This window comes from Elaeis guineensis, chromosome 4, assembly GCF_000442705.2.
Source record: "Elaeis guineensis isolate ETL-2024a chromosome 4, EG11, whole genome shotgun sequence".
Taxonomy (NCBI): Eukaryota; Viridiplantae; Streptophyta; class Magnoliopsida; order Arecales; family Arecaceae; genus Elaeis; species Elaeis guineensis.
The window spans coordinates 122,833,273-122,903,501 of record NC_025996.2 but is presented as its reverse complement, the minus strand read 5'-3'; the positions used below and the strand labels follow the sequence as shown (position 1 = coordinate 122,903,501).

The 70,229-nt window shown below is 34.9% G+C and overlaps 1 protein-coding gene across 3 annotated transcripts; it reads left to right on the top strand.

The window, feature by feature from the left end:
- The first annotated feature begins 37,558 nt into the window (after positions 1-37,558).
- LOC105042717 (uncharacterized) lies at positions 37,559-64,415 on the top strand. Of its 3 annotated transcripts, none has more exons than XM_010920016.4 (11): positions 37,559-38,298; positions 44,475-44,938; positions 45,034-45,123; positions 45,286-45,525; positions 46,012-46,233; positions 46,309-46,651; positions 46,762-46,946; positions 47,054-47,121; positions 47,204-47,253; positions 63,139-63,194; positions 64,040-64,415. In XM_010920016.4, the coding sequence occupies exons 1-11, from the start codon at positions 37,680-37,682 to the stop codon at positions 64,124-64,126; spliced, it is 2,424 nt and encodes an 807-aa protein (XP_010918318.1). In that variant the 5' UTR covers positions 37,559-37,679; the 3' UTR covers positions 64,127-64,415. The 3 variants fall into 3 exon arrangements, with proteins under 3 accessions (XP_010918318.1, XP_073112860.1, XP_010918317.1); XM_010920015.4 differs by having other exon boundaries at positions 37,562-38,298; positions 44,472-44,938; XM_073256759.1 differs by lacking the exons at positions 63,139-63,194; positions 64,040-64,415 and adding an exon at positions 50,304-50,323 and having other exon boundaries at positions 37,560-38,298; positions 44,472-44,938.
- Positions 64,416-70,229: the final 5,814 nt, after the last annotated feature.

The following is a 70,229-nucleotide window of genomic DNA, read 5'->3' as shown; positions in this document are numbered from 1 at the left end:
AGAATGTCCTAGTTGCTATAGATTCAACTAGAATTCACCGGTACCTTGGCTCAATGGGAAGAATTAGCACATAATGAATTAATTCTTTTTGTGATATCCTAGAAAGAAAAATGGGTTTTGATTGCCAAAAGATGCCTCAAAAAATATTGTATTATTTATTGATATGTACACCTATTCTGATGGTTGAGTTTTGTAAGAATATATTATCTAGTAGATGCAAGATACACCACAAGGCCCAATTTCATCTTGACATTTAAGTATATAAGGTATCATTTGATGAAGTTTTCTAATTGTAGCCTTGGCACCAAGAAGGTGTTGTTCAATTATAAGCACTCCTTGATAACATTCATCAAACATGCCTTTGGAGCTTTGGAGAATTGTTTTAATATTCTACCATCTAAACTTCTTCACCTCACAAACACGAGATGATTTTGTTCTAGCTTCTTGCATCTTGCATAATTTTAGTATCATAGATGGTGGTGGTACATTTATCCCTACTATGGATGAGTGGGAAGAGATTGCTTGATCATCATGGAATAAGATAAATAAAAGAGAGGAGGCTTGAGAATGGGTTGACCTTCATGAGTAGATTATGTACGATATGTGGAAGACTCGGAAACAATTTTATTTTTATGCTATGTGGTTACTTAAATAATTGTAGTCTATTCTAGATATTTCACATACTCTATAGACATACATTGCTTTATTTTTGATATCCTATTGTATGTTATTTCTTGGCACTATTTTTGTACTTTCATGTCTACATTTGTGGCATTATTAAATAGAATCTAAACTAATAAAGCCTATAATCCTAATCAAGTTCTCAATAGGGAGCTTAAGAGGGTTATTGGTAATGTATGCTAGAGTAGAGTAATGAGTTGATTCTTCATCTTGTTCATAATTGAGCAAGTTAAACTAGGTCTCAATGTCGATATGGGTTTTAAGAATCCTGCGATCGCTGTGGCAGTAAAGGCAACTAATAAAGCCTTTCTTAGGATTGGTGTGATTGAGATGTGCTTAACCATTTGAACACTATTAGACTAAAGTATGGTCAAATAAAAAAACTAAAAGATCTTGGTAGAATGTCAGTGGATGACATTGTATCATGCCCCAAATCGATGGCCCAAGTCGAGCACATAACAAACGGCCACATATTCATTGAGTTTAATCCTATAGGACATAAAAGGCTTATCTATTGGTTCATACATTTTCATATCATTCCAAATTCAGGCCATTGTAGGAATAATTAATCTAATATATTTATTCAAAAGAAATAATTGCTAATAATAATAAATAACAATGTGTCCAAATCAAATTTATTCAAGAAAAAGATACTCAAATATCTTCTACATCCTAAGCTCCTCATTACTCAATCTCAAGCTCCGTCTGTATCTCAAAAAAATAGAAGATAGGTAATGGACTTTATGAACCTAGTAAATTATCAAAATTTATAGTGAAATCAAGTATAAAATATAAAATTTTTAAATATAAATAATTTAACAATATCAATATAATTTTTTTAAAATATATCATCCATAACAATAAATCATAAATTCTCTCAGCTTTTGATGACTATATCTATGATTAGTCCCATGATAAGATCCGAAAAAGACTAGTCTCTAAATACAGAATATGTAATTTATCATCATGTACCAATAATCAACTCTAACTGATTAAATCTAAAAGAAAACTAGCTCTGAATCACATAACCACGATTCATCCCATGATATGTTAAAGAGATTAGTTCTTGTGCTAGCAATTAGTCCCAACTGACTAAGCCTAAAAAAATAACTCCACCTGCGATCAGCCCCTAACTAGTTGATCCAAAAGAAACTAGCTTTCGATGTGTGGTAAACAATCAATCTCATTGACTAGACCTAAATTATAATCAAACTAGAGAGTTTTCATAATATCTATAACAATTGATTTCTCATACATAACATAAACATACTTATTTTCAACAACATAAGCAGTATCCATTAGAGTTTCATATCTTATTTCTATAAATAAAAATTTATACGAAATTAAAATAAGAGTAATCATCTTTTTTCATATATTATGCATTCTTAAAATTTAGATATCATGTCATTTCAAACTTCACAATTATGCAAATAAACTATTATTTTAAGAATCATGCCAAAACAAGAATTTTTGCTTGATCCATAATTTTGAAATTACTCTTTTTATATAAGCATGCATAATATTTTTGTAATCATGCATAATTTTCAAAATTTTTAATTTGAAAATATTTTTTCTCAATCATTCATTCAAAATTAATAGATATGAATTTCAATTAAATATACGGCATATACTATAAAATTATTAGAGGTAAAGAAAACTCACAGTCCTAAATCAATCCGATCCAAAAAAATACTTCCAATAAGATTAATCATAGCCTTTGAGGTGCAACACAATCCCTAAACCTAATACTTTTTGAAGTTGAAGGCTCTGATCAAAACTATCAAAAGAGAAAGAAGAAAAAAAAAAAAGAAAAATGTGAGAAATTCAATATATCTCTCGATCTGAGTCTAATCAAGGGCTTGCTCTGTATGGTTCAAGTCAACCATCAAGGAAACAATCTAGATCTAATCAAATTTTGGATCCAATCTGAGGAGATTAGATCACATCAGGGGATAGGCATCTTTGTTTTCTTTCTTTCTTTCATTTTTCTCTTCTTCTTCTTCTCTCTCTTTTTTTCTAGCAAAATAGAAATAGTAAATAGGGATTCTTTGAGTCATCTAAAAGGGAAGATGGAGAAAAAAAAAGGAGGATGGTGGTCTAGGTGATGGCACAGCATGCTGTGAGGTGATCGTAATCTCTACATGCTATACTTGCCCATGCAAGAGGAAATAAAGGAGGGAGAAGGAATGGGGTAGCGCCCCTAGCTAGCTTGGAGGTAGCTTCCGCTAAAAGAGATAGCGAGAAGGCTGAGGCTCATCAATGAATGGTGATGGCAGCAACTTTCAGTCGAAGGTGGTGGATTTTAGTAGAAAAATATACAACAACACTCAAAACAGCGAAAAACAAAGCAATTGGAGACTTTTGAGAGAGAAAATGGATTTTTTGAGCAATGGTATTCAATTGTGGTGGTATGGCAGCCATTAGAAATAAGAAAGAAAAGAGGAGGGAGGATCTGAGCTTGATGGTGGATAATCCAAAAGGGTTGAATAAATTTTTTAAATAAAAGACTTTAGTAGAGATAGACTCAGCTCAATGAAAGTTAATATCAATTGTTCGATGGTTAGGGGTAGCTCCAGCAACTAATCCTCATCTTTTAATAATTTTCTTATTTTGATCTTTATTCTTTTTAATGAAAGTCGACAATATGTGCCAATTTTAATTTAAAATGGGTTCGATAGGACCAATTCTCACTGACTAAAAAGTAAAATTATTATTGAAGAGAATTAATTCTATGCCAATATAAAGGTATTGCATATTATTCTATCTAATTTTCACCATAATAAAAATTCTTATTATGGGCACTTGTAAGTGCCACTCTAAGTAGGAAAAATGCCATAAATATTTTTATTGATACTTTTATGAAATTTTATCATGATATCTTAAGATGGTGTCGGTAATTAATTATCGATAGTTACGAAAATTATCGATAAAAATATTCTTTTTTAGGTATTAAAACGTATCCTTGAAGATTCAATTTAAGTATTTTTATGATTTTTTATGGCACTTATATATGCTAATAATAAACTATATATGATACATTAGGATATGCTAGCAGAACTTTATACATTTACAATATTTATATATATCATTAAATATGTATTTCATTAGGCAGTACTGGCACTTTTATATATTGCTAATAAGTGACTTGCTAGCTTTTGTACAAAATATCAATATTTTATTTAAATTGTAACAATTACCTTCCTTTTTTTTCAATATTATGCAACTGCTGCAAATTTATTATTCAGCAGCACTTTTTTATAAAATGCTTCTAAATATTTAGATAACATATAGTAAAGTTGACTTTCATAGCTGATAAAAATTAAGGTGAAAACTGAAGATCTTATAATACTAATTATAATTCTATGATATAGATAATAGATTTTGACTATATTTAAGAAATTATCATAATAACAGACAAATTTAGCAAATTGTGATATTAGGAACATCATTCCATAATCAAATGCCTCATTAAAATTATTATTTTTCCTACATTCTATAATTTAGAAAAGTAAATAAATTTTTGATTCTTTATATTATGGCATCCAAATCATTGAAGAACAAATTGTTGAATGATAGAGTTTAAATCAAATAGTTATTTCTCATGTCATATTCCTATGATCAAGTTTTAGATCTATTTTTATAATTTGAACCTACAATAAAATAATTCCATATGCAATTCAAAAAAAAAAAGACAAAAAAAGGATCATCAACATTGTCTGCTTTCATTGATCCCATGAGAGCTTTATCTATGAACAACCTACCAACAATATTAATATGTTATATCATAATTTTAATTTGATTATTATAAAAAAGTCAAAATGTAGACATAATAAGTACATAAGTTGCAGGCCAAGCAATCTTTGAACCTGCTGCATCTCTAATAGTTTTGTGATAGTTATATTCTTTTATCGGGGGTTCATCACGCTCTATTGAAATCATAATCAATACTTTCTAGAATTCAAGTCTCAAGTCTACCCCACCTATCACTTTTATAGGACTCCTACTAAAAGAATCTCCTCTATAATATAAGGATTAGGTTTTTGTTAGAATTTAATAAGTAGATTTTGCATCCATCATATAATTTGAAATAATTTTGTTGATATATTAGACTTACAAGGGATATGACATTTTCAAAGACAAGAAAAACTTATACCCTAGGGATTGTTTTATTTCTCTTACTATATAGCTCTTTTCTCTGATTCTTCGACTATTCCTACAAATTTTTATTATATTATAATTTATATTTTTAATTAAAAATTAAAAATAAAGCTAGAAATATATTATACAAGACTAATTACCTAATTAAGTGGAGGCAAGTGGCTGCATGACGAGGAGCTTGTCTGTTATTCAGGTAACTCTTCATAGGGCTAGGAGCATTACTTCACACTCCGAACCCAGCAACTGGATCGAGTATGTGATGGCCACATGCTCCTTAGGGTAAAGCGCTAAAGAATATGCAAGGTCCGTCTTCACATTCAAAAATATTATATCAAATCATACTCAAACAATGATAGTAAAAATAAATCTCTAATTTTATTAATTCAAATAAAATATATATCACTAATATCTCATCACAATCAAGATCAATATTTATTCAAAACAAACTAAGCAAATATCTTCTAAAATCCTATTCTCGTTACTACTCAGTTCCAAGCCCCATAGAATCTTTTGGATCTGAAAAAAATCAAAAAAGAGGGGATGAACTTTGCGGACTCAGTAAGTTATCAATATCTCTGAAAGATCAAGCATATTGATAAATACTTTTCTAAATAATAGTAATTTATAATAATAGATATATAAACTAACATAATTTTGATTTTCAAAATATATCATGCATAACGATAAGATTTAAAAAAATCTTCCCTCAGTTTTTGTTAACTACGGACATGATCAGCCCCATGACAAGATCCAAGAAGAGACTAGCTCCTAAATACTGAACATTCAATCCATCAATATGTACCAGTGATCAGTCCCACTGACTAGGCTCAAAAGAAAACTAGTTCTGATTCACACAATCATGATTAACTCATAACAAGATAAAGAGATTAGTCCTAAAAATAAATATACGAAAGTATCAACATGTGCTAGCAATCCGTCCCGACTGGCTAGGCCCAGAAAGACTAACTCTACTAGTGATCAGTCCCGATAGGCTAGGCTTAGGAGAAAGTAGTTTTTGATGCATGATCAATGATCAGTCCTATTGGTTAATTAGATTTAGATCATAGTCTAACTAGAAAGTTTTTTATTTTTCTCATGACTTCACCATAACCAATTTTCTCATAAAAATTATACATATTTTCATAACGGTATCAACTCAAATTTTCACATCCTCCAGAACAGTAACAAAATAATTTTTATTCAAACATCATGCAAAGGTGAACATGTATAATTTTCTTTCTAAAAATTATGCAATATTAAAATTAAAAAAATCATCTCTTTCAAAATTTTGTATCATGTAGAGGTGACACCATGCTTGATCCAATATTTTAAGTTATTTTTTATATATAAATATATACTTTCAAACTTTAATAATTTCTAAATATTTTAATAATTTTTATGTATAAAAACTAAATTTTAAACACATGAATATATACTAAAAACTTAGAGTAAAAAAAATTTATAGTCAGTCGAATCCAAAAGTCATAATTTTCGGTATGCGGCCTGATCCTCAGATTCAATGCTCTTCGAGCAATAAAGGTCGGATCAAATAAATTATCAAGGTCATTAACCTTTAATTAAAAAAAAATTAGATGAAAGAAGAAAGAAAATCCCGATCTAGCCCTGTTCTAGATCAGGATTGGGTCGATTTACAAGTCAAATCTAGGTATATGGTTCAATTTGACCTAAACTCAATTGGATTGGGTCTAATCAGCATGTTAGATTTACTAAAAAATTGAGTCCTTCCCTCTCTTTCTCTCTCTCTCTTTCTCTTTATTTCTTATTTTTCCTTCTTCGTTTCTCTCTCTTTCTTTCTTCCTTAACCAAACCCAAGATCTCTTAGGGTTTCCTAAGAGACGATAGGAGGGTGGGGGTTGGCAGTGAGACAACCAGAGTGGTCGGTGGTGGTGGCACGGCGATATCTAAAGGCAGCGATCCAACCAGTGGCGAGAGAGGATCTGAAAGTAAAGAAGAAAAAGGATACTCTCCTCTTGTGCCATGACGATCGTACTCAAATCCAAAAAGAAAAGAGAGGAAAGGAGGCTTACTGGAGATGGTGGTGACAGCTTGGCTCGATCGGATGGGGCAGATTTCGATGGTGATGATGGTAGTTCCCAAAAAAAAGAAAAAAGGCACGGAAGAAGATCTGGATGTTAGGGGGTGACGATGCTCAGAGAGTGGCATGATAACCACTGGAGATGGGGAAGAAGAAAGAGGAAGCCGGGAAGGCTTCAGTAGTGGTAATCGACTGAGGGAGGAGGGATTTTACAGGAAGAGAAAAGGAAGATGATAGGCTTAATTATCTTTGGATAAAGCTAGACTCCATTAGTGTAATCCATCCAACCACCTCTCATCGATGTACGACTCTTATCAGGTCGCCTTCACAGTTTTATCCTTTTCAATGATTGAGGATCAGGCAGGGATAAGATTTCTCTGTTCCGTAAAGTCTTCCTCTTTTTTTGAAAAAGTTATGGTGAAGTCGACAGGGTTTGCCAACTTCATATTGAATTAGGGTCCAAAAGGACCAGTTCTCACAATCATCAACCTAACATGAACCGCAAAAGTCAATAAAAAATTAAGATTTTAAAAATTTGAAAGCAATATAATTGAATAAAGAAAGTAATTGTCTATGTTGGACTATCTCATTCGCATTCTCCTCTTCGACTAGGTGTATGCTCCTCTTGGTTCCTCTTTACTACAACTTCCATCTTCTTTGTTAGTCTGACAATAAGTGAATGTAAAGACCTAATTTTTTCTGTCGAGATAGCAAGTTTCTTTTTAATATCTAAGGCTTTCTTTTTGCAATCCAGTGGGCTAAATTGTTCACTCTCTTAAAGATCTCTAAGAGTGGGATCAAATCCTAGTGTACAAATATATCTATTTTTTTCTACTCCTAACATTTGAGATAAAATGTCATTTAATGCACTACCAATTTTTAGACTGTCTTGGCAATCCTTCATTAGTTGTTCTAGTTGTTCCTCAATAAGACAAAGATATTGATATATAATTGATCATTTAAATACTTTATTGTATATATCAAATAATATAATGAATAAAATATTATAACACACAATAATATTTTTCAAATATATATTCATTGGAGATCTATCTTTGTATTAGTGTATTATAATAAAAACTTCAGCTCTTGTTGGTTCTCTATCACGTTCCTTTCTCTATCGTCATATATAAAATAGTACGTTCTTAACTTATTATGAGAATAATAGCAAACATACATCAAATCCGAAATTTAAGTGCATAAAAATATATCCATTCTTATTGAACATTTGCAAAATTTTTGCTATCCATCATGTATATCGTTTCTTGCTTTTCACGATTAGCTTTATCTGTTTCTTATTTTAGTAGATAGAAAATAAATTTAACTAGTCTAAATATTCAAACAATAATAAAATCACAAAAGGATTTATATAAAATAATGTTTACCTTTACATATATAAATAGAATGATACATCTAACATGAGAAGTAAAATCTAGTAAGTAAAATATTTGTTGTACATCCATGAGCATTCTATTAAGATAGACAGTAGGATGCAGATCAATAGTATAAGCACATATAATAGTTTCAACTTAATTAGCTACCTAGCCACATTTAACAATATTTACTAAATTGAAAATAATATGTCATACATAAAGTTCTCCTTTTATCACGATGAACCATAAGAACATCTACAAATTCAAATCATAATATAGTAACTACAATCATTATAATGATCAACTGTGTTAATTTGAACGAAACAAATGGGTCGCAAAAGCCATCATCAATGGACCAAGTAATGACTATAAGGATAGATATTTGACATACATTTTTGCAAGAAAAAAATTACTAGTTTTCAATTCTAAGAAACTACTACATGACCATTGGTGCTAGAAAATGAAAATTTTAAATTAATATGGCATCAAAACAGATTCTTAGTCATATTAAGATTTAAAGATTACTCGACAGATATCCAATAGTAAGTTAGTTTTAATTATTAATTGATATTTTAAAGAATAAGGACATCCCTATCCCTGATTTTACAGAGCCTAAAATATATACATCAAATTACTCATAAAAACTATACTTGCTAGTCAATTTATCAAGAATTTTCATGTAGAAAATTTCGATCAATAAGAAGCAATGACAATGTTCATGATTTTCATGATAAAGAAAGGCTCATTGCAGGATTTCAACTCACTTCTATAAAAATATTTACATATTGATTATCAAAAGTCCAACATATATAATAAGGGCCTGCAATTGAGCTCGAGATATCCAATCACTGAAAAGGTTACTATTTTTCTACTCAGTCTTTAGTTGTACTTTATAGTCCCTCCACTTCTTACTAAGTGATTTCAATGTGAATAGGCTCAATATCATAGTGTTACTGTATTTCATAGTTAAACCATAAAAGACATTGAAAATTATAAATTCATGGCTTAAGAAATAAATTAATATTTAACAATACCTTCACAAGTTCCCATGCTTTGTCTCCACGGTTTTTCTTGCATAATCTTTAATAGTAATAATTTAAGGATAATTCGTTAGCTTTCCATGCCATGATTCTTAGGAAGCTTGAGAGATGCCTTCCTATGGCTTCTATTGATTGTCTTTTGCTATTGAAGACGACTTTAATGCGATTAGTGTTCTTTCTATTGTATGCATTAAGATACTTGATGGGGCCATGCATCTTCTTCTTATTGGTGGTAAAATCTGTTTAATTATAAGAAATTCATATCACAGTAAGTTTAAATATATTATAGCATAAACTAAAATGAGAGATTGCAAAATACAAAATTAATAAGGAATCGGTCTATATAAACATATAAATTTGGATTACAATATTATAACTGAGACTTACCATTATCTCAGTCATCTTTTAATTGGAAGGATTGTGACTGTTAAAAGTCCGAATAGGACTGTGCTTGAGAAAAAACTTTAGCAAAAATTTTTCATTCATTTTTTGTTAAGTTCTCATACTATCCTTTAAATTTTTTTTAGTTTTTTTTCATTTAGAGGCACCATATATGGCACATAAAATTGCTTCTACATACTCTTTCCGATACAATATGTTACTATTAGGACAAGCATTAATTCTTCTATAATTGAGTCTTAGATCATCAATATTTTTCTAGTCTCATAAAAAGATTTTGGCAATATTTTACCTTCCAACAATGCCTACTCCAATAGTAAGATAAATGATTTCTTACTCCATCCACTATAACACTTTATTTGAAATAACCAAATAATAAATGATAATTTAGTAAACTTACAACTTGGATATAATTCTTCGTTGGCATCATTTATTAATTTGTAGTACTTTTTTGTCTCTGAGTTTAGCCTCTCTTCGTATTTCTGCACTTTACCAATATCCCTTTGCGGATCAAAAAATATCCCAAAAGTATTATATAGCATTTCATGCATATGATCATCGGCATCTTGTCTAAATGGTTAATCTTGAGTAAATGTGATATCTTCACCATAATGGATCTACTGGATGTAGTTCTTATCAAATACATCACATAGTAAATGTTCAAATAATATATTTTATCTCTTCCAAATTTCAATATAAATTATTGCATTTCTTGCATGCGCAAAGGATCAAATCTTCATTAGCTGGTGGAGCAAATACAAAATCTAGGAAATAAACAACTCCTTCCAAATAAAGCTTGCTTAATCTACATATCAAAATAGAGATTTTTGTATATATCCCTTTCAAAATATTGGATTTTGCGTGAATACACTCATAAAAATAATATTTGCATGTATACCCTCCTAAAATACTTTTTTGGCATGTTTACATTCTTTATCCTTTTTCTTTGCATATGTACCTATGTTATAACTTTATTTTTTTTTTTTACAAATAGAAATTTATATATAATAATATAAAAAATTAAGAAAAAGAATATCTCGAATAATTAGTTTTCAAGATAAATCATACAAAGTAAGATCTATTTACTTTAAGAAAAGAAATATAATGTAATTCTATCATGTTTGCTATATGTTTTCTTATAATATGAAAATATGATTATCAATTTTTTAAGTTATATAAATAGATTTGCTATTGAGTAGTAAACTATGTTGTACTATTGCAAATTATACCATGCCAATATAAACTATACTGTGCTAGTGCAAATTATGCCATGCTAACAAATTTAAAGTTTATAAAACATAGAAGTATTATGTTACAATTAGGAGTGCAAATAAATTAGTTTGACCCTTGGCTAAGCCAATTCCAAATAGATATCCTTTTTAAGACATGTAATATATCATTCAAAAGTTACATATATCCACCCATGTCCGTTGAGACCTTCCTTAGTATTTTCAAGAAAAGGCTGAAGCCAAAATGGTGCAACCATTCATAGATTAACATACATGCATTTATATGATAAATAAAATGTATATTTATCCCTATGGGTGCTTGAGATGGTAGAGGAAGACTAATAAGGCTATGATGCTAGATGCTGATTCAAATTAGTAAGCTCTACGATAAAAAATTACACACAAGTTAGTGACTTAAATATACTATGATAATGGATTTAATCCTTGCTAGAGAGTTTAGAAGATATAAGTGGCTTTCTATTTTTCAAAAATATGATCTCTACTATGCTGTGCTAATGCAAACTATGCCATGCTAGTACAAGCATGAAAACAGAGGTACAATGATAAACCGATCAATATGAGAATCTTGAAACATAGATAGAAATTGGAACCTGAAAAATGGAGAATGGATATACCATGGATGAATGGTTATCATCAAAGGGATTAGATTAAATATTTTTCTATTTTTAATGCCAATTGAAAGATTTACATTCTACTATTTTTAAGTTTAGAAATGTTTAAAAGTAACACATGCATCAATGAGAATAATATCAGATAATCTAGAAAGCAAAACATAGAGCTTTTTTAATATAGCAATTCTAAATTATATTTATCAGTCCATAAAAAAATTATTTTTAAATAATTAATTTCTTGAATCTTACTGGTAGCAAATCCAACAAAGATAATCATACTCTTTGTATTTTATGGTTCATTTTTTAGCCCCAGCATTTCTTACAGTCTAGGGCCAAACATAGATGATGAGGATGATATTCACATCCATCCATTATATATTTTCAAAATAGTTAGCATATAATTTTTTCATCATATGTTTTATCAAGTAATTAAAATGATGCTTAATTTTTAAACAACACCTTAAAAAAGATCAGATCTACCTAGTGAAGAGATTGTGAGATAGAGAATGATGGATAGTTTTCTCCGAGTCTTGATAAAAGTGGTACCTCCTATCGATTGATTCACTTTTTTTTTAATTATTTTTTTAATATGTACCTTTTCTTAAGTGTTAGCACCATAAAAATTTTGATCTTCTCCAAATCTACAGTTTTTCAAAGAGTTGAGCAAAAAAATAAAAAATTTAATACGAGAGATGGCTAAAGAGTCTTCGAAGGTGCTTGATTCATAATTAAAATCAGAATCGGAATGAAAATTAGAATGGCTTGAAATTGGAATCAAAATCGAAATGATCCAATCCTCTGAAGTACTTGGTTCATAATCGGAATCGAAATCAAAATTACAATAAAAATTTAAATCCATAGAAGAGAGTAAGGATTGAGTTCTATGCAGATTGGGCCATTTTCATTTTATCTCAGAATCGAAATTGGAATGAGATTCTCCCAACCAAACAGTTGAAATAGAAGTCATTCATTTTTATTCCAATTTCAGACCCCTAATCTCCCCAACCAAGCACCTCCTTAGAGCCAATGTAGATTTGTCCCTATTCGGAGATGGAGAGAAAGCAAATAACATCCAGCAAAGATGATAACTCCTGATTTGTTCAAGTACTCGAGGTCCAATTCCTAAACTTCTATTTTTTTTTTAATTTAGTTTACTTAATATTCAAAAAGGATATTATAATGATAAGACCAAAGGAGAGATCTAAGAAAATCTAGGAATTATAGGCAAAGACATGAGAAAAATTGGGCTGCAAGGATATGCCATATTACAGGAATAGATGCTAAGAAGGCCGTCTATTCCAAGTTTATTTAATTAAATAGGTATATGAAGATAATGATGCTAATGATATTGCAACAAATCATTTAACAAAATACAGATCAAAATAGATTCATGAGAATTTCTTTACAACTTTATAGCAACCCACAAATATCTATGATTGCATGATAGCAAAAAAAAAGAGGAACCTAGCTGCGTGCTTATTCATCAAGAGTTGTTTAGAGTTTTTACTAGTAATAGATAAGCTACACCATCTAGATGCAATTTGATAATTAACTTATTAGAGAAGTGTCAAAATCTTTAATAACTCTACCAATAAGAACTTATAGTTAATTTGTTTACTTTTATGTCTTGCAACTCTAGGGTCTAAGGGTGGATGATGGCCAAAGCCTACTAATTAGTTTTGATTGTAATAAATCCAACACCAAGTTGACGACCAATATTTCAAAGCTGAGCCTGAAATTATTTTAAGTTACATCATTGGCAAAACAAATCAGCTTAGCCACGAATTTGACCATACAAATTCATTGAGAAATAGATTAAAAAAAATTATAGAAGAAGATGCATAGCTAGAATATTTTTAATCAAATGGACATCAAATATCTTATGTAGACCACCTCATATAAACCTATTAGATCAACATATTTGTTTATCAACTAGAGAATTGGCTAAATGAGAATATATTTGAATCTTATGTATGGTTATTAAATTGTAGAGTGGCTCTGACCTTTCTTCTTTCTTTAAGGATATGATTTTTTGTGAGTCAAATGTTCTAAGACTTCTAGTCAATAGATAGTCAAACCATGTATTTAGAGCTTTAACTCTTATATTTCAATATATATCCCTAAAGACTCTAATAAATCCTAGAAACCCAAAATAGAAGTTCTATGCCAATCCAAAATAATTTAACGTTAATCCAAATTAAGTTTAGTTTTAGGGAACAGTAAAATAGTTCTAGAGACCAATATTACAATGTAGATTTTATGGGTCTATAACCAAAAAGGTTAAGTCTATAGGTTGATTGTGCACAAATCTTATTAGCAAATCAACAAAATAACTTAAATTATTAAATCTACATTTAGAATGGATATGTCTATAAACTAATTACAGCAATATGATCAATTGATAATAAAAATAAAAAGAGAGATAAAGGAACAAAAGCAAGTAATATATTCGGATATAAAGAAATCAGAATAAGATAAATAAGAACTATGGATAATAAGATAGAAAAAATGGCAAGTACAGCCTTTTAATAGAGAATAATTTCAAAATCTGATTATTTCCATCCTTCAATAGACTAGAATAACTTGTTTTAGGTTATATATGGAGAGCCAAAAGGCTGCACTTCGCCTATCTTCATTTGATAATAAGAATTAGTAAGTGCCATGTAATGTGCATAGAGTTTAATTTTTAAAAATATCAACAAAATTTTAGGATGATAATTTTAGGATTGAAAGTTGTATGCATGATAAATCTTAAAATTATGCTTGCTTATCTTTATCTTGGAAAGCTTGAATATGAGAATATAAAAAAATTTGAAAGAGAAAAAGATATGAAAGTTAGTCATCTAGATGTGACGTTATAAAAAGAAGAACTTATTGGATCTAGCATTCATGGGTGATGATCCAACTCGATTTATTCGCTTTTCAATAGGATAAGAGATTATCCGAAGGAGGGACATGATCAAAGATTGAAGGATTTGAATATAAGATGGTTGAAAATTGATCCTTCATCAAGCAGAAAAGAAGAGGTGAGCATGAATCCATGGATTATCTAATCGATTAGGAATATTGTGGCTTAAGATATTTGAGGAGTGCATGAATAACATTTCTAGGATGTAGAAAATATTTTTTTATTTGAAAAAAAATTGAGAGGATCGTGGATTCATGGGAGAGGCCAACATTCATCAATTGTCCAGCTTTAATATGACTTTCTCAACTAGATAGTAATAATGTGCGAGAACTAATTTTTTAATAAAAAACTTCTAAATAGTTATTATCGATATATATATTTATTATATGTCACTTCAGTAATATTATGTTGATTATGCACCATACAACATGATCAATTTTGATTAAAAACTTAAAAAATGTTGGATAAAAATTTTTAATTATCGATATTTTTTTTGTATATGTTAGTAAAATTATGTCATTTTTTCAATAAATTGGTGTACTAGTGGGGCTTTTCAAATAATCTATTTTTATATATTTTAGATGTCTCAAAATTTAATCAATTTCCAGCTCATATATTTTTGTACAAAACTATTTCATACATTGATTTAGAGAATGATGTAGATATAAAAATATAATCAAAATAAAGTACGGATAAAGCAAGGGCAAGATCACATAAGAACACAAAAATTAAAAATTTTAAGAAAGAAAGTAAATAATGCAATAAGGCATTTGTTAGCCATCATCTCTCAATAATAACTATCCATCCACTAGGCCAAAACCACATGAACAAAGGCAATAGGAACCATGAATATCCTCATCATCCTACCCATAGGTCGAATCCAATCCTAATCAGGATCTCACACAATGCAAAGAAGAAAGAAAACCATATGCAATTATTCCATCAAGGCATTGGTTGGCCAACACCAAAGATTCGATCAAAGAAGGGAAGAAAATCTTAAGCACCCATACCTCTAAGATAAGATAATAAAAAATACCACATGACAAGGGACAACTCTTGAAATTGGAGGCAAGGGATGGCTGTTGAGTTGGATGACAAGGAATGATATTGGGTCTAATAGTAGAGGTTCCTATTCTTTTAGCTTGGTAAAAATCTTTAGATGTTCTCAACCGATAGCTTATAACTATTTAAAGGGGCATGAATGCATCATGATGAATTATTATAAATATTTTTATTTTTCAAAAATTTTATCAAAATAAAAATTTTTCAACATGTCTGAAGTAAAGCTTTGTCTAAACACTCTGAATTGGGATATTTTTCAAATAATTTTTTTTATTCTAAAAAATAATTTTAAATCTTTTCAAATATCTCCAAATTATCTAAAAGTGCTTTTGCACTCTTAAGCTTGTTGCCTAAGGCTGAAAATAGGCTCGGGCCGACCCAACTTCGGATCAGACTTCGGGCTAGGCCTAAATAAACAAATCGAGCTTGAGCTTGGATATAGAGTCCACTATAATTTTGGGCCAGATTTGGGTATACCAGTGGTCCGATCCTAGTTTGAGCCCAAATTCAAGCCCAATTAATAGCCCAAATATCCGATCCGAGCCCGATCCCTAGTTAAGTTGCAATTGGATTTAGTCGTTTAGGAGTTAACTTGATCCCTATCTGATTAGCCAGTTAGCTCATTAGTTTTAACTTTAAGTTAGATCTCGTTATCTCGAAGAATCTAACACTTAAAGTTGGAATGTCTAATAGAAATAAGAATCTCTTTCGGTCTTCCTTCATCATTGGCGGTGGTCCTCGATTCGACATTCTCGTGATATTTGGAGCCCAGGGTTTTGAAGTTTTCTCCATCTCAACCATCGGTTGGTCACTCCAAGGTCCGTTGGTATTCTCTCATCATCGATTGTCCTCGTCTATCATCAGCAGTCATCGATCGTCATTCGTCATTAGCCATTTATTAGCCCTAGCATAGATCTCCTATTGGCTCCCCTTCTTCCATTCTTCCCTCATAATTGGTATTCCTCGATTCGTCATCCTTTCAAGATTTTAAGGCCTAGGGTTTTAAAGTTCTCTTCGCCTCCACCGTCGATTGGCCGCTCCAAGATCTACTAGTATCCCTCATCATCGGTCATCCTCGTCTATCATCATCAATCATGGGTCATCGTTTGCCGTTATCTATTCGTCGTTCACTATTTATCAGCCCTAGTAGTACCTCCTACCAACTCTCCTTTCTATTTATCTTCCATTGGATTTGATGATCTTCAAAAATTTTTAAGTTTTCTAACATCTAGTATGGATATGAAAAAGTTCAAAGACTCTAAAATCAAAAGGTTTGATTTATTGGCACTTTATAATATTATAATAAATCAGCAATACTATTTTTTTTGGTAAGGTAAGGAGATAGATTCTTTAATAGAAATCTGAAACAACATCCTATATTACAACATCCAGCATCCCTCCTAGATTATATATAGACTATTCAACTATAAGTACCATCGACTACTAACAACATAAATGTTAAAACCATCCATACAGCTAAGAACAGAGAACTTCGATAGCAAATTTTTGACATAACCGACTGTCGCATATAATATATTCGTTTCACCAGCAAATAACTTTAGTTTCTCCAACTTCAGATTTGAGATGATGCCAATGGCCTTGTGCAAACCAAACCATCTGCTAGTTATTTCTTTCAAACATTGTTCCACTCCTATCTGTATGCAACAAGGAAAGCAAATCAGAAAAAATTAGCACTGAACCATTCCAGAGACAGTCACCCTGATAAGCATATTTGGCAACAAAATCAGCTACTTTGTTTGTCTGTCTATAAACATGATTGAAATAAATGTTAGGATTCTGTTATTTCCAGCAATGAATATCCAACAGCAAAAGGCTAATCTGATCAACCTGTAGATGTGTTTTATTAATTGTATCAATGGCATAAGAAGAGTCACCCTCAACATAGATAGAAGTTGCCCCTAGCTCAATTAGCGCATCATATAATCTCATCCAGACTGTAATAATTTCTGCATAGCCAATGGAATAGGAAGGTAATGACTTACCAGCAGCCTTGATAAGGTGACCATCACTATCATGAATTATATAACCTGCAGCCACCTTTCCATTCAAAGTAAATGTATTCCATAGGGGGTGGTGACTAAGCAACAAGTACAGAAATTGGTCTGCCCAAATTGAGCAGTATAGAGTCACCACAACGCCTATTTAGAAGAGCATTATATCCAATGTTGTTTTCTATATCCTACACAAATAGATAAATATGCACTCTTCTAACTAATTGAATAGCTGATTGTGATTGGCTTTGAAAGACCTTTTGATTGTGATTCTCTCATAACAACCAACATAAGATTGCCATAACAGATTTTCAGTTATCATCTACATGGCCAGTAGATAATACATCTATCAGATCCTAAAAAAAGTCAACTACAAATATAGTAGGGATCCTATTTTGAATGAGAGATCAAGAATCTCTTGCAATAGGATATGAAATTAGAACATATATGACATCTTCCTGTATGTTAGGGCATAAATCACAAGCAGTCATAAAGTCATCGATTATTCTCCTTCTTGCTAGAAGAGTTTTACATGGCAACCGTTGCCAAAGAATTTTTCACTAGAAAGATTTCACTCTGGAAGGAACTTTCATCTTCCACATCCATGACAATGATAATATTTTTGTTGGTTCAATAATATAGAAAGCATGATAAATATCCTTGAGCCTAATGCACTTAGAGAAGTTAGTTCTCTATATCAACTAATCAGAATGATCATAAAAAGCAATAAAAATTTTAGTTATCAAGTTTATCATTTCAGTTGACATGAGTGATGATAAGAGGGTCAAATTTCATTGTCGAAAGGGGTCATCAAATTACTAACCTAACAATCTTGTTATTGTGCCTTCATATTTATGTAAGTAGGTCAAAGACTGAAAGGCATTATAGAGCACCAAGGGTTTGTCATAACATTTATTGACTGACCATTTTCAATAGCCTACATGAATTGATGTTGAGTGATAGGACCACATATTGATATTTTCTTCCATATAGTCAAATAATTTTTAGATTTTTAATAGTGAATCCAATCACCATTAAAACTATATTTAGCTTTTACAATCTGCACCCCTCAGGGTGAAGCAAGAGAAGGCCAACCATTTTAGTTAGAAAGGCTTTTTATCTGACCTGGAGAGAGTGAGTCCCAATCCTCGTTTATTTATAGGCAAGCAAACAGACTTTCAAGCCATCAGATGAAATCCTTTTCTGTCTAAACTGTAACCCCATAAGAAAGTTTTGTATTTCTTCTCTAATCTATTTAAAATAGCAATAAGAACATGAATGCAAGATAAACAGAATAGAAATAAAGATGAGAGTATAGACTTGAGCAACGTAGTTCTTTCAGCATTGATAGCACCTTCCATTTCTAATTTTGGATTATGTCCATAGTTATAGTCTTTAGGAATGAGTAAGACGATCTGCTCAGCGATTTACCTGCAATAGGAACATCAAAATACTTTCAAACTCCATCAGATAGACATATTGATCTGAAATAATTTTCTAATGTGGTTTTTAATGTGAGTAGAAGTTCTTGGGCTTATCATTAATTATGATTTAGATAGATTGATTGCTTGACCAGAGATTAAATAGTAGGCATCAATTATTGCTTTAAGACATGCAACATCTTTAACTATAGCTTTGCTGATTAACATCAGCAAAAAGTAAATATGAAACCATCAGATCACCTCTAATAGGTTGATAAGCATGCAAAAGATTATTTTGGACAGCATATTTTAATAAATTTGATAACACTTGAGAGTACAATATAAATAGATAAGGTGACAATAGACATCCCTATCTCAATCTCCTTGAAACATGAAATCATTCAGTAGGAGCGCCATTGATTAATAGGGCAATCCTTGGTTCCATCACATAGGCTCTAATCCACTGGATAAATTTTTGATGAAACCCAAATTGAGACAGCACATCAAAGAGAAAAGGCTAATGAACGTAATCATAGGCCTTCTTTATATCCAATTTGAGAACTGCTAGACCTTTCATTGGAGGAGCCCTTTCAAAAGAATGCATCATTTTTTGTGCTAACAAAATATTCTCAACAATGTTTCTTCCTTGAATGAAAGCTTCTTGTTCTAGAAAAATCATAAATGAAAGTATAGATTACAGCCTACTGATCAAAATTTTTGTCATAATTTTATAAATGATATTGCATAGGCTAATTGATCGATAGTTAGAGGCCTCTTTGGGGTTATCCTTTTTAAAGATAAGATTAATAAAAGTTCTATTTCAAAATTTTAGCAAAATGGCTGCATTGAAAAAATATCTTACCATATTGACAATATCATTTCTAATCAAGTACTAAAATTTTCGATAGAAGAAGTTCAGATACCCATCAAAACCTGAAGCTTTATCAGGATCTATATTATTCATTGCATCATCAACCTCTTCATCAGTAACTTGTTTAATCAAATTTTTATTCTGCACTTCAAATAGCATTGACTGAATGATTGGTATGTGCATAACCTTAATATCTTACTGTTGAGTCCATCTTTGTTGAAAATGATTCATAAGAATCCTACCCACCTCCTCTGAATTATCTGTTTGTATTCTTTGCTCATTTTGTATCCATAAGATTCTGTTTTTTCTTCTTCTCAACATTGTAGATATATAAAAATATGCAGAGTTTGAGTCCCCAGCTTTTAACCATATAATTTTAGCTTTTTATTTCCACATCAATTCTTGTAAGTATAGAGTTTTATTATATTCTCTCAGTAATACCATTAGATAATCATATAGTTGAGCTAATAGATAGGTTTGATGGGCCTCCTATATCTGAAGGTCATAGATTTGATTATACAACTGTGGGCCTTTATAAAAATATTGTCAATCTGGCACTTCCATCTTATAATGGCTCTTCTAGTTTTTTGGTGATCTTAAGACTTGGAGAGTGGTTGCCTTTGCAGTGTCAAGCTTTTTCAATAACTTTCTTAATTCCATTACAATATAGCAACATCTTTTCAAATCTAAATAGAGACCTACCTCTGAAAATATTTTTATTCATTGAGAGAAGAATAGGACAATGATCTAAGGCAAATCTGGTTAGGTACCAGATTACCGATTCAGAAAATAAGTTGAGCCATTAATTAGAGGTAAAACCCTTATCCAGTCTCTCAAGAACTCTAGTTCTACCCTGTCTTGTTGCTCCTAGATTGATTTTGATGATTACAAAACAATTTGAAGGGATACAAATATTTTTTATTTTGAAAAAGTTCTTATGCTCTACAGGGGCAAAATCATAATTTCATCAAAACTCTGATTTGATAGTATCATCTTGTAGAGCAAATGATTTGTGATCTATTGGTGAAGATTTCATTATTTTTGGACTTATATTTTTGAAGTTATGAAGGTTTGAAGTGCATGAGTCGACTCATGAGTCGACTCATGGCACAATGAGCTGATTGGCACGCAAAAATCCTATTGGCACGCGACCTTTTTTGGCTTGGCACGGCTTGTGAGTCGACTCATGAGTCGACCCACAAGGCATGAGTCGACTCATGAGTCGACCTCTGTTAGTGTGGGCCAAAATTTTCAGAAACTTATTTTTCTGGATGTTGCATCAGAGGTCGACTCATGAGTCGACCCCTGAAGCATGGGTCGACTCATGAGTCGACCCCTGCGACGGGATTTGCCTGTAACGGCTAGTTTTTGGCCAGATTTAGTTGCTTTTAATGCTCACCTTTTGTGCTCTAACGGCCCTTTTTCTGTCTAGTTTGTTTTCCTTTGTTTCTAAGGCTATAAAAAGTTTCAAAAGGTGGAAAACAAGAAGGAGAGACATCAAATATCCAAGAGGCATTTAAGAGATTTAAAAAGACAAAAGAAAAAGCATTCAAGAGGGCATTCAAGTGCATTCAAGAGAGGGTTTCTCAAGCCAACTTCTCAACCTCATTCAAGAGCTCATTTAAAGCCTTCAAGAAGCCTTCAATCAAAGCTCACCAACTCCTCAAGCTTTTATTCATTTTCTCATCCATTTTGAGGAAATCAAAGAAGGGCTTCTTCTTTTGAGTAAAGCTTATTTATTGTTATTCTCGCTCATTTAAGGAGCTGTTCTTGTACTTATTTGTGCTCTAAACTGATTTTATCTTGTGAGTAATTGTTTTGTTTTGGAGGGTTTCCAAAACAAGGGAAGGTTGATCCGAACCTGAAATCGGAGTGTATTGGGTCGGCTTGTACCCGAAAAATAAGTGGACTAGCTTGAGATAGCTAGTGTCGGAGGTTCCGACGTTTGTATTCGGGTTGAATACAAAGTATAGTGGATTGGAATTCCCAAGTAGGAGCTTGGGGAGTGGATGTAGGTGCAAGGTTGGCACCGAACCACTATAAATCCTTGTGTTTGTGGCATGCTTTATTGTTTCTCTTTAATTCTCCATTATATCCTTGCATTCTTGCTTTAAGCAATTAATCTCAAACTAAAGTCTCTCTCCTCATTCATCAAGCTTTTGATATATATTTTTCATAAGTAATTAGTTAAGCTTAAATTTTTTAAAACCCAATTCACCTCCCCCCTCTTGGGTTGCATAGCTGGGCAACAAGTGGTATCAGAGCCCGGTGCTCTAGCCCTTCTTTGATCTAACAATCAAAGAGCCAAAGATCTATGGCAACCCACGTCGGCACTTCTCTAGCCGAGGGGCAATCCACCAACCGACCTCCACTTTTCAATGGGTCTAATTACACCTATTGGAAAGCTCGGATGAAGATATTCATACAAGCACTAGACTATGATATGTGGAGTATCATAGTAAACGGTCCTCACACACCCACCAAGATTATAGATGGTGAGGAGTCAACCAAACCCGAAAGAGAATGGGATGAGGTTGATAAGAAATTGGCACAATTAAATGCTAAAGCTATGAATGTTCTTTATTGTGCACTTGATGCAAATGAATTTAATCGTATTTCTACCTGTGCATCTGCTAAAGAAATATGGGATAGGTTAGAAGTAACCCATGAGGGAACAAATCAAGTAAAAGAGTCCAAAATAAACATGCTTGTACATAAATATGAGTTATTTAAAATAGAGCATGATGAGTCCATAACTGCTATGTTTATTCGTTTTACTGATATAATTAATGGTTTGAAGAGTCTTGGCAAATCTTATACTAACAGTGAGCTTGTAAGAAAGATTCTCAGGTCATTGCCAAGAACTTGGAAAGCCAAGGTGACTGCCATCCAAGAAGCAAAGGACTTGAACACTCTACCTCTAGAAGAGCTTCTTGGATCCTTGATGACTCATGAGCTTAGCATGAAGCAACATCAAGAGGATGAAGTCAAAAAGAAAAGAACCATTGCCCTCAAATCCACAGCTTCTCCTGATGAAGAAACTGACGACACAGAAGATGAAGATCAGGATGAAGAGATGGCACTCATCACCCGGAGATTCAAGAAGTTCCTAAGAAAAAGAAAATAGGGGATGAGAAAGAGACCTTTCACAAAAGGGGAACAAAGCAAAGAGAAAGAGAAAGATCAACCCCTTATATGCTATGAGTGCAAAAAGCCGGGGCATTTCAAATCCGAATGTCCACAACTGAAGAAAGGTCCCAAAAAGTTTAAGAAGAAGGCAATGATGGCCACATGGAGTGCGAGCGATGACTCAAGCTCCGATGAGGAGAATTCAACAGAACAAGCCAACCTGTGCCTTATGGCACATGAAAATGAGGTAATTTCTGAAATCCCTAGTGAATTCACTTTTGAAGAATTGCATGAAGCCTTCAATGATTTAATTGATGAATTGAAGAAACTAGGAATGAAAAACAAAGAACTGAAATTGAAAAATCAATCCTTAGTAAAACAAGCTGAAAACCTTTCAATTGAAAAATCCATTTTGCTTCAAGAGAACCAAAGCCTAAAGAATGATATTAACAAGCTGAAACCTATAGTAGATAAGTTCACCTTAAGTTCAAACAAACTAAATATGATTCTTGAAAATCAAAAGGCCGTATATGATAAGGCTGGACTTGGCTATAACCCCTTAAAGAAACAAAAATTTCTGAAAAATATTTATGTAAACTATTCAAGTAACAAGTCTACCAATATTACTTATTTTAAATGTGGTAGAATAGGACATAAATCTTACACTTGTGCAAACACAACTATAAAGAAAATATGGGTTCCAAAAGGAACCATTTTGACTAACCAAAAAGGACCCAAGAAAGCTTGGGTACCTAAAACAAAAACTTGACATTTGTTTGCAGGTGTGTCTAGCATCCCATGGAGAAAACAGGAAATGGTATCTGGACAGTGGATGCTCGAGACACATGACTGGTGATGAATCACAATTCATCACGCTTGATGCTAAGGATGGAGGGATGGTCACCTTTGGAGATAATGGCAAAGGAAAGATCATCGGGATAGGTAACATTGGTATCACTCCCTCCAAATATATTGAAAATATTTTGTTAGTTAAAGGTTTAAAGCATAACTTACTTAGCATTAGTCAATTTTGTGATAAAGGGTATAAAGTTGTTTTTGAATCATCTGTTTGTATTGTGACTAGTCCTATTAATGATGGCATCAAATTTATAGGTCATAGACATGGCAATGTTTATATGGTAGATCTAAATGATTTAGCCAAATTAGACATGCAATGCCTAGTATCCTTAAATGCTAAAATTAATGAGACTAGTTGGCTTTGGCATCGTAGGCTTGCTCACATTAGCATGCATTCTCTTTCAAAATTAATTAAGAAAGAATTAGTTCATGGCTTGCCTAAACTGAATTTTGAAAAAGATAGAATTTGTGATGCATGTCAACTAGGTAAGCAAACTAGAGTTTCATTTAAATCCAAAAATATTGTTTCAACTTCTAGACCTTTAGAGCTTTTGCATATGGATTTATTTGGACCAACTAGAACCACTAGTCTAGGAGGAAAACGATATGGTTTTGTAATTATAGATGATTACTCTCGTTTTACTTGGATTTTCTTTTTGGCACACAAAGATGAAACTTTTCATATTTTCACTAAAATTCATCGAAAAGTCACTAATGAAAAAGGATTTTCAATTCAAAATATTAGAAGTGATCATGGAACTGAATTTGAAAATCAAGACTTTGAAAAATTTTGTGATGAAAATGGATTTGGCCATAACTTCTCTGCTCCTAGAACACCCCAACAAAATGGGGTAGTTGAAAGAAAAAACAGAACCTTAGAAGAAATGGCCCGTACCATGCTTTGTGAAAGCAACCTTCCAAGATATTTTTGGGCGGAAGCTATTAACACAGCATGTTACATTCTAAATCGTGCTTTAATTAGACAATTTTTTAAGAAAACCCCCTATGAACTTTGGAAAGGAAGAAAACCAAATATTGCATATTTTCATGTTTTTGGTTGCCGATGTTTTGTATTAAATAATGGTAAGGAAAGACTTGGTAAATTTGATGCAAAATCAGATGAAGCAATCTTTCTGGGTTACTCCTCCACTAGTAAAGCTTTTAGAGTTTTTAATAAAAGAACCCTAATAGTTGAGGAGTCCATTCATGTTGTCTTTGATGAATCTAACGATCTTCCTTCGAGGAAGAATGAGGGTGTTGATGATGCAGATCCATTAATAGAAGGTATGAAGGAGATCACTCTGAAAGATTCAGCTACTCCAGAGAACAAGGGACAAGAAGACAAACAAGATGAGAGAGGTGAAGAAATTCAAGAACAACCTCAAGGTACAGATGACCTACCCAAGGAATGGAGGTATGTTCATAACCATCCTAAGGAATTAATTATTGGTGATCCTATGCATGGGGTAAAAACTCGTTCTTCACTAAGAGAAGTGTTTAATCATTGTGCTTTTGTATCTCATCTTGAACCAAAAATCATTGAAGAAGCTGAAAAAGATCATAATTGGATTAACGCAATGCAAGAGGAACTTAATCAATTTGAAAGAAATAATGTTTGGACTTTGGTTTCAAGACCTAAAAACTGTTCAATAATTAGCACAAAATGGGTCTTTAGAAACAAATTAGATGAGCATGGTAATGTAATTAGAAATAAAGCAAGATTGGTTGCTAAAGGATATAATCAAGAAGAAGGAATTGATTTTGATGAAACCTTTGCACCTGTTGCTAGATTAGAAGCTATTAGACTTCTACTTGCATATGCTTGCTTTATGAAGTTCAAATTATTTCAAATGGATGTTAAAAGTGCATTTTTAAATGGATTTATTGCTGAAGAAGTTTATGTAGAACAACCCCCTGAATTTGAAAATCATGCTTTTCCTAATCATGTTTTTAAATTAAATAAAGCTTTATATGGATTAAAACAAGCACATAGAGCATGGTATGATAGACTAAGCAAATTTTTACTCAATAATGATTTTTCAAGAGGTAATGTAGATACAACCCTCTTTATCAAAAGAAATCAAAATGATATGTTAGTTATACAAATTTATGTTGATGACATAATTTTTGGGTCTACTAATGAATCTCTTTGTCAAGACTTTGCTAAGCTTATGCAGGGGGAGTTCGAGATGAGCATGATGGGAGAACTCACCTTCTTCCTCGGACTCCAAATCAAACAATCAAAAGAGGGAATCTCCATCGCCCAAAGCAAGTATACCAAGGAACTACTCAAAAGATTTGGAATGGAGAACTCCAAACCCATTGGCACACCAATGAGTCCCTCATGTAAGCATGACAAGGATGATGAAGATAAATGTGTAGACTTAAAATACTATAGAGGCATGATTGGATCATTATTGTATCTAACTGCAAGTAGGCCTGATATCATGTTTAGTGTTTGTTTATGTGCTAGATATCAATCTAATCCTAAAGAATCTCATTTGAATGCTGTTAAAAGAATCCTTAGATACTTAAATGGTACTCAAACTTTAGGGTTATGGTACTCTAAGGACTCACAAATTGATCTATTAGGATATTCTGATGCTGACTTTGCTGGATGTAAATTAGATAGAAAAAGCACAAGTGGAACTTGTCAATTTCTTGGAGTTAACCTAATCTCATGGTTTAGCAAGAAACAAAATTCGGTAGCACTGTCTACGGCTGAGGCCGAATACATTGCAGCCGGAAGTTGTTGTGCTCAAATCTTGTGGACTAAGCAACAACTCGAAGACTTTGGAATTAAACTTAATGAAACACCAATAAGATGTGACAACACAAGTGCCATAAATCTATCTAAAAATCCTATTCAACACTCAAGATCCAAACATATTGAAATAAGACATCACTTCATAAGAGAACATGTTCAAAACAAAAATATAATTCTTGAATATGTTTGCATCAAAAATCAATTAGCTGATATCTTTACAAAGGCCCTTAGTGAGGATAGATTCTGTGAAATTAGGAGAAATCTAGGAATTCTTGATCCATTTGCCTGAATTAATTTTTCAATTTTCAATGATTTATTGTCAAAATTTCTTAGAGCTTAATTTCCAACACCTTTCTTGGTCCCAAAAGCTTGAGTTTTTCATTCTAAAAACTTATCTTAGAGCTAAACTCCTTCTCCCCAAATTTCAAATTTTTCTGAAATTTATCCATATTTTTCCTGATTTTCTGAACTTCATGAGTCGACCCCCATGAGTCGACTCAATGGCAAACTTGTAAATCCCACCAACTTCCAAACGGGCTTAAGGTTTTTATATAAGGATTGCTGTTCGTGAGCCGACCCACACGGTCGTCTTCTTCCTTCCAAAACCCATCCTCCCCACTTCCATTAGCTCCCATTCCAAGACCCAAGCTTGTGGAACTTCTCCCGCCTTCTCTCCACTGCAAATCGTCTCTTGGGGAAAGGTCTTTTTGTGACTTCTTCCCTTGTTCATCACGGTTGGAGCGTGCCCTAGCACTCCACCGTCCCTCTCAAATCCACCCATTTTCTCCACCATAATTCCATTTCACTCTCTTGTGATCCTTCCTCCACTCTTTCACTTGCTCCTCAAGTCTCCTCGCCTGCTATTGAAGAGATTATGGCTCCAAAGATGAAGCTTCCCCAAAGGAGAAAGTCTGTCCGAGAACTTGAAGAAAATGTCAGAAAGAAAAGGCAAGCGGCACAGTCCTCCACTGCTCCCACTCCAACTTCAGTTCAAGGTCCTTCTCATTCCTCTCAAAGCCCCAGTAAGAACCCTCTTTCAGATAGAAAAGTAGAAACCGAGAAAAACATAGACTTTCGGTTCTTTGAAAATTAGGGATTTTCTTTTGCAACCAAGATCAAAAATCAAGGATGGAGTTTTTACTGTACCCTTAAAGAAGTTACCTATGTTGACCTAGTTAGGGAGTTTTATCAGAATCTAATTTATGGAAATGGGTCAGTAACTCAACTGTAAAAGGGATTGATATTTGTCTGAATCCTGTTATCTTGGGGAAGATTTTACATTTGCCTAGTGAAGGTTATGCATATATGGAACTCCCTGTGAAAGAAGAAGGTGTTAGTGTTATTCTTGGGGGTGCCTACCAAGGGAATCTGAATAAACTGGAAGCAAAGATATTACCTATAGAGATGAGAGTTTTACATCAAATGGTCACCAAACTCTTCTTCCCTAGGAGTGGTAGGCACGATCTACTGTCTGGCAGGGATATATGTATTATGTTTCACATTATCACACAGACCCCCCTAAACCTCCTGGCACTTATGATTGAGGCCATGAGAGAAACTCTGAACAGATCTAAGGCACATTTGCCTTTTGGTATGGCCCTGACTAGAGTTTTTAGGAGGTTTGGTGTTATCTGTGAGGGGGAGGCTCCTACCAAGCTATCTCATGTTGATACTTTCAACCTACACACCTTGCACCGAATGGGTTTCACAAAGACTGGTGGTGGTTGGATCAGGGGAGCTGAGGAGAGAGCAGAGGAGAGAGCTGAGGAGACAGCTGGAGACAGAACTGAAGTCAGAGCTGAAGAAGAAGAAGATCCATCATCTCCTATTCATGACTTCAGGGCAGCTTCACCAGATATACAGTTCTTTCCGGATCCAGAGGCTGGCCCTTCGGAGTTTACCAGGATGCCCACACCAGTGCATCAGCCAGAGAGCAGAGCACCTCCGTCAGAGTTCACACTGTCTGATGATCAGATTGAGCGGATTTCACAGCGTGTGGCTTCATTATTGACTAGTCAGTGGAGCAGTACTACATTTGCACCAGGGGCTACTTCTTCTAATCAGACTTTGACTCCCCACATCTCCACAGTGTATCAGATGATGACAGACCAGTCCATCCGGATTCAGCAGCTTGAGGGCACTATTTTAAGATTGACTGGCAGAGTCCTTGACTTGCAGGGGAAAGTCTTTGAATTGGCCCATCCTCAGCCACAGGAGTCTTCGATTGAGGTCACTGATCTCACTGCAGAGGCTGGCAGACTTAGAGGAGCTCTTGAGGGCGGTTATGAGTTACTAAGGAAGGAGATCAGAGGATCGAGTGACTATGCGACTACCCAGTTCACTGCTCTTCTTCAGGCTGTTTTCAGGGCACTGACTGTACTTGATTCCATCAGACTTACCCTTTCTGTTCAGTCCCTAGCTTCTCAGCGTTCTCAGCCACCCAGTTCCTCCCGCTCGCCTGCTCGTACCAGTACTTCCACTCGTGCCAGAGGCAGACGGGGTAGAGGATGCACTTCTGATTCAGATCCATCTGCTCCTCATCATATTTCTGATGATTCCGATCATTGACTTATCTTGATCATTTCTATATCCTAGGTGTTAGTGTTTTGTCCTTTCTAGGATCTGTATTTTGGGGCCATGTATTGACATGTGCTAGTTGGCTTTGTATGTTATGATCTATGTACTGAAACAATTATGGTTTTATGATATCATCTTTTTTCTTTGTAATGTTGTTTATCATACTTTGGTTATATATATTTCTCTTTTGTGGAATATTGTCTTCTCTTTGTGGTATTATCATCTTATGATTGCTGTTAATAGTTGCTACATTAAGGGGGAGTAAACTCTACAGAAGAAGAAATTAAAGAATGCTTCACAAAAAGGAGGAGTTAACCTTGTGTGATGATGTCAAAAAGGGGGAGAAATTAAACAAAAAGAAATCCATCAAAAGCAAAAATACAAATTATGCAAAAATATAAATTATGATTATGAGAAATTAATAAATTGAAAATTTTAAGTACAAATCCCAAGTATACTGCAAATAAGTACCTTTTAAAATTACTTATACTCTGATTTGCTGTAAACATTTGGATATGCTCTGATAGGCTCCAACCTACCCTGATATATTGAATACATTGCTCTGATACATTGAAAAACTGTTTTTACTACTCTGATACATTGCTAAATTTTTCTCTGATACATTGTAAAATTGTCTTCCCTACACTAATGCATTGCAAGATTTTCATCTCTCTTGCTCTGATACATCTTAAACTTAAATGCTCTAATACTCTTTCCAAATCAACTATTCAATATGCTTTGGCACACATGACTAGTTTTGAGAATTGAGAAAATTTTTCAAAATACAGTTTGCTCTGATAATAAAATCAAATTTTCTGCTCTAACACCAAAACAATTATCCAATGAGCATATCTTTCAATCTTTAAGCAAATGGACAAACTATTTATGCATATAACCATTTGTATCACATGCCAAAAGAATCATACTCTTTTCAAGCATATGCACCTAAAATGCAATCTTTTGAAATTCATGATTCATATAAATGCTTTTGTTCAAATGTTTTGCCATCATCAAAAAGGGGGAGATTGTTGCTCCTAGATTGATTTTGATGATTACAAAACAGTTTGAAGGGATACAAATATTTTTTATTTTGAAAAAGTCCTTATGCTCTACAGGAGAAAAATCGTAATTTCATCAAAACTCTGATTTGATAGTATCATCTTGTAGAGCAAATGATTTGTGATCTATTGGTGAAGATTTCATTATTTTTGGACTTATATTTTTGAAGTTATGAAGGTTTGAAGTGCATGAGTCGACTCATGAGTCGACTCATGGCACAATGAGCTGATTGGCACGCAAAAATCCTGTTGGCACGCGACCTTTTTTGGCTTGGCACGGCTTGTGAGTCGACTCATGAGTCGACCCACAAGGCATGAGTCGACTCATGAGTCGACCTCTGTTAGTGTGGGCCAAAATTTCCAGAAACTTGTTTTTCTGGATGTTGCATCAGAGGTCGACTCATGAGTCGACCCCTGAAGCATGGGTCGACTCATGAGTCGACCCCTGCGACGGGATTTGCCTGTAACGGCTAGTTTTTGGCCAGATTTAGTTGCTTTTAATGCTCACCTTTTGTGCTCTAACGGCTCTTTTTCTGCCTAGTTTGTTTTTCTTTGTTTCCTAAGGCTATAAAAGGTTTCAAAAGGTGGAAAACAAGAAGGAGAGACATCAAATATCCAAGAGGCATTCAAGAGATTTAAAAAGACAAAAGAAAAAGCATGCAAGAGGGCATTCAAGTGCATTCAAGAGAGGGATTCTCAAGCCAACTTCTCAACCTCATTCAAGAGCTCATTTAAAGCCTTCAAGAAGCCTTCAATCAAAGCTCACCAACTCTTCAAGCTTTTATTCCTTTTCTCATCCATTTTGAGGAAATCAAAGAAGGGCTTCTTCTTTTGAGTAAAGCTTATTTATTGTTATTCTCGCTCATTTAAGGAGCTGTTCTTGTACTTATTTGTGCTCTAAACTGATTTTATCTTGTGAGTAATTGTTTTGTTTTGGAGGGTTTTCAAAACAAGGAAAGGTTGATCCGAACCTGAAATCGGAGTGTATTGGGTCGGCTTGTACCCGAGAAACAAGTGGACTTGCTTGAGATAGCTAGTGTCGGAGGTTCCGACGTTTGTATTCGGGTTGAATACAAAGTATAGTGGATTGGAATTCCCAAGTAGGAGCTTGGAGAGTGGATGTAGGTGCAAGGTTGGCACCGAACCACTATAAATCCTTGTGTTTGTGGCATGCTTTATTGTTTCTCTTTAATTCTCCATTATATCCTTGCATTCTTGCTTTAAGCAATTAATCTCAAACTAAAGTCTCTCTCCTCATTCATCAAGCTTTTGATATATATTTTTCATAAGTAATTAGTTAAGCTTAAATTTTTTAAAACCCAATTCACCCCCCCTCTTGGGTTGCATAGCTGGGCAACATGTCTATTGTTACATCATGTATACAAGGGACCCCGATACCCTAGATTCATAAGTTCCGTTTTTGGAATATGATTCCTAAATTCCCTGACGTCTCTATTAATCTGAAAAAAATTTTCTCCTTTTTTATCAAAAATATTAAGGATACAATTGAAATCTTCTATCATCACAAAGGGCAACTGCAGTGTCAATACTTCCTTAATTTAGGCCCACAATACTCTTCATTCAAGTCCAATGGTACTTGCATAAATAAATGCCACTATCCAAATTTGATTCTGGAGAACAGTAATCACTCCAAAAATTACTTATCTGTTTGTATGCATAAACTTAATGTTCTCTAAGTTTTTCTATCATGTAACAATGATTCCTCCCGATAATCCCTATGTCGATATCATGTATATATTCTATTGTGGCCCTATACATCTTTGAACTTTAGATAGACTTTGATCAGAAACTCTAGTCTCTAAAAAATAACAAATATCTAACTCATACTATCTTACTAAAGATTTTACATAATTAACAAAAGACGGCTTGGCCGCACTTCTGCAATTCCAAGATAAAATCTTTATTTTAATTACGGAGACAATATAGCTGAATTTTCTTCAGGTGCATCTTTCGTCATTCTCTCAGTAGATTTTAACTCAATCTACTGTACTCCATTATATTCAAATTTATGTACAGCTTCCTCCTACAGTATTTTCTTTCTTTCTCTTACTTTTTTTAGTTTATACTGTAAATTTAGACATATAGAACTATGAGAGTGAGAGTTATTACCTTGTTCTGAGTTTTAACTTGCATTGTTGAATTGTTCTTCACTTCGATCCTTGCTCTGTGATTGCATCATTTGTTCTTACTGCTAATTTCTATCAGTCATCTTGACTAGCCTCCACACTTTCTTGCATAATGGCTTCTGTTTAGCGATAGCCGCAGTAGGGGATTGTTGCTGTTCAATCTCTAATTTTTCTAATTCTTTTATAATTAGCACTTTTGATTTAGGTGGAGAATCAGATCCTGATACCTTTCTAATTTTTGAATTATCATTTTTGGCCGACGATCTCTTTCTCTTCTCTTTTGATCCTCCTGGGCTTGCATCCAGTGCCGAAACAATATCCATTTATTGAGGCTTTATATTCTCCTCGAATATAACAGTCATCAGTGGAGAGAATTGAGATATTAAAGGCATTTTTGAATTGATACCCACCTCGATCGCAGTAGGCTTTGATAATGATTTTCTGATAGGCCTCTTTGGTTGCATCCAAGTGGTAGAGGACTACCCACTAGCAGAAGCTGAATTGGGTATCTTTTTACTACTTTAGTTTGGGACTGTAGAGATTGGTACCTTGGCTGCATGAATCCAGAGACCATACATTTGGTTGTCTCCTTACACATTCTTGCAGCTACAGGATTCCAAAGTTCTCCCCATCATTCCATAAACATAGCATATTTCTGATAGTTCTTTATAAATAAAAGACTGTTAGATTAAATTATCTTTGATCCGAATTCAAACTCTCGAGCAAACATTCCTCTCTACATCCAGTAGCACACAGATCTTGGCAAATAATTTGTAATTTGGATCTTCTATCCACTCATCGACGAATATGATTAACCTTGCCATGGAGATAATTTTGAAGATATTTTTTCTATCCCATAGTTTCATAGGCAGATCTAGAAGCCTAATCCAAATCCCAGCCTATTTCATTTTATCGCGAATAGGATTAAAATTAGGTTTTCAGCTCTCCAGGGCCAGCAATTGACCCATCAAGGTCTATGGTCTTTTAGTCAGGATCCTGGTCTGAATATCTTCTGACAGCAGCTTAAACAGCAGAACCCTCAGAAAGAGTAGAGACTTGGAAGTTACCCTCGATACATCATCTCATCCTCATCTCATGAAGAACAAAGTCTAAAGGAAAGCCCTTGTCAAGAAACTTACCAACCAATGCTGCCTTCCATCGTTTACATGCTTGGTTGATATCTTCTTCCTCAAAGATCACGATCTGAAAAAAATTCTCCTGTAGTGCTTTAACCTCCTCTGCCGATGCTTTGAAGATTTTCTACTTGAATCTGCGAACACCTTGGACCATCTGAGCCCAAGTATTTTCTATCTCCGGCACCGCATCTCCATTTTTACCTGAAGTACTTGTCGATGATGAACCGTTTCTCCTATTTGGTGACATATTTGGACTCCTAGAGTGATTTGATGAAAAAGCCCTCATCTGATCATCATTTCCAATCAGTTTTTCGTCACTCTTCCCCTCCAATGGATAGTCATTCAAAACCCTCGCATTTTCTTTTGCCTTTTCACTCATTCTTGCTCAATAGCAATACTATTTAAAAGAAGAAAATAAGTGGAAAGGAATATTATTGCCTATTAACATACATGATTTTACAAATATTGATCTTGTGAATATTGAATTTTTTTCAGTAATTTATATTCTTATTTGAGTAGATTATTTTTTTTTACCAATGTCTCATTCTAAAATAGATGAAAATAAGATTGTTGAACATAAAAAGAATGAAGATGACAAAAATAAAAATACTATTGAAGCTATTGAAAGTGACAAAGGTTCAAAAGAAAGGTCTTAGATATGGAGTCATTTTATTGAGAAAAAAAATATATGATAAAATAATAGTTATAAGCAAATATTATAAAAAGATATTAGATGGTAGTATTAAAGAAGAAATAAGTCATTTAAAATGACATCTTAAAAATATTTGTAAGAAGTATCAAAAGAAATTGCTTAACTAAATATTTATAGTAGCAAGTTCAAAAGATCTGGTGAAGTTTTTTAAATTTAATCAAGAAGAGAGAAATTTTTTTTTTACAAAATTTATCATATGTGCCGACCTTCCATTTTATATTGTTGAGCATCCATTTTGTCATAACCATTGTTTAATATTATTGGTGGTAACATAGTATGAAGTGATTATATGGCTTTATATTAAGCAGAAAAGAAATAATTACATGATCCATTTAAGAAATTAAGTTCTCGAATTAATTTTACTAGTAATATTTGAACATCAAATCAAAAAATTAGTTATATTTCTCTTGTAGCCTATTTTATTGATTTTGAATTTATTCTGCATAAGAAGATAATTAGTTTTAAAAAGCTATCATATACCCTCATATAAGTTTTATAGTTGAAGATGCTACAAGAATATGCTGTCTTGAATAATAATTGGATTCTAAAATATATATTATAATTTTAGATAATTGCTTTACAATTGGTATTGTATTTAGAAGGATTCAATATCATTTTGGTTATAGAATCTTATTTAATGTGGAGTATTATCATATTAGATATTGTGCACACATATTAAATGTTATAGTTTAATATGGGATAAAAATAATTTATAAAGCTATTAAATACATCAAAAAGATTATTATATATATATTTATAGCATCATTTCGAATGCAAGGATTTAATAAAATTATGCAATATATGAGATTTTTTTACTAAAAAAGGGCTCACTTTAGATATTGCTACAAGATGATAAAATTTTATTTATGAAATGTTGAATGATGCAATTAGTTATGAATATATTTTTATTATATATGCATCCAAACATTTATGTGTATGTCCAGTAATAATGAATAGAAATAGACTAATGTAATTTTGAAATTCTTAGAAGGCTTCTAGATGCTACTAAAATATTTTTTGATTACAAGTATCCTACATCTAATTTTTATCTAAAAATAGTTTGAAAAATTAGAACTTTATTGTTAGATGGGAGTATTGATGCTAATGATAAATTGAAATAATTGATAAATGAGATGCAAAAGAAGTTCAACAAATATTGATCTCCATGTAATAATTTATTAGTAATTACTTTTATTTTAGATTTTAGATAAAAATTGATATTTATAGAGTTTTATTATCAAATGACATTTGATATGGATGAGAGTAAGAAGAAAATTGATGGTATTCATGCTTGTTTTTATAAATTTTATAATGAGTATGCAGATGCAACAAGAGTGTAGCCTTCTGTAGTTTTAAGTGAGCTAACATATGATTTTAATAGATAGAGTGATATTAGTTCAGTTTTTTTTTTTAACTTGAACAAAATAAAATTTAGCATATATTTTTTTTTAGTTTAGAAATCAAAGTTCTTCGAAAAGGTTAAAAAGATCAGAGCTACATAATTATTTGGATGATGATATACTTTCTAATTTAAGAGACAAAAGTTTAATATCTTAGTATAGCGGAAGAGTAATGCAACATTTTATCTTGTATTATTGAGAATGGCTAGAGATATTCTCTTTATTCTAATTTTTACTATTTCATCAGAGTCGGCATTCAGCATTAATAGTAGAATTATAGATCAATATTGGAGTTTATTGAGTCCATCTATTATCGAGGTCTTAGTTTATAACCAAAATTGACTTCATGAAGAATATAATGAAGATATATAAATATTTTAAATTTATATGATATTTTTTATTTACTTATAGTATTTATATTTTGAAGATTTATGATTGATATGTATGTTAACATTTACAAATTGCTCGAGTTTTCAAAGTTGAATATGGATGGTGGCACCCCAAAGTACGTTGAATAGTATGTTTGAGACATGGATATGATACTAAGTAACCATATTTATAATTTTTTTTTATCCATATCAAGTTATAAGTTGTAATATTTAAATTTCTTTATCTTCTAATTATTTAATTTATTCTAAATATTGATTTTTGCGATAATAGATGAATAAAGATGGAAGAAATAGATTTGCTGGAAAACATTCTATTTGGTTATTCGGTCATTTTTTTTTTTGTTAAGTTTTGGATGGATTAATTGGATAATTTTAAAATTTTTTCTTTATATTTTTCAATTTAACAGTATGTTTATCCACTGGTAGCTTGATGACCTTTAATGATATTTTTATTGAGATATCTATTAGAACAAAGTTAGTTTTTGAGAAAATAATGATGCTTTGATCTTCTTATTTACAAAAAGAAAGTGACTTATCCTTTGCCTTCTTGAAATATTTTGCTTTAAACTCTTGCTTCAAATACTTATATTTAGTCTTCTAAGTTACAACCGTCTATCTTTTTACATTATTGTTTGCTTTCCTTGTTGATGTATTATCCTTTTATTTTTGGAGGCCAAAAGATTGTTCCTTTTTCATTTTTCCTAATGGAACATGTTGATATAGAGTATCATTTTGTTTCCCTAAATTTATACATTAATGTTATCTTATCTGGGTTAGAAAATAAAATTATAATATATCTTCTTGATAAAACTAACTGATTATTTTTTTGTGGAGGGTATGGAGGCATTTTTCACCTTCGCTTGAATACTAAAGGTAGTTAGAAGCATATGTGATACCCTTATTTAATTTGAAGGGTTTATTTTGTTGGAACTATCTCTCTCTCCGTGAATTCAAATTATGCCAAATATGTCAACTCTAACTGCATCTAACTATTATATATTTATAATTTTTAATATTTTAATTTTTATCTAAAATTTAAAATATTGCATGTAAGATTCGGACCAATCTAATATTTAGTTCAAATAAGTAATTCATGCCAGCTCAATTAAATTTGAGCCAGGCTCAGATTTGGGCACAGATCGAATTTGGATCTGAATTTTTAAAAATTTTTAGATACAGCCTAAAGTTCAGAAAAAAATATTTTAGATCGAATTTGGATAAATATGTGGTCTGATCTGATCTAACTCATTTTTATTTTTTTTTTATTTTTTACCATCACATAATTGTGTTTTTGTCCTCTAATATGCTATGTGTCACGAGGATTTCATATGAATCACGCGATTTTTTCTTCTCCTTTCTATTCTATGTTCTTTATTTAAATCAGATTGTTAAACACGCTAGTTCCAACCAGGTGCGATACACCGGAACGAGTCCACCACCTGAGCGGTGGATGACTCCTGTGCCAGCATCCCACCGCGTGATCTGCGGCAACCATCCTCACGTCGCCAGTGTACCAATCACACCCCAAAATATCTCCTCAGCGGCTTAAAACCCGCACTTCTTCCCCACAGCGGTTAACCGCTCCCCCACCCCCTCTCTCTCTCTTCGAAACCCTAGCTCGCTTGATCTTCCCTTTCCCTTGCGTTTCCACCGGCCGGCCGGAGATGCCGCCTCGTGCCGTGAAGAAGGCAGCCGCCAAGAGGCGGGCGAAGACCGCGGCGGTCTCGAATCCATCGCCGAGCGTCGTGGAGGACGAGGTGGTTCCGATGGCGGAGGCATCGCCTCCCCCCGCCGAGAATAATCCGGTGGCGGATTCTGCTCCGGTCCTCACCGTAAAGAAGGAGGCGGTCGTGGAGGAATTTATCTCTTCACCGGCCGCCGTAGAGGCCCCGCTTCCCTCCGCCAAGAAGTATACAGAGGGGGATTCTGCTCCGGTCCTCACTGTAAAGGAGGAGGCGGTGGTGGAGGAATTTGTCGCTCCACCAGCCGCCGTAGAAGAGGGGAAAGCCCCAAAATTGGGGGCTCAGGATGAAGCAGATGCGACGAATGCCCCAGAAGAAGCAGTGATGGAGGAGATTGAGGAGGTGGAGGCTGCAGAAGGAACTGTTGAGAAGGTCGAGGTAGAAGTACCTGTAGAGAAGGTTGTTGAAGAAGCGATCTTGGGGAATGTTCAGGATTTTCCAGGCAATCAAGCGGACGCTGAAGAACCTTTGAAGGTTCCCGGAGTTTCGGCTGAGGCTAAGGAACCTGATGATGGAGACAACCAGATGGATGTAGAGGAAGGTATGTGTTTGTCTAGTTTTCCCGCCATCAAATGCATGCACTTTAAGTGGAATCATTTCACCAACGCCGGGATTTTCTTTTAGAAGCACATTTTTAGTTCTGCACATTTTCCCCTGAACGGACCGTGTCTATTTGTTTGAGCAAGCTAAGGTTGTAAATGTTATTATCAGCTGTGCAGGCTGTGGGCAAAAAGGAAAATGAGGGAAATGAAGGAAACTAAGAACCTATCATGTCATCCACACTCTATTTATTGGGAGAAAAAAATATGTTAAGGCCAAAAAAAAAGAGAGAGAGAGAGATAGAGAATAAGGAGGTCATAGTATATATTGTCCTTCTGTCCAACATGGCAACATCTTTTCTTTCGCTCTTCCATATTCTTTGTAATTATTCATTATAAAAAAACTATAATTGTCATGGAAGACATAACCAAAGACATATGGATGATTATGATACTTGACTATCCTAAGTTTGTAGATGACCACCAAAAATGATCATTAGAACCCCTTTTTGCATACACCGTTACCTTGATTGACCCCTTCCCCTATGCCATCACCATGACCACCCCCACTTCCTCTATTACCGGAGACACAGCTACCCTCTCAAACCATCATTCCCTCCATCACCACTGCCATGAGTTTTTGCTTTGCCTGTGCTCCATTACCATCACCAGACCAACAACATTGCTGTGATATACCACTATCGTTGCACCTACCACCATTGTCACTGTCTTCGGTGCCACCAACACTGCTATTGTAACAACCAGCTAGTTTTAGTGGTTTTCCACCGAAATAATCAATTCTGGAAACATGATTTGCACCAGTATATCATTTTACTGTTTGATGATAGTTTAATTCTTGTATTATTGAGGGATAGAGAAAAGTAGGAATAGCTGTCCCTAACCCTTGATATCCCTCAAGATCCCTTTTGTTTTTTGGTTAAGGAAAAATTGCAGTTTGAATGGGAGATGGTGGGATTAACTCAAAAAGTAATGGCATTGGGTGGGTTTATGAAATAACTCATCACTGTGGGTTTATGCTGCTACCAAACATTGCCATAGGTTATGGCAACCTTCATATTCATAATTTTAACTTATATCAGTCAAGCTTGTATCAAAAATGTTGGTTATCCTTGAAATTTCTTTATAATCCAAATATTATGAAAACTTATTAAACTCAAAACACTGCAATGGTTCCTAATTTTGACAAAGTGTAAAAGTGACAAAATAAGCACATATCATCCATATACGCAGGACCTGGCTGAAACTCTAAAACTGTTTCAGAATGCTTATTATTGAATTTGAGAAATTTGAGTATTGGTATTTGAGTACTGACTGAGGCTTGGAGCTATTTTGTTTGAATTGCTGTTTCCTGAAGTTGGTTAGTCTTTGTTGCAATTTGGTATTTGTGTCTGATTTACCATTAGCTTCAATCTGCTAGGACTATTCAGATATGAAGAGAAGTGGTTGTTCTAGGTTGTGCATGCTCTGTCAATTCTCAAGGGCCGACTTGCTGAATCTTCAACCAACACGAATATGATTACATTCTTGAGTTGCAATTTCTTAGCCATAATATTCAAGAATCTTTCAACTGAGAACTTCGTTCTCCATATTTTGGAGTTTAAATTTTATTTGTAGGCTGTAAAGCCATGCATATATAGCCATTAAGTTCTCTTAAACCATTGCAAAGTCTTTCCTCATAAGTTGACCTAATGCAGCTGATACTCTTATAGTAACCTAGTCCTTTTATGTTGATGTACTTTTGGGCAGTTATGATAGCCAAGCTTGTTATGACTTTTGAACCAAAATTAATCAGCAAGCATGTGCGTCACATGTGGTTGTACAAACAACAAAAAAGTTTTATGAATTATGAAAATGTGCATGAGAATATTGACTGTTTTAGAAATCCAGTACTTTAGTTTAGATATTTTTGTTCCAAGTTCACTCTAGATATTGAAATATCAAAAGTTATAGGGCAAACTTTTGTGACCGAAAGAAATGCAGAATAGCGATGGGATGTAGGCCTCTCATGCATGACCCAATGGTAGAGGATAAGGAAGATTCCACTAGGTCAACTCCTCAAAACCCATGCTTCCAATGCTAGAAACCCTATTTGGGAGATCTGTAGCTCTGTGGAAAGAACAACAACCAAAGGAAGGCCTCTCAAAGACCCTTCAAGCTTTTTTGTAGAACTAGAGGCTTCTTGGAGAAGCCTTTTGCTTCAACACTGCTTGTCCATTTTCCAGAAATCCCCACTACATAACTACTATTACAAATATGACCAAGAGATCATGACTCAAAAAAAGGGTGGTCTAATGCACAAGGCTTCTGCTATTGCAGCATTTAAAGGGTGAGCCTTGGCGCAATGATAAGGTTGCTCCATTGTGACATGAAAGTCATGAGTTTGAAATATGGAAACAATCTCTCCATGCATGGGGCAAGGCTGCATATATTTGACCTTCCCAAGAGGCCATGACTCAAAATCTATCATACATAGGACTTGACTAGAACCGGAATACTAAAATAATGAAAATACCCTTGGCGTACTAAAATAATGAAAATACACTTGGACTAGATAGACACTTAGAACACCCCCAAAAGTCCACTTTGACTCTTACAATAATATTAGCAACTGTTTATGTATTTACTGTTACTATTTTTCATCATATGTTCATTATAATCATTGTTGGTGCTACTGCTTGAAACAAGAGGAAGAGATAATATGTTGGTCTCACAATGTGATCGTTGGAAAGCAATGAGAGGCGATGTCCAGCAAACAGCTTTTAAAACATGTTGCACGGACTCCTCCATCCATGGGGATGTGATCCATATAGGAATCCTTGAGTTAATGGTTGTATGACCGCCAAAAATCTAACATGGTGTTTCAGTTGGGCCATTGGCCCCATCTTTCCTGCCATTGGAATTAAGTGGTGGTAAAAGAGGTGATGATCGAAATGTTTTATCCTGCCTCCATAGTTATAGGGATAAAAGAAATTAAAATGGACCTTTAGAAACAAAAAAAAATCAAAGATAATTCAAATGAGTTTGGTAGGATGGAGTTGAAGACTGGTAAGTTTCTGTTAAAGCTCTGGATGCTGAGCAACCAAACATGATTTTTACATTATACATTTGATCTGCCAATAATAATAGCCTTTTAAAGTTTTATCTGAAAATTAATGGCAACTCTGGATGCAATTGGTAGACCCATGGACTCATCTCGGTCCCATTATTTTATATGTGGCAGAGCTATGCGTGTTAAAGAAAAGAAAACTAAATGAAATGAATTTGTTAATAACATAGTTGTTTAGTCACTTTTTCAAAACATTAGGGATCAAATTTTCCTATATAGGAATGTGTATGAGTTACTTGGTCTTATCTAGACAATATTATATTTACATATAATGGAAATGAATAGAATAAATTAAATAAATTAAAAACTTTAAATAGTAGAGGCTAAAATTAAATATGAACATATATCAACATTTATAGATTTTAATGTGAAACAGTTGAACTTTAGAAAAAATATTTAGCTAAAAGAATGATGCAAATGATAATGATTGTTGTTGTTGACATCAAAACCAACTACTATAACATTAAATAATGTGTTATTAGAGATTTCTTTATCAAAAATAAGAAATTTGTTTATAAAGAATGAAGGTATTAAGATTTTATAAACATTTTAAGAGCAAAATTTTTTGATAAATATGATTAGTTCTTGTCAAGGGTAGAGAGTTTGATGAATGACATAGTCATTTTAGATATATATAACAGGCAATGCAAAATAAAGAATCATATTAAATAAGAAACACTACTTTTTATCCAAAATAAAAACTGTATGAATGGCATTATTAATAAGGTCCAAAATAAAGATTTGTATTAAATAAGAGTCCTACTTATTATCCAAAATAAAGAACTAAATTGATAATTTATTAATATGGGGGTTCACGTGGCAAATAGAGAGCTTAGTACATGTTGAGCTTCCATTTTAGTTATATATAATAAATAATGTGTTATAAGAGATTCATTTAAATTTATTTATCAAGAGGAAAGGTATTCAATTCGATCAGTTCTTATCAAGAGTAAGGAGTTTGATGAATAATTAGCCATCATATATATATATATACACACATATATATATATATAGACACACATTATACATATGTACATATGTACATGTATATGCATATGTATATATATACATTATACATATGTACATATATATATATATATATATATATATATATATGTATGTATATGTGTGTGCATGTGTGCGCGCGTGCGCGTGTGTGTACATATATATATATACATACATACGCGCGCGCGCACACACACACACATACATATATATAAAATAATGTACCATCAAAAACAAGGAATATATTATCTAAGAACCGTACTTATTACCAAAATAGAGAAGCATATTAATAACATTATTAATGCAGTCAAAAGTGAAGAACCATATTAAATAATAGTCTATGTCTCATCCAAAATAATATTATTAGTATGGGGCATCCATGTGGTGGCACAAGTTGAGCATCCATTTCATTTATATATAATAGATGTGGAAAGGAAAACAAGCCTAATAAGGAGTCAGGAATTTTGGAAATTGATCTAAAATATTCTTGGGATTTTAAGATTTTTGTTTACAAGTCCAAAGCAAGGTTTGCCATACCGTGCCGAACCTGTCGGTACACCCCATCTCGTATCGGACCGGCGGGGAACCGACACGATTCGGTAGGTAAAATCGGTACACCGGCGGTATCGAAGAAAAAAGAACAGAAAGTGAGAAAGAGAGAGGGGAGGAGGGGAGGAAGGTGGGAGCCGCCGGAGGCTGGCGGTGGCCGGCTGCGGCCATCGGAGGGCTTTCGGGCCCCGTATCGCCCAATAGGGCTTTCAAGAGAGCAAAAAAGAGAGAGAGAGCGTTCGGAGGGGGGCGGGGAACCTACCGGACGGACGGTGCCTCAGTTGCGAGGCTCCCGGTGGCCAGCGAGCCGACGCCGACGGCCTGAGGACGGTCGAGCGGGCGGAGCCCCGCCCTTCTTCTTTTTCGAAACAGACGATGTCTGTTTCGATTTTTTCTTTTTTTTTTTTTGTTTTAAACTTATGAAGTCAGCAACTGGGTTGCCGACTTAAGAATTTTTTTAAAAAAAAATAAAAATAGTGAAGCCGGCAAATCGTTTGCCGACTTCACTTAAAATCATATTTTTTAAAAAAATTTGCGAAACAGGGGTGATGCCTCTGTTTCATGCCTGCGGCGCCGCGCGCGTGGACTGTGCCCTCCGACGGTCACGGCGGCCAGTCAGAGGCCGTCCGGCGGCCCCGCCGGCTCCTTCCCCTCCCTCTTTTTTTTTCTTCCTCTTTCTCTCCCTCTATTTCTCTCTTTTTTTCTTCCGGTTCGGGTCATCGGTTCGGTACGGTATGAAACCATACCTAATCGTACCGTCGGCCGGCCGAAATGACCGGCGGTACCGGTTCAGCATATCTTGGTCCAAAGTGTTGGTTTTTTGGGTTTTTCTTTTTTATTATCTTAAATTTTTTAACGTTTTCTTATTTGAATTGCAATTTAACTGATGGAAATGCCAATATTTTTATGGTGGAAAATCAAAAGGCACTGGCAGAGTTTCTGTACTAGGCTTTTGGGATATAAATTTGTTTTTGCTCTTTTTTTTTTTTTGTATTTTCGTTTTGAGAGTAGGAGGGACCGATTGCTACCTTTTTCTATCCTATACCTATCCCACCATCAGGGGTTGACTCCAACCAGATTTGAATCCTTTCCTTCTTGCCCAAGTGGCAAGTGGTGCCATCTGAGCAAGTGCTCAGTGTTAACTTTTGCTTATACATTGGAAAAAATGCGAGGAAGTTCTATCACAGATCTTTTAAGTATGCAGCACTTTTCAGGGCACAAAGCAACAAGAGGGAATTCTTTGCTGCACCTCATAGTTTATGATGTGCATGAACAGTTAACTGTTATCCACATTGTTGCTACCAAAAAAGTAATATTTCCCTGTTGTTTAATGAGATTAATTACCATTTGGATAAATCTTGTATGAGCATGTGCCTATCTACTATGTTGATTTTGCCTTGTTCAGCTTCTTATTTGAATCTAAACTTGTTTGCTGGTGGTGAAGATTAAACATTGCTTATACTAAAATTTAATTTGCTTCCTTTGATGCTGAAGTAGTTGAAGTCGAAGCTGTGGAAAGTGAGGTTGAAGGTGCTGATGAAGAAGGGGATGTTGGTGCTGGTGAAGATGAAGATGCTGATGGGTTAAATGATGCTGATAACAGTGAAAGCTATGATGATGGAGAAGATAATGAAGAAGTTGAGGAAGAAGATCCCTCTTTATATATGCAGGCAGATAATGAAGAAATTGAAGAAGAAGAAGAAGAAGATCCCTCTTTATATATGCAGGCCACTATGACAGAGAGAAAAAAGCAGAAGGAATTTGAGATATTTATTGGTGGGTTAAATAAAGAAGCTGTTGAGGAGGATTTAATACAAGTCTTTGGTGTGTTTGGGGAGATTCAGTCTGTTAGGATAGTTAGAAATCCATCAACACAGAAAAGTAAGGGGTTTGCATTTATTCGTTACGCTAGTGTTGAGCATGCAAAGAAGGCTCTTGCTGAGCTAAAAGATGGGACAGAGGTTTATTTGAAATCTTTAACTCCTTTATAAATAATTTTCTTTTATGCAATCAACTTAATGTACAAACTTTGTCTTATGGATAATTGTTTTGTCAGGTGAGAGGGAAACAGGTTGGAATATCAGCTAGTCAATATAATGACACCCTTTACCTGGGAAACATCTGCAAGACTTGGACAAAAGATCAAGTAAAATATTTCTTTTTCCCATTTATTTGTACTTTTTCACTCTTGCACGTGTGAATTCACTTGGCATTTCTGATTGATTTATTATAGTTTTTTTTATATTTATTTACTGCAGTTCACCTACATAATCATCATGCTTATACTGTCTGTATGGTGTGCTTTCAGGTGCTAGAGACATTAAAAGGCTATGGAATTGAACAAGTAGAGCACATACTCTTGCCTGATGATCCCAATAATGAAGGGAAAATCAAGGGCTTTGCTTTCCTTGAATTCAATTCTCATTCTGATGCGATGGCAGCATTTCAGCGGTTAAAAAAACCAGATGCTGTATTTGGCTGTGATAGGAGTGCTAAAGTAGCTTTTGCACAAACTCCAATGCATCCAGCTGAGGAAGTTCTGTTACAGGTAAACTATCTTTTTTGCTCGCAGGAATGCAGACATTGCATTAGTTGTAAGACCATGTTTTTTTTAGTCTGAAATTTGGATCAATTCTATCAACTTTCGTTGTTTCTTGGTGTCCTGTGTAACTTGTACAAGTAAGGCAAGGTGTTTGTATGAATTTTGTGACTCAGAACCTTTATGGTTATGCACTCACACATTTGAATGTAGATGTCATTGGAACCCATAACAATAGAGTATTGTGAAATGCTGTTATAGTAGATTATGTACTATTATCTCTGTAATGGTAGTTAAAACACCTCACTGATGGGAAAAGGTTTTCTTGTCCTCTATTTATTGTAATACTTGGAAATATGCAAGTTAAATTGCCTATGACCTGCTTCTGAGGTACCAAGCCATCTGGAACATGTAATTCGACATATTTGCATATGTTTTATAAAGTGTTGCTGATAATTTTCTGCTTGATAAATAAAATATTTAGTCGGTCTGCAGGTTAAAACTGTATTTGTTGAAAGTATTCCGGTCTCTTGGGATGAAGAAAAAATCAAAGAACTTTGCAAACAATATGGTGAAGTAGAGAAAGTACAACTATTTCGGAAGTTCACAACAAGTAAAAAGAAAGATTTTGGGTTTGTTGAATTTACTTCTCGAGAAAGTGCTGTAGCTTGTGTGGAAGGAATAAACAGTGCTCAACTTGGGGAAGGTGAGGTCAAGGTAAGGTGTTTGAGATCTCATCCGATGCTTCTGTTGCTAATCTAAGTGGAGAAACTTACATATTGCAAGTTTCAGGTCAAAGCTAATCTTGCGAAGCCTTTGAATAAGAGAAGGCTTGCTAAGCAGCGTGCTCGAGGTGGATTTAAGGTTAAGAAAAATGAAGAAGTTACTGAAGAGGCTGGTCAGTCCAAGAAGAAAAAACATTCCAAGTCAAAAGAGGTTCTTATCAAAGGAAAAGCTCAACACAAATTAAAAAATGTTGAAGGGAGCAAGTCATCTAAGTTCCAAGGCAAGGTTGCAAAGGGTAAACATGGTCCTCGAATAAGGCCTGCTAAAGGTAAAAGACGTGGTGGGAGGGGCATGGACAGTGCCATTAATGAGAGGCCATCAAAGAAGTCACGTAAAAATCGCAACTTTGGTATGGTAAAGCTGGTTATACTATGTTCTCTCTCTCTCTTTTTTTTTTTTGCCCCCACGTTTGATAGATGTGTGCTTAAGGTTATGTTTGGTGTGTTGGGAGATGTGCAGGTAACTTGCATGGTAGACCTTCTGAAGGATTTGGCAACCAAAGGTACAGTTACTTAGGGCAACCAAAAGTAAACCATGCCGTGCAACCTACCACCTATGCTCCAAGATATGCACAAGCTGCAACTAGCTACCAGGCTTACACTTATGCTGAACCTTCTGGTTCTAAAGTTCGTCAATCTGATCTGGTAAACATGAACCACCCTCAGGCTCACCCAGCACTCACACAGAGACACACCTCTTTCTCATTTTTCTTCCAGAATTCTATTTTAAGCATGTTGTTGGTTCTTTTCAGGAACCTCATGCTGGATTTATTCCTGCGGCAAAACCTGTTCATTATAGTTATGGATATGAGCAAAGAAGGTATGACCTGTTTGTGCTTCCAGCACAATAAATGTTTCACAATGTCATTTGCTTATATATGTCTTTTGTTGTGTTTAACTAGAGCTGGTGCTTATGATAACCAAGCAAGGAGTGGTTCTGACTTTGCTGGAGGTAGCATCTGTCTCCCATGAACATAACTTTTAATTTGCAGCCAATTTTTTCTTTTTTAATGTTTTTAGCTCTTAACCAATATTATACAAATTTTCTTGAACTCCTGTTCATCATCATCGAAGCCTTTTCTATCATGGGTTTGGCCATGGAGTTGAATGTTTTGCCATCTATGTTTTATTTTATTGCTGTATGTTAGTAGTATGGTTCACCGAACTATCCCGAATCGGATGGTTCGGGGCATTTTGAGCTGTATTGGTTGCAAACGGGGGCCGGTTTGGCTTTCCAAATTGGAACATCGGACGAGGGAGAGGGAAAGAGAGAGAGGAGGGGAGGGAAAGAGTGGAAGACGCCATCGGGGGGCCGGTGGTGGCCCGTCGAGGTTGTCGGAGGGCTGCAAAGGCCTCCATGGTGCTATGTTGCCCAATAGGGCGTTTAATCGAGAGATAAATATGGAGAGAAGGGGAGCGAGGGTATCGGAGGGAGGCGCAGCCGGTGGAGAGGCTGCCGGAGGGCGTCGGGTGGTTGTTGTGGCCATCAGGTGGCGGAAAAAGCGTCGGCGGAGCCGTGGCCGCGTAATAGGGGTGACTTCCCCTATTCTTCATTTTTTTTTTAAATGATGATGAATAATGAAGTTGGCAATAGATGTGCCGCTGGCTTCACTTAAGCGAGCAAACCTATTATTGGCTTCATGATGGTTGGGGTTTTTTAAAAAAATTCTGTGAACTTGATTTTGCCGTTCGATGGCCATGACAGCCTCTCCACCGACTTCCCCCTTCCTTTTCTTTCCCTTCCCCCTCTCTCTATATCTCTCTCTCTTGGCCACGATTTGGCGGAGGAAGCGGAGGCCTTGGCGGCCCTCCGAGTGTGGGGGTGGCCAGCTTGTGGTCACCGCCAGCGTCTCCTCCGGCCACCCTCTCCCGTTCACCCTCCCCCTCCTCTCTTTCTCTCTTTTTTTCCTCTCTGGTTCCTTTCTTTGCTTCTGTATTGGTTCGCACTGGTTCGCTTCGGTATGGATCTGTACCGACTCGTACCACCGGCTGGCCAGCACGGGTCGTGATATCAGTTCTGCGGATCTTGGTTAGTACCCTTTCATTGCTATACAATTGTTAGTAGAGTTAAGATCGGCCGCTTGTTTAGTATATTATCATTATGTCAATTTATCTAAGGTATGTATAGCTCTTTTGCTGTTAATTCATTCGTATTATTTTGCATTGCTATTGTTTCTACATAATTATGTCACTAACAAACATGATTGTAAAGTTTGTTATTCTCGTGACATTTATGAAAATATGTGATTACTCTTCTAATCTTTTCTTGTAAAGATGTTATTTATCCAAAAAATGTATCCTAATCCAGTGATTTTTAAGATAAACCATAACTATAAGCAGGAAATGTTGTCTCAACTGTTTAGGGTCAACTTTATGAATCCTTATTCACTAAGAATCGCTATTAGCGCTGGATTTTCTCACAATATTCATTCATGTTACAGTTGGTGTTTGCTTTCTTTTGCTGCATCCTTCGAAAAAGATTAAATCTTTTCTTATAGAGCCCTCTTTAAATCTTTATTGTTCCTGTTTATGCCATGTAAAATTGATTCTTCATCATTTGTCCATAGTTTGTGCAACTCAAGCGACTCTAATATATTTACTTCTAACGGTATCATTCTTTGTTTTACCACACATCCATCTCAACATCCCTTTTTTTTTGCTAAATTTGACTCAATTTCTTAGATCCTTTTTATTATAACATCTTGTACCATATGACATTGTAGATGAATATCTTGAGCCATATGATAACATGGATGTTAATGCTGTTCGATAAGTTTTTGCCTCTAAGTTGTCCACATATTATTGATTAGACAATGCTGGAGAAGCATCTTTCAATGCCATCCAAGGAGCATTGATGCTATTGCATATGTGTTCATCTATCTCTTTTCTATTTTGTGTAATAAATTCTGAATAACAAAGCACTCAATACTGTAGTATTTCTTAAGTATCAATCTTAAATTGGGCTTTGATATTCTAAGATTTACTTGGTTAGATTCATTAATATTTAATCTTGTTTGTTTTCATCAATTAATACTATATTTGCTGCAAATGTATGTCACAGTAATTATTCATTGGAAATAATGATAAATTCCTATATGTTTTGATATAAAAAGATATGCTTTATGCTTATCCTTGGTGTAAAGTTATCGTGATTGAGTTATATTTCTTGTGCCAAAACCAAATTTTGCACTAACCCTTGCATCAGTATGCATGTCAATAATTTTAATGTACAGCCCATGTACCACCTTTCCTTCTTAAGTTCACCAAGTTACCTTTCTTGGTACCTTAAAGTAAACCTTTCATATTTTTCTGTTAATTGCCTTAGAAGGTAGCCATCATTGTAAGCTTTCTCGCCTTAGACCAAATTAGTTCTTTGATGTTGTTAGGGGCAGATTTAGGGGGTCCATGAGTCTAGTGGTTGTGGCTTCCCTGCCTCATGTGAGCTGACCTACAAAAGCTTCCCTTTTTAGTTGCAAAACCTGCTCATGGTCCATGTTTTTTTGGTGGGAAAGAAGATTGCTATTCCTAGGCTTTAGAATCATGGAATCAATCTCGGGGATATCTATGACTCCACATTGACCCATCCAACTAGCTGGCCATATTAGGGTAGGGCTTCTTGTATCCCAGTTCTATAAGGATTGGGAATCATAAACAACAAATCCAACAGCTTTATGCTTTCTTTGCAGTATGGCTTGCTTCCTCTCAGTATTGAGAACAGTCTAAGTCGCAACTCTCAATCCTTACAAAAAAAAAGGGAAAAATTCCTCTCAGTGTTGACAAGAGTCTAAGTCTCAACTCTCAATCCTTACCCCCCCACCGAAAAAAAAAAAGAAAAAAGAAAAAGAAAAATAAAAATCAACTCTAAAGACTACTCTAGGGTATGACAAAGTGGATCATGGCCATTGCTTTCTCTTTCTCTTGAGCTCGCCTTCATGCATAAACCCCAAGAGTTCTCTTCTGATAAATTCTTTTTGTTGGTGGATTGGCTTCTCAAATCTGCAGTATAAAATTCCTGTTATGTTCGTCAAATTGGTGACCTGCAAACTTGGGGGATAGGTAAATACATCCTTAGTTTCTATTGTGCATCATTTTATTTTTCTTAAATAATATGCATGATATAATTAATTGATCCTATAGATTTGAGAGAGTTTAGTATGTCGCTTCTTGTTAGTCATACTGAAAAAGGAAAAGCTTGATGGCTATTATCTTCTATTTTCTCATTTTTTTAATCTACTTGGTCCAACTTTTCATGTTTTAATATAATATTCTTGTTCAAAAAAACTATATTTTTGTCCAATAGTATTTAAGTATGTTAAACAAAAAAAAATGTTTCCTTTTTCATATTTCTTAATCAAGAGCATTATTTAATTAGTGCAGTTTTGCATGTATCCTATATTTTTGCAAATTGGTAATTCATACTTCTTGGATCATTCAACATTTTCATGATTTTTGAAATCTCATTTAAGGAGCTAGTAAGTCAAGTTAGCATAATATCCTATTATTTTCAAAACCCTAAATGATATTCCATTCAGGACCAAATGCCTCACCTATTTTTGTTCTTTGTAAAAACTATTTAAATTTTAGTTTTACAACATTGTACAAGGAGAAATTTGGCAACTAGTTAATCATAACTCTTCTATCAAATTTCTTTAGTAGAATTTTCATTTAATGGATTTTGAAAATAGCATGTTCATCTTTGTTTAGTTTGGGCATCTTTCACTGGCTGGTGCTTCACAACTCCTTTCACTTGACATGCCCCTGCCCCCAACTCCTACCTCAAGCATGGTTTGAAATACCTGTGGAATGGGGCGAAACCATTTCAGAGAAAACAGCATCGAGACCCCTCCCCTCTGACCCTCTAAACATATAAAAACAAGGTAAAATGGACTGGGTCAGGTTGGTAACCACTGGTACAAATCCCGCTTCAGCTGGTATGATGCATGAATTGTGTTTCTTGACTGCAATGGGTTGGTACTACACGGCTTGCAAGACATCCTGACACGTGCGCATTTTTTTCTAAAATATTGGGGTAGGGGCCTCTGCAGCATGTCCTTGCACCCTTTCAGGCATCTCATGAGAGGTTCTTCCTCTCCATTTGCCCAAAACACGAGAAAGAGAGGGGGAGAAAGATAGAAAAAGGGGAGAGAGAGAGGGGGAGAAAGATAGAAAAAGAGGAGAGAAAGAGCAGAAGCAAGTGGAGAGTGGGGGAGTGTCGAGATGGGGATGGGAAGCCAATATCATAGAATAAAGGGTCTTCACATGTGGCGAGGCCCTTTTTCCCAACTGTTTTTTTGAATAGCCAAAAGTTGGCAGAAACTAGGAAAATCGGAGGAGAATCTAGACTAATTTTTTTCTGTTTTGCTTGAATTTTGGAATATTGTAGGGTGCACAACACCCTACAACATGGTGATTTTTATTTTTCATTTTTTTTTTAAATTATTAATAATTTTGGATTATAATGTTAGTAAAAATAAAATAAATGAAATTTGGGTTTCAAAAAATTGTAGGATGTTTGCATCTGCAGTATGCACCTGCTACAGTTTTTTAATCCAGATATCTATGAGGGCCTGAACAGTCTACTTGGGATTGAATTCATAAAGCAAGTTATTATACATTTTCTTTGTTCAGTATTGTACTGTATTTGTCAATTTATTTCTAAATATTCACTGTTTATTGATCCATGTTGACTTAGTCATTGGGTGTTGGTATTGATATTGACACTCTGATATCTCACATCTATAGAAAACACAATTAAAACACTAAAATACAAAACAAAATTGACCCAATGCCCCTATTTTGCATAGAAATAAAAAAAACTTGAAAAAGCAAAAAAAAAAAAAGGATCATGAATGCAAGAATTGAATCTCCCACTAAATTATCACCAAAATGGTATCTGCTATGTACATTTTCATATCCTAGATCCCTTTTCCGTGCATGTCTATTCAAGTCACAACCACAATTTTCCTTTTCCCCTTTAGGATACCTTGCATTGATTTCCTTACAGAATTGCTTCTGATTCTTTCATCCAAATCTACTAGGGGTACATAAGCATTGAATACATCGCTAATGTGTCACCTAAAACTAACCAAATAGCTTTTAGTGTATTCTTTGTCTTCTTTACAACCACAATTTATTTCTGTTTTTATCCACTATTATTCCAATTTGATTTCAATTACTATCTTCCCCTACATATAAAACTTTTTAATCATCGCTGATGTTTTTAAACTTCTTACATTTTCATTTGGTTTCTTGTAAATAAAGAAGCACAAGAAATAAATAAGCCATATTAATTCTTCGTTCTACCATGTGTCCACTAGCTTGTTACTCTTTCCACCACTGATTTAAGTTCTCATTGGCTGCACACCGGTACTTGCTATTCTATCGCATTAGTGCATACCAAGCACTGGTTGCCATTTCGTGCCAATTCTAGGCTGTTAAGTTGTTGACTGGTGACATTTTAATTTTCGCTATCTGGTCAATATTCTGACATTTAAAGTAGGAAATCAAGTTCTCTTCTTTTTGTGAAATAAGTTTTTCTCCTTTCTTTCTCATGCTTTTGCTTCATTTCGTGTAACTTATGTTCTTATTACTTAATATGGGCAGTAATTGTACTCATTAGCTTTTGGAGTTGATAGCTAGATCATGCTGTGGCATGTCTGATACAGTAACCTATCCTTGCCCACTTCTCACCACAATCAACCATGCTGTATCGGACTATACCATTTGGTATTAGGTGCACCATACTAGGTGGTTTTGTTGTTTGTTGAATATCTTATTTCCTTATACAACTTTTCTTTGTCTTGATGTGACAGATGATCAATTTATTTATTGCTCTAACTTCAGAATCCATCATGTTATGTCTGTATGGACTGTTAATAGTACATGATACATGAATGTTACATGTCCTCTACCTGAAAATACCTCATCAATGTTGTTGCCCAGAAGTGCAACCTGAGAAGCCGGTTGGGTGGGGGGTGTTGAATTGGGTTCCTAGAAAATTTGAAGTAATTATGTGCACTAAAGCTACTTAACTGAGTGATTGTGAAGTGAGAATAATGAATGTTAGCAGTAATATGTAAAGAAAAAAAATGCAAGAAGGAGCAAAGCAAACACAATCAAACACCATAAATTTATAGTGGTTGATGTCAAACTTAGCATCTATATCTACTCTCCAAGAACTTTAGCTTGGGAATCAATTATACGGGGACGTTTGATAAGGAGTAATCCATCAAGATCAAGGATGATGTAAGTGAATGTGATGAGATTACCGTGTTTGGTTGCACTATGGTGATCCTACGTGGCAGTAATTTCAAATCACCCCCACTCAAATCACCGTCCAACACGGTGATAGAAAATCTGCCCTCAAGGATGGGTATTCAACATCACTCCATCACAGTAATCTTATATTAAAATACGTTAATCAAAATACCTTCATAATCCAGAGATTTTCTGAAAGAGGAAGTCTATCTTTTTATTTGTCACGATATTTTTTTGCACACATATGTGATATTATTTACGCACGTTGGATGGATAGTTGGGGTGTCATCTCTACAGAAGAAGAGAAGGATGTCTTTCCTTTTCTCACCATGATGATTAGAAAAAGAAAAAATCTATTAGATATTTTTCTAAAATTTTCTCAATTCCAATACTCAATCCCAACTCTCAAAGCTTTGTTGAGAGGGTGACTCGAAGCGGTGATTTCGTTTCCTCAACCTAAGTACGGTAATGTGAGGCTTTCCTTTTCTTCCATCTCTGTCATTTTTTCCCTTTCCATCTATATGTTAGGGGTATTTTTTGGTATTATATGGTCGGTAATCTTGGATTCTCATAGCATACCGAACAAGTTACTTTTACATATTCGGGGATCTTTAATCACTACACTATGACCAACTAAACATCGTGATCTTAGATCACTAGGGATTAGATCACTCTAGGATTTGGATCACTAGTGATTCTTAGATTACCGTGGTGATCCCAGTTGGATCACCAAACGCCCCCAACAGTTTGATTGTTTTGCACAGGCTCATAATCACAACTTTATTGAATGATGTAGTGGTTGTGGATGTACTCTTGGTAGCTCACTCTCATTCAACGCACTTTCACTCATTCTTTTGCTTCTCTTAAGTGTATTCAATGATCACACTGTAATATTTGAAGTTTTTGCTCAAAAGTTCACTTCCTTTCATTTATATCTATTCTTCCATTTAATTTCAAGCCTTAAATACCATAAAAAATGACTGGGGTTGACTCTTCTATCTGCTCCTTGAGAGTATTTCGGGGTTGACTCTTCTGAACTTGGGGTTGACTCGTGGCTGACCAAGGTTGACTTATGAAGCTTTGGGGTCGATTCTTAGGAGGGTTGATTTTCCGTGCTTTCTATTTTTTGCCCGAGACTATTGAGGGGTCAACTTGTCTAAATATGGAGCCAACTCGTGAAATATTCCAGTATGCCCCAACATGCTGGGGTCGATTCTTGAAACCTTCCAAAACAATGGCCTTTTGTTTGACACTGGTTGTTTCTGGGTCGGCTCTTGATTGTCTGGGGTCGACTCATCTAAGTTGAAACTTTAAAAATTTTGCTTGAATTCCTTTCTGACTTGAGTGATTTGAGTGAGTTCCTTCTTCAATTTAATTAATCATTTTGAGCATATTTACAGGTCCTACAACCATTCTTAAACACATAATTAGTACCTTTGTACTCAAGTGTTTTGTATCATCAAAATCAAACCTTTGGTTAATAAATGTCCAGATCCAAGAAATTATTTGTCTGCTCAGCATAATGTCTTCTTTGTGGTTAGCTTGTCAGTTGGCATGAACAGTTTACTGAGCATAACCTGTTGGTAGAAAACTATTTGCAGCATTTTCTTTATATAAGCCGATGTGGATGCCTTTCTTAGTAAAATCTTTACCACTTTTGGTCTTAGTCCTGTCACATGTGATCTGCTCCCATCATTTGTGCAGTCTCAACAGAACTTCCTTAGAAATTGTCAGAACTAGACGGTGAGTCAACAACATATTTGGGATTAGAGGATTACTCTTTTAGGTTGAAGTTGCGGGTCGACTCCTCTAAGTTGAAACTTTAAAAATTTTGCTTGAATTCTTTTTTGACTTGAGTGATTTGAGTGAGTTCCTTCTTCAATTTAATTGATTGCTTTGAGGTACTACAACCATTCTTAAACACATGATCAGTACCTTTGTACTCAAGTGTTTTGTATCATCAAAATCATACCTTGGGTGAACAAATGTCCAGATCCAAGAAATTATTTGTCTGCTCAGCATAATGTCTTCTTTGTGGTTAGCTTGTCAGTTGGCATGAACAATTACTAAGCATAACCCATTGGTAGAAAACTATTTGCAGCATTTTCATCATTTAAGCCTATGTGGATGCCTTTCGTAGTAAAATCTTTACCAGTTTTGATCTTAGTCCTGTCACATGTGATCTGCTCCCATCACTTTTGCAGTCTCAACAGAACTTTGTTAGAAATTGTCAGAACTAGACAGTGAGTCAACAACATATTTGGGATTAGTGGATTACTCTTTTAGGTTGAAGTTGCATGTCATGTCCTTCATGTATCATGAGGACCCATTCTAGCCTACTCGTTTATGATCCATCAGTTGTGTCCATTTAGAACACGAGTTTGTGCCTCAAGAAATTAGACCTGATGTTTCCTGTGCATTTGCGGTTCCATAGCGGTTGGATTATGCTGATGCAGAATACCTAGGCTGGTCTAGCATTATTTAGCTTGCCTGTATGAGGTATCCAACATTTTCTATCTTCTAAACTTGTAGGATGAGAGGAACATTATTGGTGCTTTAATAAATTGAGGTTCTAGATATTCCTTCATCCTGTTCAGATTGTTTCTCTTTGATTGACTCTAGTATGGAAATTAATCCTCTGTATGAGATTGTTAATCTGCTCCACATGATCAGGCTTCTCTGCTTGCTCACTTAATCTCTTCTCAGTGCATTATATATTTGCCACCATGTTTGCTTTGTGTTTCCACTCGGTTGCATGCAATTAAAAATGGAAAGAGCCACGTTGTTATAAATGAAGGCAGTTTTTCAGGGTAGCTACTTGGGTCATCAGACTAGGAATTTAAATGTCATTGGTGAAGATCTTAAGGGGTTTCAAGAAGATGTTGTCACTTTGCACGTATTTCTGAAATGTGTGCTGTTTTTTTGAAAGTTCCTAAGAGGAGAGAATGAGGTCATCAGTCTGGGGAACAGAACTGCAGTTTGTAGGTTGACTTTAGCAATTTGAACTCGGCTATGGTAAGTTGTATTTCTGCAGAAAAGAGAAGAAGAGAAGAAGGAACAGATCAGGAGACTTGTGAAGATGGACAGGAGAGGAAAGAAGGAAATAATAAATAACAAGAGACTCAACACAGAGAAAATAGAAGTTGGTTGAACCTAGCCTCATCCTTCATTTCTTTTTTTTTATGACAAAAAAATTCTTACTCTAACAGCTTTTAGAAATAATTGGCTTACAACATATTGATGTGAGGGCACTTGATGCTTTACATGCAAAGAAACATATGACTAAAAGATATTGCAGAATATAACTAAAGGGCTTAACCAGTTACTCCATAAAAAATCCTCTTTCTTTTTTTCATACAACTCCATAAAAAATCATCTAGTCATCTCTTAAAATTATAAAATAGATCATCTTAGAGACTGATGTGCTGTAATTTCCAAAAACAATCAGAAATTTATCCCTTAAATGAATGTTAGGGCATTAAACACATGTATCATTGCAAAGCCTGGACTGGGCTAAAAAATGCTGGAGTTGCTTTTGGCTTCTTTGACAAAGCCAAAAAATGACCCAAATTGGAGATTAGCATTTTCTTGTTGAAGTTCTGATTTAGGTGAGCAGGTCCTTGAAATTTTTAGTCTTTTAATTTGTCACATCCTTTACCTTGCAAAAACTGATCCTTGATGATTCACATCACTAATGGCTTACACATATGAGCATCTTGGAGTGTTACGTAGACACTTGGCAAAGGTGCTAAATATTCAAGTGCCAAGTGACCTCAAGTATCAGATATGACAGCATCCAAAACTCTATTCATGAGGACATGGAATACATATGTGTATGTATCTTTGTCTATTTGTTTGTTTATTTTCCAATAATTAAAAGAAATAGAAATTGAAAGGGGGATGTATGGGTATATATTGCTATATAACACACAATGATGTTTAACTTAACTATGATAAGTTTATATGTATAACATAATGACATGTGAATTGTCCATATAATGTTGACAACCTTATATTAAATTTATTAGGAGGCTTTGCTGAAAGGTCCATATAACCTTGACAACTATATATTAAGAACATAAGGGCACTTTTCTTTAATATCCGCATATAATTGATAATTCTATGATAGAAACATAAGGGCATTGCTTAAAGTGTGCGGCACTTGAAATTAAGAGTTTGTTGTATGAGACGCAAACAAAAATAGCCAAAGACTTTTGCCTAACGTTATCAAGACATTTTAAGATAGAGTACGTAGCCCTATCAAGGTATGCCATATCGTATCTAACCAATGGTACAGGGCATACTGTACTATACTAGTACTGAATCAATACACAGTATGGAGGGCATACTAATACTTGGTATGCTGAATTGGCTCTGGTACCGAGCGTATCGGCATAGTAGTAGAAGGTGGAACCAGTATGGGGCCTATTACCGAGATGGCATACCTTGAGACACATCATGTCAGATTGTACATTGTCCTAGTGGCCCAAGTGTCAATGCTCCGAGAAACCTTAAAAATGGAGTGTCCATGTAACTTTCACTATTGGGTTTGCACGGCTAGTTGTTGGTGGCTGGCTCACTTGCATGGGTTTATTACTTTTACAATTTGTTCACACACTCTAGAGCATGACTTAGTCTTCTTGCATGTGCCCGTGGTCAGTGCTTTTTCTCTCTCACTTGCAATGACTCCTGTGCAATAGCATGCATCTGTAACTAAGGTTTTAAATTCCGTGGGATGGGGCTGTTCTAGTTTTTTCATGGAACAAGATGCATCACTATCCTATTTTGTCCCGACGTTTAGGACAAGAGATGTCCCAAGACTTTCCGATCAGGACGTTGGGATGCTAGTGAGACGGCCTTGTTTCGACACATGGGATGGTACCTCGTCCTGGTGTCTTGAGAGGACTTGAATCATTATGACTGTAACTAAATTTACACATGCATATGTGCTGAATTGCTTACAAAAATGTTGCTTACAAAAATGCTGCTAGCACTGGCTTGTCCTCCAATGCATGACCCCTGGTGAATGAATTGTTGTCATTGCCAGCTCAATTTTTTTGAGCTATCTTGCTTTAACTCAGCCTGCACTAGGTCTCAATTTGATGCCTTTAATTTGATAGACTTGTGGTTGAGATGCACCCAAGTTGTGCCACGTCTTCATGGCTGATGCAGTAGCCCAAAGTCATGCTTCCCTCAATAACTCAAATTTTCAATCTCAGTTCTGCATTTCACATTTTTTTTAGAAAATTTAGCAAAATAAGACTGTAAGCGCATCCTAGAGGCACTGATCAGCGTCTAGTTGAAGATACTTGACTGAAATGTCAGGTTAAAAGGGTGGTAGTAAAAGAAAATCTGAGAACTCCTGATAGTCTCTTTAAATTTCTCCCATTAATACCCTTGTTTTTCACACACACACACACACACACACACACACACACATATACATACATACATGTATACACACACACACACACATATACATACATACATACATATACATATACATACATATATATATATATACACACACACACACACACACATACATATACGTATGTAAATATATACATATACATATACATATATACATATACGTATGTAAATATACATATATATATATATATATATATATATATATACATATATACATATATACATATATACATATATACATATATACACGTATGTATATATATACGTATGTATATATATATATATATATATATGTATATATATATATATACACATATATGTATATGAATGTATATGTATGTATGTATGTATGTATGTATGTATGTATGTATATAGGCATATCTATATAGATATATATGTATATCTATATATATATATATATATATATACATATATGTATATGAATGTATATGTATGTATGTATGTAGGCATATCTATATATATATATATATATATGTATGTATGTATATATATGTATATATGTATATATATATATATATATACATATGTATGTATACATATATATATATACATACATACATACATACATATGTATGTATACATATATATATATACATACATACATACATATGTATGTATGTATGTATGTATATATATACATACATACATACATATGTATGTATACATATATATATATACATACATACATACATATGTATGTATACATATATATATATACATACATACATACATACATATATATATATATAGATATGCCTATATACATACATACATACATACATACATGTATGTATGTATGTATGTATGTATGTATGTATGTGTATCTATATACATACACGCGTGCGCGCGTGCGTGCACACACACACACACACATATATATACACCCTAAAAGATTTCCATAATGTTCCAGATGTTGTACTTCCACACAAATCCAATAGATAAAAGAAAGTTGGGGGAAAAAAGCCTGAGAAAGTTGGTTGACAGGGGGATGGAAGGCGGAAAAGAAATAACCCCACAGGCCACAGCAGACCTCTTCTCTGTGTTTCATTTTTTCTTTTCTTCTTCCCTCCTATACTGCTTTCTTTTCTCTTTCCATGCTCTTCTCTCTCCATACCTTTCTCCAAAATGCCTAAAGTGCTGTCTCATCCTCTGATTTTCTGTGCAAAAGAGATTGGGATGGTGCAGATTATTTACTTATGCTCAAGTGGATGTGTGGGCTGTATGCTACTAATGGTCTTTAGTATGACAAGACATAGCTGACTAGGATAAGTTGTAGTTTTTTTAAAAAAGGAAATGATTGTCAGTATACAACTAAGTCCATGACATCTTAAGTTATTGCTCATATAGGCTGATAGGACACCATGCAGGGATTGGCATTTTTAAGGTCTTTGTTGGTGACATTCTACCCCTTATATTCCAAATGCCTGATAATTGATCCGAGCTGCATCAATTGTGATTTCACTAAGGCTGCTCCAGGGGTCAGCCAAGTTGAAATGTGGTTGACCCTAGTTGCACCAAAGTGACACTCTTACAGTGCAAATGCAAACATGTGATTTGATAATAGTTTGGCATGTTAACTGCAAAAAGCTGAATTGCCCTTTGTATGGACTTGAATTTAATCAATGTTGTTACAGAATTTCTTGTATTTTTTCTGTAAAATCTGTGCTGTGATTTGAACTCAAGCCTTCATGCTTTGGAACACAAACCTCTTATCAAGAGGAGCAGACATCAACCATGTGGCTTTATAGTGTTGGAACCATGCAAGTTTTTTTTAACCATAAAAGGCTTCATTGCCTGACTCTGTAGTTTTGACTAAATTACCATTTAAAAAACCATTGTTTGCATGACTACTTGGCTTTGTGATTCCTTCAGCTTCTTGAATATCAGTAGTCTAATGTTGAGCAAGAAGCCTCTACAAAAAGCCTGGTAAATCAATAATTTGTTAAGTGTTACATCCATTAGTTTTGAGTTGCGTTGTTTATGAGGTCTTTAGTAGATAGCAATTAAGAAAATTGAGAGATATAAAATCAAAATTTGAGAATACTTAGGTTGCGTTTGGTGCATTGCGAGGTAGTGGTAATCTGGATTACCTACAATTTGGATAGATTGCTAGTAATGTTGATTACTGTGTTTGGTACACGTAGGTAATGTTGCAGTAAGATTACTGAGAATCTTGATTGATATGTTCGGTATGACAATCATATTACTGTTAATGCAACATCAAATTTTCAAAATATCCTTAAATCAAATTTATTAAAAATCACACCCCATGCACAAAATTTTCAATTTTTCAGAATAAAAGAACAAAAATATATAATATAATATAATATATATAATATAATATAATATATATAATATATTATATTATTATTTTTATTTTTTTTCCTTCTCCTTCCCTTGCATGCCACACCCCCCTTCAACCCCTGGCTGCTTCGACCTCGACCCCTTGGCTGTCCGCCCTCGGTCACCCGACAGTCGCGTCTCCGGCATAGCCCTCGGCTGTCCATGCCACCCACTACATCGTCCCCTTCCCCCCTGGCGAACCCGCACCCCACGCTCTCTGCAGTCGCCTCCATCGCCGCCTTCATCCACCCGCACTGCCACCCTCACCCGCGTCGTAGGTCCCCCACACCTCACCCCCACCCCCCGCGACCTTCGGCACAGCGGCGGCGGCGGCGATTGGTGTCGCTTGAACCTCATCGAGCCTGATCTTCTCTTTCCTCACATTAGACAAAAAAAAGAAAAAAAGAGGGGAGAAAGGGACCGTCGGCTCCTCCATGCCATGTCCTCCATGCAATGACTGTAGGCCACCGTTCGGAGAGGCAGCAGCGACTCCGACGGCAACATCTGGGCAGCCGATGGCGTCGGATGTGGCTCGCTGGCGGCCCGGTTAACCAAACAAACAAAAAAAAGGGGGGGAGGGGTCGTCGAATCCCACCTTGATCAGCATTTTTTCCTTGCTTCTCGATGGCTGCCGACGGCTGGCAGTTGGTAGACGGCCTGCTGATTCGCCGATTTTGGGGCCATTGCCGATCGGATTTTGTGGAGGAGGGCGACGGTTTTGGCTCCCTCTCTTTCCGTTGCCCATCATGAGGAAGAAGATCGTTCGAATTTTTGAGGGTATTTTTATTCAAAAAAATTATTACAAGATTACCAAATATATGGTAATTAGAATAGCCACTCCTCCCCTTGGTAATCCAGATTACCTCATGGGAGATAATTTGAATTACTTGATAATCTGGAAAGCATACCAAACGTGGTAATCTAATGGGGCCTCTTTAAATTACCAGCAATCTGGATAGATTGCCAGCTACCAAACACAACCTTATAGTTATGATTCATGGTTAAAGGTGTTTACTTCTATCACATGTTAAGGCTTGTCAGGGGCTATGGATGGTGATGACTCCATCTAATTATTGTTATTCAAAAAAAGAAAGAAAACTTTGCCACTTTTTTTTCATTAATGTAAAAGGTCATCCTTTAGAATTTGAATTATTATTCTTATTGTTTCTGTACCATGATATCAACCAAACTGATGGACACTAATTTTTTTTTTCAGGAATATTCTGTTTTTTAGAATTTTATGGCTGCTTGTAAAATAGTGAACCGAAATATATTTTTCATTTTTATATTTTCCCGCTATTTTCTTCATTGTTGTAGTTAGCTTATTATGATATTTATGACTTACCAAACTGTGGGAGAACGAAGCGAAGAAAAAAGTAGGCTAGCAAGGAAGGAACGTGTGGGCAAAGATAGTTTACAGCCATGTGTAGCCATGAATGACATTCCTGACTTCTTCCTGTAATTTTTTGAAAAATTCAAATTGATTTAATACTTTTAAGAGCGATGTAAGTATGACTTTTGCTTATGTTTTGCGGGGTTCTCAAAATAAAAGCAGACTGTCTAGATTGGAGGACACAGTATTAAGTTTCATCAGGAAAAGACTTCTACATTATGTTTCTTTATATTTGGTATCGGTCTGCAGGCTATGATTTCCTTAGAATATGCTTTTGTATCAATGTCTCTAAGTAATTATACTTGGTTCTTATACTTCTAATCTAGTACCTATTATTGCTGCTGTTCCCATTGTTATGCCCATACTCATTTCATCTTTATGATGCTGCAGCTGCACCAGTTACTCAAACATCCTATCCTGGGTACTCAAGCTATGCTGGCTATGAGGTTATAATTTTTATCTCTGTTACGCTACCATCATAGAATTAACATAATTTTGTCGACATGGTTATGTATTGATGGTTTCTTGTTAGATCAAATTAGGAAAACGAGCCTTGGAGATGATAGAAACTAAAAGTGTTGAGCATATGATCATGTGAGATTCACAAAATGAATTCACAGAAAAACATTCCTTTCATGAAAATAACCTTTTTTTAAGACTTAAGAATTGATTCTTCTTTGTGGTAATTGAACTTCTCCATCCGTTGATGTTTTAGATAGACTAGCAATGCATGTCTAGGAAGGGTAAGATGATGACCAGAAAAGATAGACTTGACAGTGGACAAAGCTCAGTAGGCTGGCTTTGGCAATGGAGTCCTGGTTTTATATGGTATAGACATTTTTCTTAGTTTTATATAGGAAGGTGAAACACACCCTTTTTTGGGCATTTATTTTCAATACATGAAAGACCCCATTTTGCATGTGCACCTGACATTGTTTGGTTATTGTCAAGATGACTAAATGAAATCAGACACTGCATGAACTACATGATTTCTGAATGAGCAATCCTATGACAGTCCCCTCTTGGGTCATCTTCCACACAAATCTTGACATGCTGATGGAAGTTCTGGTGTAGATTTTTAAGATTGTGCATACCCAAGGCACATGACCCTCAATACTATAGTTTGATTATCAAAGGGATAATTTGGGCATTCGCCAAGTTTTGGTTGCCATATTTTTGTTCTTTCTAATTCAGTGTCTTCCCTGCACCTCTCTCTCTATAGACAAACTTATTCTTTGAGACCGTGGAAATTTGCCTAAAACTCTCTGCAATGCCTTTGGTGTTCTTGCAGGCTGGTTATGCTTATCCTGGCAACGGGGCATATGGCAGCAGCGCATATGGCAGAAGTGCATATGCACCTCACAGGACATATTACTGAGGTGCATCTAAAGCTTGCAGTTGCTGGTTATGATGTGTGAGATGGTGGCTGGTTAAGACACCAGATGTTTCATTTATTCTCCCCAATTTTTTACAGAGGCACTGCCTATGGTATATATGGTACTAGAGAGATGGGACATTGGGTGACTCGATCTAATAGTTTATATTCGCACCCAAACTCAGAAGTGGCGAAAATTATTACATGCGTGTCCTATAACTTGCCACATGATCTGTAATACTGGTCTCTCAAAGTCATTCTAAAAGATGGAAATTAGCTCCTTTGCCTTTCACATGCCATCATATTTTCTTGTCATTTTTCTTATATCCTGTGAAAAGATTTTATCTTAGAATGCTAATGATAACCCAAAAAAACTTACAAGATTTTTTTTTTAAATTTTCGTTGGAATCTGTTTTAATGTAAATCAACATGTTGAGGATTTGTTTGGTCTGCGTGAAGAAATTTTTTCTATTAGAATATTATTTTTTGAAAATTTGGTATTTGGAGATGTGGTGTTTAAGAAAGTGATTTTTATATGTTTGGTTGTCTATGAAAAAATAGTAGATTTCAGGTTGGTTTATGCTTGCTTTAAGTATTTATTTTTTTTAAAAAATTATATAAAATATTTATTTTATTTTTAATAAAGGAAAAGTTCTGATTTTTATTTTATCTAAAAATTTAGCAGTATATTTGGAAAGTAAAAATTATCCTAATTTTCATCCAGTGGGAATTAGAATTTTTTTTTTTTTATTCTATATGGCTTTTTTTCATGGAATATGAAAATTTTATTTTCATAAAAATATTATTTCTTCGTTTCTTCCTTTGAATATGCAGTAAATAGTACGCGTATCAACTACCTTCACGAAGATTAGATATCCGAGTGCCTCGCGAACCGTTGGTGTTATTAGTGGTGCAATAAGACAATGGGAATTAAAGATAGCACTGACCATTCCCGTTCTAAAATGCTAGAGATATTGTCTTGATGAACAGCATATGATTCAGTGTCAGGTCTATTGGGGAGTTTGGAGCTAAATTTTGAGCTTTGCCCTACCCATGAGTGATGGGCTTTTGCTGCATCTGGATGAAAGGTTTCAAAAAAAATCAAATGGGACCAAGGGTTGGGAATGCTGTAGAGTTCCTCCTTACCTAATTTTATTTGTAAAAGATCAAGGAGGGTTGCAGGATTATGGTACCGAAGGTATGAGAGAATCAGTTGCCTTCGTCTGCAGTGATTGAGTTCTAGTCTGGGTAACAACCAGACACTGGTTCACACCATTAAACAAAAATGTTACGGGAGGACTATTATTCCATAATAGGATGAATCGAGAGATGTATACTGAAATAATGATTTTTAATGGATAAATATGCAATATATCATGTTTGCTTGGGTAACAACCAGACACTTGTTCACACCATTAAGCAAAAATGTTACGGGAGGACTATTATTCCATAATAGGATGAATCGGGGGATGTATACTGAAATAATGATTTTTAATGGATAAATATGCAATATATCATGTTTGCTTGGGTATGTACGCAAAATTTTGAGAATGATTATTATTTTTGAAATTAATATTTGTATTATCATTATTTTTTTTAAAATGTGTTTTTTATTTATAATAACAGTTGAGCCGTTGATTTGCTAAGTACAATGTGCATATTTGTAAGATCATTTGTATCTATGTAGTTTTTTCTTGGAGATAGTAGTTTTTAATAAGATTTAATTATGAAAAAAAAATTTTAAATTTATTGGAGATTTTTAATTTCATCCTAAATTTTTATTTCGTATAATCAGGTTATCAAACTTTCAAATTGATTCAATTCAATCTATAGTTATAATTTTTGTTGGTCTGTTGTGATTGAGTTCTTATATAATGGAGCTTCGAAACATGAAAAATAAAGCTGTATAAGGAGGTCACATGATATCATATAATCATTTTATCATGACAAATTAATAAAAATTATAGCTAGGATCCAAATTGAATGAATTTGAAAGTTGAATAATCTGATCATATTAAATAAAAGTTCAGAAAAAAATTAAAAATACTCCCTAAATTTAAGATTTTGTTTCTTTATATGATTAAACCTTTTAAAGAAAACAATGAACTCATGACATGTCTTATCACAAACTATGGATTGAATATGCTATCCATGAACACCTCGACATCTATTGTAAATCTATAGATGAAATTGATGACATGTATATAGGAATAGATGAACTTCCTATTAGTTGGAAATTGGCTTTATATATCTCAAGTTCCGAAGCATCTAGATAAACAATTTTTAGACCATGTACCATAGCAAAAGTGCCAGAGAAACAACATTTCCATCATTAGGAAATGCAAGCCATTAGACTTTTATATTAGAGGTTAGATCTTTCAGTTCTTGAGATCGTGATGGATAGTACCTTCATGCGAGGATACCCCTTCCAAGGGTTTCAGCCTGTGACCCATGTCTTCGATTAGGAGAATGAGGCCCTGACTTGTTCGGTGTCTGTAGAGAAGGTGCGGAAAGGCCTCTAGTCTCTTGAGGAGGATAAGACCCTGGGGCCAAATAGGTTTCCCCCTCTTCTTCTGTTGGTATTGGCTTATCGTCCGGGGGGAGGTGATGGAGGCTATATAGATTGTCTTCGATTTTAGAGATCCCAGAGGAATGAAAGAAAACTCTGATTACGCTCATCCCGAAACGTCCCAATGCATCTACTCTAAGGCAATTCAAACCGATCAATTTCTGCACCACTATAAAGTATGTGCCAGGATTTTGGACAGACTGTTGAAGCCGATTGTCCCTTGTTTGATTAGTCCGAGCAGGATGCTTTTGTCAGCAGCTATAGCATCATTGACAATGTCTTACTTGTCCAGGAGTTTATGAATGATCTGTGACGTGCCTCCATCCGCTAAAATCTCATGGTGATCAAGCTGGACATAGAGTAGACGTCTGATCGGATGAGCTGGCGCTTCTTGCATCGGACACTTCAGGAGCTCAAGTTTTAGGAGAGGTAGATCAATTAGATCATGGACTATGTGGAGCATCTAAGTTTTGCTATTTTGATCAATGGTGCCATGACAGAGTTCTTTCACTCGATGGTTGGACTACTCCAAGGTTGTCCTCTCTCTCAATAACTGTTCATCTTATGTACTGATGCTCTATCTCGGACATTATGGACGATGGTTTAGGGGTCAGAGCTGGAGTCTTATTGATCCGCCATTGGGCTCTAGCCTCTCTCGCACTTTTTTTTTGTAGATGACTGCCTTCTAATTGATCGAGTCTCAGTCCAAAAAGCGAGATACTTTGCATCTATCATCGAGGCATACTATCGGACTTCGGGCCAGTTAGTGAACCTGCAGAAGTCCATGGTCAGTTTTAGCCCCAAGATGAAGGTTTAGGTGAAGCAGATGATTCAGGATAGACTGAAAATTTAGGAGCAAACTGGGGCCTTGATCTATCTAAAGATTCTTATCATAGGTCAGCATCTTCGTAGGGTTAATTGTAGGTCCATAAAGTAGCAGATTCATGATCACTTCGAGGGCTGTCAAGCCAATACTCTCTCCATGATGGGCGAGATGACGCTCATGAGATTGGTCCTAAGCTCCATACCTATCTACCTCTTGACAAACACGATTATACCAAACTTTTGCCTCAGGTGATTGGAGCAGCTTTTTCGAAATTTCTTGTGGGGCTTAAGATGCAATGGTTATGGGCTCTACTTGCTATCCTAGGAGATGGTTTGCTAGCTTGTGGAGGATGGAGGACTCGAGATTCAATTTTTTTTATCAGGAAGGAGGTTTTGATCACCAGACGTGCCGCCAAATTCCTCATCCAGTCAGATTGTTTGTGGAGTAGGGTGATGAGGGCCTGGTATGGGGAGTGAAGTCAGGGGTTCGAGGTTTGGGCTACTCGGGGCTACTTTTTCATCTGAAAGGAGATTTATACCCATGCCACAGTAGTTTTAGCCTAGACCAGATGATTGATTGGGGATGGAAGGTTGGTGGATGTGAGCTAGGATGCCTAGATTTTTAGCTTGTCTCTCATCCGATGGTCGACCTACGTCAGCACGGAGGTAGATGACCAGCTTCGAGTCTGTGACCTGCTCACTACTGATGGTAAGGTTGGAGAGAACAAGACATTACTTATCTTTTTGATGGCCCACTTGTGGGTCGGTTCTTGCCATCCTGATTACTATCCATCATAGCCAAGACCTGAGGGTGTGGGGCTGCTCTTGCTGCCCGAGAGTCTCCACGAGAGATCTATCTGAGATTTATAGACCGAAGGTGAGCTCCAAGATTGAGGTAGTCTAGATCTGGAGAGTGACTGCTCATCTCAGGATGAGACTATTTCTCTCGAAGGTTGTCTGGGATCGATAATCAACATGCACTCTTCTCAAGATAGGGTTATGGAGCTTGTGGTTTTCTGTCCAGTCTGTAGGTTGAATGATGAGTCGATAGAGCATGCCCTTTTATAATGTTCAAGAGTGAGGCTAATTTGGAGGACGGATGGTCAGCTGTGGGAGGCGAGTAACGGTCTTTGACTGGATCCCTTTCTAGATGCAATCTATCGGAGTACTATTGATGGGTTGATTGGTGCCTGGAGGTAGAATGGCGTATATCACTTATCATATCTGGCTCTCCAGGAATAGTTTGATCTTCAAAACAGAAGTGGTACCTACTCATCGGGTGTTGGAGAGAGTTTTCTGCTTGACTGTACAGTACAACCATTTTGATGCTACCGGTATGCTCCTTGATGCCTCCGATTTTTAGCGCTCCTATGCTGCTCCTGCAGCGACCTGGAGGGTTATCTTTATTTTCTGAGGATCCTTTCTTTTAAGATTTGTTAAGATAAATTTTGACAGTAGCATCAGAGATGATAGGGGTGGTGCTGACTTTGTCATCTGGAGATCGAATTTTAGATTGCTAGTAGTGGGGTCTCATATCTCTATGAGTCTTCTATGTTAGGAGTTGAGCTTCGCACCACTTGAGAAGGTATTATTTATGCTTAGTAGATACTGTAGAAAGAGATAAATCATCATTGAGAGAGACTGTACCAGTATGATAGATTGGATTCGGGATGATATAGCGTAGTTGGAGGCCCACCCGCTCCTTTATGACATCTGAACTTGGCTTCAGAACTTCACTGTGGTGTCTACCCAGCATGTCTTGTGGGAGGCAAACAATGCCGCTGATTGTGCTGCCTCTTATATGGCTGAGCATACTAATGACTGGATCTGGTGTCAGGATCAAACTTATCTATGAGCCTTACAGAATATTTTATTTTTAGATCTTTTGGGATGTACTGATGCCAGACTTGTGTGAGTATCCGTTTGTACCTCAAAAAAAAAAGATTACAGCATGCAAGCTAGTTCAGCATTATCCTTTAACTATTGGAGAATATATAAAAGGAGTTTCTGCTTTCTTGCCATATGATCCATATTGCTGAAAGTTGGAGACAAAATAGAGTGGTCAGATGGCAATTTAAGGACCAAAGTTATGTCTTTTCAGACTTACACCTTTATCCCTCCCCCCCAAACATCCTTTTTTTTATGCATACTCACCCTTTTAGATTTTCATCAAATTTTTTTTTGGATTGTTTTTATATCCATAGCTTTTTTTGAGATTTTTGCCATATCTAGACTAACTTTTTTCACTAACTGAGCCCTCATGGTTTTTGTCCATGCTTGTTGTTTAAATCTTATTACTGCTAATACCTTTTTCAAATTTTACTAGGTCCTCTTCAGTGTACCCAAATATTTTTACTCTGGCACCCTTGAGTATTTTTATCATACTCATTTGGTTTAAGCCAGTCAATTTTTTCAATAAGGAGTCATACATTTACTCTTGAAAACTATCTACTTGACATCTTCTACGATGCTTATGGATTATTTTATCTTTCAAAGTTATCTTATAGTAAGAACTGAGTTCATGGCTAAAGATAATCAAATACTATGCTTTGAGCTTATAAAAATGAGTTAAACTAATCAAATTCTATGAGAATCTTTGATTAGAATAATACATGGTTCTAGAAGCCATTTGCATATAAGCATTGTATGAACTATTGTATAGATTTTTTTTCCTCTCCACAATCGAAAAATAGTATAGGCTATGTGTCATAC

Bases quoted from the DNA above. Each gene is read 5' to 3' on its own strand.
- LOC105042717 (XM_010920015.4), top strand. From the start codon at position 37,680: ATGCCGCCTCGTGCCGTGAAGAAGGCAGCCGCCAAGAGGCGGGCGAAG. The intron at 46,234-46,308 runs GTAAGGTGTTTG...TGCAAGTTTCAG, and splicing joins TTGGGGAAGGTGAGGTCAAG to GTCAAAGCTAATCTTGCGAA. The intron at 63,195-64,039 runs GTTATAATTTTT...GTGTTCTTGCAG, and splicing joins CAAGCTATGCTGGCTATGAG to GCTGGTTATGCTTATCCTGG.